Source organism: Pan troglodytes, chromosome 17, assembly GCF_028858775.2.
Source record: "Pan troglodytes isolate AG18354 chromosome 17, NHGRI_mPanTro3-v2.0_pri, whole genome shotgun sequence".
In the NCBI taxonomy this organism is placed as follows: domain Eukaryota; kingdom Metazoa; phylum Chordata; class Mammalia; order Primates; family Hominidae; genus Pan; species Pan troglodytes.
The window spans coordinates 2,614,599-2,686,687 of NC_072415.2; the positions used below are offsets into that span (position 1 = coordinate 2,614,599).

The 72,089-nt window shown below is 40.2% G+C and overlaps 1 long non-coding RNA gene across 2 annotated transcripts; it reads right to left on the reverse strand.

Annotated features, from left to right (window-relative positions):
• Positions 1–18,824: 18,824 nt before the first annotated feature.
• LOC134808699 (uncharacterized) lies at positions 18,825–41,332 on the reverse strand. Of its 2 annotated transcripts, XR_010152110.1 has the most exons (3): positions 41,133–41,321; positions 38,755–38,884; positions 18,825–20,705 (listed from the first exon to the last, which is right to left on the reverse strand). It is a non-coding gene; the product is annotated as an uncharacterized LOC134808699 (long non-coding RNA). The 2 variants fall into 2 exon arrangements; XR_010152109.1 differs by lacking the exon at positions 18,825–20,705 and having other exon boundaries at positions 37,981–38,884; positions 41,133–41,332.
• Positions 41,333–72,089: the final 30,757 nt, after the last annotated feature.

The following is a 72,089-nucleotide window of genomic DNA, read 5'->3' on the forward strand; positions in this document are numbered from 1 at the left end:
TTAAAATTAGGCAGACATTATCAGCCAGGTGAAGAATAAATACATATATCAATAAGCATTTAATGTATTTTGTCTTAGATTTCGTATGAATTAATAAAAAGTAAACAAACCAATAGCATGGTAATTTCACCCTGATTGATTCAAACTGAAAAAATATAAACATTTCTCCATTAGAAGTTGGATTCATGGCTTGGCCTCATGCTGCATTCAAGGTGCTTTGGCCAGGACCCAACACTCATTGCCAAGAGTCAGCAGGCTAGAAGTTTGCTTTTAAGATGTTCCCTGGCCTGAGACCAAGACACTTTAGCCTGACTACTTCTTCAACTCTGACATTGGTTTTGCAGATATAAATGCAAACCCAGCTCTATACCTACCAAGCATCTACGTGGCTAGAGCTGCACATTGAGCATTTAGGCACTAAGCAACAGGTATTCCCAGGTTTCCAAGCAGACTTTCTAGAATTTCCCAAAAATACTGACATTGTCTTTTTCAGACCCCATCTCCCAAAGAGAATCAGAGAGATGATCTGGAAGCCATTTAGAATCTCCAGCCTCCAACCTAGTAACAATGGACTTGGTTAAAAGGAGGCAACCTACTGACCTCAAAGACACCAGCCCAGATTCTGGGCATTGAATTCCTGCCTCCCCATGAAAGATCTCATCTGAGTCACATCAAAGCCCACACTCTTCTTCAACGTTCACCTTCCAGACACGCTCCAAAACAGCCCCTCAGAATTGTCTTGAGATGAAACAAAAGGTGAAGAAGCTCCAGGTTCAATTCATCAAGTATTCCATAAATGTTTTGTGCCTATATTGCTGTATGCATGTTATACCTCAATAAAAATTTAAATAGTACATATTTGTACAACAATCCTAAATTAATATTTTAGAATAATTGTAATGTTTTGTTTTGTTTTAAAGTGTGGCATGTTCACTCAGGACATCATCAGGTGTATATTAATGTTCCAAGTTATTTATTTATGTATTAACTTTTGGATGAGTCCCCTAGGTCTTTTAATTTTTACCTCAACACAGTAAGTAGCATGGTGTTAACTTTTTGGAATGCAGTTTTGTTTTCAGAAGGGTTCTCCCCGAAGAATGATGCTCACCCAGGCCAGCGCACACAGCACAGTGACCCGTGCACAGGATGAGCTGAGCACACACGGCACTGGGTGAACCAGGAACAGAAGGAGAAGCGAGCCTGGGTCTGCAAAATATACTTTGCAGGAAAAGCAAGTAAAATTGAAAGGTCATAATTCAGCAGGAAACGTTTTTACATTCATTTGAGAAATCATTTCTAATAAGAGCTGCTGGTTAAAGCCATGGTTTTGTGGCTTGCCTACACATTGTAATCACCTGCACAACTTTAAACCGTATTTTTTTCAGATCCAACTCGAAGGATTCTGATTTAATTGATCGGTTACAACTTGGGTTTAAGGGATTTGGAAAGTTTTCCTCCCCGCAGGTGATTCTCTTGCGCCAGGGGTAAGAAGCCCTGGATAGGGTTGAGGGATGCTTTAGCTGTGAGAGATAGCCATGTACACTTCAGGATTTGCCCCATCGCATATCTGGAGTTCGGGGTCTTAGAAAGCTTTCTTGCCCTGTTAAAAATTAAAGGATGGCTTCAATACTTACTTAGCTTCTTGGCTACATTGCAGAAAAAGAAAATGCCTTTCCAGAGATCAGTTTTTTGAGTCAGGGTTTTGCTCTGTCAGTGAGACTGGAGTGCAGTGGTGTGATCATGACTCATTGCAGCCTTGAGCTCCCAGGCTCAAGTGATCCTCCAGCTCCAGACTTCTGACTAGCTGGGACTGAAGGCATGCACCAACTGGCCTGGCGAATTTTTCAAATTTTTTTTTTTTTTTTTTTTTTTTTTTTTTTTTTTGTAGAGATGGCTTTCTCTATACTGGGCTGGTCTCAATCTCCTGCCTCAAGTGATCCTCCTACATCAGTCTCCCAAAGAGTTCAACCTACAGACACAGGCAAGCATGCCCGGTGTATTTATTAAAATGTAATAAATTTAAAATTTAAAAATTAAAATTCACATGTGCCTCACATATTATTTCTTAAAGAATTGCCTCATTTTTGAAATCTGAGGCTGCATGCTCTAAAGCCTGGATGTGCCAGGACTGTAAAAAATCTGACATTTTAAAATAATTGTCATTCTATTGCTTCCATGTATGAATAACACATATATAGTATTCATAAATAAAAATTATCTTACACACAAATGTAAATGCCAGTATTTTACAGGCAGGGCCAGTGTCCAGTGCATGGAGGAAGCCCTGCCAGAGAGGATCCAGGAAAAACCTATAATTCTTGCTTTATTCAACCCAGCGTCAAATCACATATTTCACTCATGGCCTGAAGCGGCAGGGTGGGGAATTGAACTATATCCAATCATGGGTGCTGGAGTGGAAACAATTGAATCAGGTTCACTGTTGGAGAAGAATGGGCAGCCTTTTGGATCTAGGGAGGTCTTTGCCTGTCTCTCCACTCAGAGCTAAGGACACTAGAGCCACCTCAACGCAATCGCCTGTTTTTTAAACACTCCAAAAGAGAATTAGTTTTCTCATGCATTTTCCAAATGTGTGGCAAGCAGAGCCTCAAATCTACCACCTTGTTATGCCAGCGTAACTCTGGCTTGCAATCAGATTTCAAATTTCCAGTTCTTTCCTGACACTCACCGACACTAACTAAACCTGTGTAACTCACAACATTATCAACTGTTCTTTATTGTACATTTTAGACACAGTATTTTAATTCTTCATTTTTTCAAAAAGCAGTGGATGACACTTAAAAAAATATTTTTCATTTGTAAACATTTTACAGGAGATGAAAGCAGATAATAATCCCCTGACACTCCACAATAAAAAAAAAGAAAGAAAATATTTGTGCCCTTTCTTTAATCTTCCCTTGGCACAGACACCCCATCAGAAGGTCTTTGGGTTGAGGTTTCCTTTTGGAAACTTCACAGGGCAATACATCCTCAGCCATCCTGTGTTATTTTCTTGGTTTTGAGTTTCAAAACTGTTTGAGAATTCCCCAAGATGCCAACAGTGGCCATGACTCTTTAAGTGTCTAGTAAATAGCATCCCTTGTGTCATTGCTTCTCAGGGAACAGCCCAAGGTATGGGAATGCAGCCTCTCTGTGGAGCGGTTGGATGCACTGTGCCTGGAAGGAATCTCCAGGTATACCCTTGTACTAAAAGCAAACCCCTTAGGACATTAAGATTTTCTTACCCCAACGCTTAGTTTCTATTCCTTAGAGACACATTGCAGGCCAGGCAACTGGATGCTGATATTGAGGAAAAAGTGTTCTCAGATTGGTGAAGGGAGAGAAAATATTTCAAAGGACATAGAAACCCAACCTAGTGAAGCAGTGCAAAAACCTGCAAAGTAAAATGCACCTCACAGACACAGTGGAGCACAGGGTAGCGGCTCCTGGTAGGATGCTCATGACCCACTTCACTGAACCAGATGGGAGCAGGGAAAATATCCCAAGTAATAGAATGCTTGAGTTGACCCTTGGGTCAGATATGTCTGTGTTTCAATCGGCATTGTCACCTTTTAATTTTGTCACCTGGAAAATATTATTGTATTTATTTTAACTTCACTTTTTCATTAACTGTAAATTATGTTTTATCAGTAGAGCTTGAAAGGTATGAAAATATTTATAAAGCACATTAAGTTGGTGAATTTTGAATAAAATTAAGTAGTAATATATTTCATTTGTTAAAAATTGTTACTTACATATTTCTTTAGCAGAATGAGTGTAGTAGGTTTCCCAGGTCTGTTTTCTATTTGTTTGAGAGGTGATTTCAAGCAGAATCTCACAGCTTACTGTTGGAAATGCTACCAGGTGTAAAGATAGGGATATTCTCTCTTCCACTACAGTGGTAGGAAATGAATACATATCCACAAGGAAATGAAGTAGATTAATTGTCAAATTACATAAATTTATCATATCAGTTGTTCTTTTTTTCAAAACAAAGAACTTGTGAAAGTGAATATCTCTGTTCCATATGCTGCCATCTGGGTGTTTCAGGGTAATGCTAAGTTTTAGGAGCTGGGACTTGGCACCTCCTGGAATTGTTCACATATGAGTAATTGTTTACTAAATGATTTGTTATGAACATAATTAAATTACAAGTTTATTTTCTGAAAGGGATAGATACTTTGGCTTTTCTTGATGAGTTATAAGATGTAAGCCCCTTATAATGTTGTTTCTATTTTATTTTATTATTTTATTTTATTTTATCTTATTATTTTATTTTTAAGATGTAGTTTCACTCTTGTTGCCCAGGCTGGAGTCCAATGGCATGACCTCGGCTCACTGCAACCTCCATCTCCTGGGTTCAAATGATTCTCCTGTCTCAGCCTCCCGAGTAGCTGGGATTACAGGCATACCCCACCACACCCGGGTAATTGTATTTTTAGTAGAGACGGGGTTTCTTCATGTTGGTCAGGCTGGTCTCAAACTCCTGATCTCAGGTCATCTGCCTGCCTCGGCCTCCCAAAATGCAGGGATTACAGGCATAAGTCACCATGCCTGGCCATAATTTCCTCTCTTTTATACCTTAGATTTGAAAAATTTTTGCTGGATTCTTCAAATATGAAGTATTTTTTAAATAGAAAACGAACTAAATAACTCTAACTGGTAAGTAGAAGTCTGAGACCATTGACTAAAAGCTAAGGACAACATTGACCCTGCAAAAGGGGGCACTGAAGGCCCAGTTGATTATTCCTAGGTGTCTGCCCTGCAGGTGTCTAAGCCTGCTCACACCAACCATGGAAGGAGCCTTTGTCACTACCAGAAGACATAGAACCTTGGTAAGCTGAAAGTTCACAGGCAGATGCAGTTGAGGTTGGGATAGAAGAAATGTTGAGAGATTCTTTCTAAAATGGAATTGTTATTGCCCTGAGACTGTTTCTAGACTTGGTCTAAGAAGTTAACTAAGAAGTATTGCAACAAAGAAAAAGTACAAATGATTAGATCTTTGAGGATCTCAAAGATTGGGTGGAAAAGGGCCTTATTTCATAGGGAGGAGAAAACAAGTTTGCAAAGAAGGTTGGAAGGTAAGAACAGGATGGAAGATAGCGAAATCGGGTCCCAGAAAAGATAATGTTTCACCTTGAAGTCAGCCTGTTCTTAAGAGGGTTATGTACAAATAAGGGTTGTAGGTTTGCTGAGGCTGTGGGTGAGTCAAAGTTCAGGGGCTGGTTGGAAGAAGAGAAACAAGCAAAGTTTTTGTAACGAGTACTTTGTTTTGACCACTGAAGACTAAATTACTGAATGGTTGCTCATTTTTAAAAATGGAAGTTTGCAATCTGTGTCCATCTTTGTGATAGCTTAAAAAAAACAGTGGGGAGCATCCTCAAAGTCATAATGGGAAGCACATTTCTCTTCACTAAGCTGTTCTTTGAGAACAAAAAGAATGGATAATTTCTTTAAATATAGCTATTTCCAGGATTACCTTCACCCACAACTGTTCCTTGTCCTAGACATCTCTTCCATTTAGCTGTTTCTGAGTTATATTTTTATAATAAAGTGGTAAATATAATTAGAGTTATTTGTTGAGTTTTTTTTTTAGTAATTCTATCAAATTATTTAACTTGAAAAGGGGTTTATGGGAGTCTCAGATTTATAGGAGGTAGCTCAGAAGTATAGATGGGCTTCCGGGACATGAGACTCTCCTCTGCAGTGAGAGCGGTGATGTGCGACTGAGCCCTGAATTTGTGGGGTCTGTGCAAACTCCAAGTTGTGTCAGAATTAAATTTTGGGGCAGCAAATGGGTGTTGGAGAATCAGTGGGTTTTCAGGGAACTTTACACATTTAGGATCAAAGGCGTTGTAAAAAGAAAGACAATGTGGGGGACTTTGCTGGAGAGAGACTCCACGTGTCTTGGGGAAGGTAGGCTCTGCTCTGCACAGAGGCTGCTAAACGATGCACTGCCCTGTGGTTCCAGGCATCCTCCCACTGTGAGAAGGACCAAGAACTCTGAGGGAAGAACTTCTAAGAAGAGATGCCTTCTGCCCTCCTGCCAACCTGAGGCCACCACGTTTTTCAACCACTGAACATACGCACTGCATGTTGATGTGATCAAGCCCCTCTCAGGACAAGGCTTCAGCATCAAGATTGTTGCCCACGCTACCTTTCCTCATAGACTCTCCCACCAAAAACCCACACACATGCCTACAAGACCCCTAGCATATGCTCCACCTCAGACACCGAATTTGCAGTGGCAACCTAGTTTTTTCACCATCCCAGGTTTCTGTGCCACCTGATCATAATCTCATCTTCCTGCATGGACATAGAAATAAGTCAGAGCAAAGTTTCACCTGGGTCAGTATCTGTAGCATGACCAGTCCTTCCATCAACGCTCTACTGTCTCCCAATTGTGGGTTCTTAATAGCACCTTTCCCTCTTTTACCTTTTAGTCCACCTCAAACCCTTTCTTTTATGTGCACACAGTGTGACTAAGGCTAACCCTCAGTTGCCTGAATACAGCACCTACTAAAATTCAGATGTCCAGTAGTTCAAGACCATAGGCATAGACCAAGTTTTTGCAGAAGGAAATACAAGTTAGAAATGAGAGGCTCTATTCTTCCATTTAAAAATTTAAAAAGATAGTTTTTTCTTTTCCCTTTTCTTAAACAATGTAATTTAGAAAACTTTTATTATTAATTTTTTGAGACAGAATCTTACTCTTTTACTTACCCTGAAGTGCAATAGCATAATCATAGCTCACTGTAACCTTAACCTCTTGGGTTTGAGCAGTCCTCCTGCATCAACCTCTTAATTACCTAGGACTATAGGCATGCACTACCATGACTGGCTAACTTTATTTATTTTTGTTTTTTTCTTTTTCAAGACAGTGTCTTGCTCTGTGGGCCAGGCTGGAGTGTAGTGGCATGATCTTAGCTCAATGCAACCTCTGCCTCCCAGGTTCAAGCAATTCTCCTTCCTCAACCTTTTGAGTAGCTGGGATTACAGGCGCACACCACCATGTCTGGCTAATTTTTTATTGTTATTATTTTTAGGAGAGAAAGGGTTTCACCATTTGGGCCAGACTGGTCTCGAACCCCTGACCTCATTATCCACCTGCCTCAGACTCCCAAAGTGCTGGGATTACAGGCGTGAGCCAACATACTCAGCCAGATTTATTTTATTTTATTTTTTTATGGTGAGATAATTTCACCATCTTGCCTATACTGAACTCAAACATTTGGCTTCAAGAGATCCTCCTGCCTTGGCCTCCCCAAATGTTGGGATTACAGACATGAACCACCATGCCTGGCCTGGAAAACTTTTATATGTACCTTTTTTCTCTGCTTCTTTGAAATATAACAAATCATTTTAACAGCTATATAAGCCTTTTGTCATTCTTCGTGACACAGAATTGTCTTTCTCTAAGACCTGGAAACTTGCGTTGTTTTTTAATTTGGCAAAGATTTATTTACTTTTTATTTTCAGTCCTTTGAAGTAGTCACAGCGCAGTACAGTGGCTCATGTTTTTAATCCCAGTGCTTTGGGAGGCTGAGATGAGAGAATTGCTTGGGCCCAGGAGTTTGAGACCAGCCTGGGCAGCATAATGAGACTCCTTCTTTATAAAAAATTAAAATCAACTAGCAGGGCATTGTGGCACAGGAGGCTGAGGTGAGAGAATCATTTGAACCCAAATGTTTGAGGCTGCAATGAGCCATGATCACAACACTCTACCACTGTACTCCAGCTTGGGTGACAGAGGGAGATCCTGTCTCCAAATAAATAAGTAAATAAAGAAATGTGTTTTTCCATACATAAAAATAAGTAAATAAACAGATAAATAAAATAGACATGGATTTGCTTAGAATAAAGCTAATTATAGGTTAACAGAAAAGTGAGCATCAAAGATGGGGTTCACCCTAGCAAATGATTCCAGCCTACTAGGACACTCACAGAATATTCCCTGCAGCATGACCGACTTGAAAGTAGAATGTCATCATGTCAGGCTGTACCAGCTCAGAAGACTAAACACTGTGGGGAAGAACCTCCCTTATGGAATATTATCAAAAGATGAGAGCCCAGCTCCTGCCCTGATGGGCTTCAGAGATGAGTTCTTGAGATAACACATTGCAGAAACATGCATAGGGAAGTTTAACCTTTTTGTGTGTAACATTTTCTCCATTTTCCTGTGAAATCTTCCCTAGTAATAGTGTTAGCTTTTAAGTTTTGAGGGTCTGGTAGGACTGAAGCTGCATGCTGCAGCAGATACCTGGGCAGGAAACTAATACAAACTGCAGCCACAGGCATAAATACTCATGGCCTAATGTAAAGTGAGAACAATATAAAAGTCTTTACTGTTATTCACACAAGTGTGTGAACAGAGACTTTCCACATAACCAACTTGCCACTGAGACTAATGAAGGCCAGATTCCACTGAAACAAGACTATGAGTTACTCATGGGAAGGCCATAGGAAAAAGCCGAGAGAGTTTTCATATTTGAGCCTAGGTCCTTGGTCTGTCCCGGTCTTCTCTGGTTTCTGTCTGTAGAGACCCCTTTGTGGCTGCTCTCAGCACAGCCCGGTGCTGGCTGTGGTTGCTGGTTTAGTGCATCTGCTCTTTTTCCAAAAAGAGGGAGGAGTTGGCCACATCAAATAGCTCCTCATCAATCTGAATGCAGCTTTGTAAAAAGTGCCTAGAAACCACGCAAAGAAAAGTCAGTGGTCTGCCTTGTTTTCACCGTATGTGACACCTCCATTACAAATTCTGCTTTTCTCTGCACTCCAGCCTGGGTGACAGAGCGAGACTTCATGAAAATAGAGAGAGAGAAGGAAAGAAAGAAAAACAAAGAAAGAAGAAGAAAGAAAGAAAGAAAGAAAGAAAGAAAAAAGAAAGGAAGAAAGAAAGAAAGAAAGAAAGAAAGAAAGAAAGAAAGAAAGAAAGAAAAGGAAAGAGAAGAAAGGAGAAAAGAAAAGAAAAAAAGAAAAGAAACAAAAAGAAAAGAAAAGAAATTCTGCTCTTCAGATTAGGCACATAAGGAGAATCTGTATAAATCTCCAGCAACGAAGGAAACCGGAGGACAAGTTAAAGTCTTGGAATTCACGTCTGAGTACGCAGACTCATTCTCCAACCCTCTTCTTTTTATTCTGCCAGCTATGGCCTGGGTACGAACGTGACAGATACACAAGAGTTCCGACACCTGACCATCTGCTTCAGTCCAAGAAGAGTGCCCTCCCTCTTGTTCCCCCTACAACTCATGGTACTAAGAAGTGGCATGGGACTGCCCAGATGAGTTGACAAGAAAGGCTTGGCATGGAGGAGCCTGTCCTGGGCTACCCTGTGTTATTTGTAGGTGCACCCGGCCAATAGCCAGGGGCATCAGGGATGAGGGCTGAGTTGACATCTGTGTTGTCAGATAAGACTTTTACATTGAGCCTTTGTAAGGCTGAAACTCAGAAATGTCAGGGCACAATGAGAAAACTTCTCACTCTCTTGAGCATCTCTCACCAACAGAGGTGGATACAGAGCTGTCTCAAGAATGTGGGTTCCTGGTTTCTTAACTGCTTTTGGGTTCTGTTACCAAGAAAGTGTGTTAAACTCTTCAAGTTTCCCTCTACTGGGCCCTTGTTTCTGTAAGACCTACCAAAACACCCCACTATGCTACTGATTGCTCAGCCTCCTCTTCCATGTCAACTCTTCATTTGTACACAATTATGCAAACACAACTTCCTCTTAATTCCCTGGAAGAATTAAATGCAGCCTGGGTTCCAGGATAGAAGACACAGCTGGAACTTAACCTTGTTTCTCTTACCATCTCTGGGACCCAATAAAAGTCACTGTGTATTTGAGGCTTCCCCAGCCTCCTAGCATGCACAGTGGGGATGATGCTAACATCTACTTCCTAGAGAATGTATTAGGTGTATATAAGATAAGACATAAAAATAATGATGTGGTGTCACCTGTAGATGATGCACACACTTAGAGATGGAAGCATTAGGAAAATAGGTGGGAGGGAGCGTGGGCCACAACTCAAACAGGCCTGGGGTCTGGCAGGGTGATCTTGGGAATGTCACTTCTCCACTGGGCCTCATTTTCATTCTGCTCCAGTATGAAGTTGAAATTAAATGTAGATATTGTCCTCTAGCATTCATATATTTTAGCTGTGTGTCCCCACCCAGACCTCATTGTGTATTATCACCCCCAGGTGTTAAGGGAGAAACCTGAGGGGAGATGATTGGATTATGGGGTCGGGTTCTCCTCATGCTGTTCTTGTGATAGTGAGTGAGTTCTCATGAGATCTGATAGTTTCATAAGCATCTGGTATATCCCCTGCTCTCACTCACTTCGCTTGTCAGCCACTGTAGTTGGAAGGTTTCTGAAGTCCCCCTACGCAATTATGTGGAACTGTGAGTCAATTAAACTTTTCTTTATCAATTACCCAGTCTCAGGTACTTCATCATTGCGGTATGAGAATGATCTAATACAGCCATTCAACTTTCTAGTGCTTTCTTTTTATATTTAGAATCATATCCATGTGCCTTATCACGCCTATGACAGGGGAAGTCTTCACAAAATCTCACAGCACTAGGTGGTTAGTGACTCAGTTTTTTATTGAATAAAATGGCCTACTGCCTGATGCCCGTAGTATGGCCCTTGTGTTTTGGGGAAAATATCATCTTGTAGGTTGGCCAACGAGGAGACAGGAGTCCAGCTCAAATTTGTTTTGTTATACTGGCTTTAAGGCAGTGATTAGAAAAGGCCTAAGAAGTGGGTTCTGTAGGGGATTGCTGGAAGGAAAGTAGGAATATGGAAAGTCATGAGACATACACAGTCATCTCTTCTTGCTTCTTCACAGGTCACATGCAAATTCAAGGAGAGTTAGTATGAAACACACACTGGAAATTTGGGCTCTAACATCTGCAAACTGATTCTTCATGGACTTCAGTTGGCCATATTGGTTCCAACAATTTCAGCCAATGTTTAAAAACCTTATAAGCAGATAAAATTCTAGCAACAAGCCGTTTCCTATCTTTCATTCTGAAGATCCATTTTTTAAGTCATTTTTTTTTAACAGTGTAGGGGGAGCAAATTGAGCTTCTGTCCAATGAAATACAGAAAAGGATATCACTTTTGTATTACTTCAGGCTGCTGTGCCAAAAAACCATAGATATGCAGCTTATAGACAACAGGACTTAATTTCTCATACTTCCAGAGGTTCAAATTTGAGATCAGGGTGTCAGCATGGTTGAGCTCTGGTGAGGACTCGCTTCTGAATTTCAGACTGCACACTTCAGGTTTTATCCTCATTTTGCAGAAGGAGGATGAGAACCCTGTGCGGTTTCTTGTATAAAGCCAGTAATCTCTCTTATGAGGGTCCCACTATCAGGAGTTAATTACATCCTACCTCCTTATAGCGTTACACCGGGGGTTACAATTTTAACACAAATATAAGAGAAAATTATTGTAACTCTCGTTTTTTTTTCTTTTTCTTTCTTTCTTTTTTTTTTTTTTTTGAGACACAGTTTCACTCTTGTATCCCAGGCAGGAGTGCAGTGGTGTGATCTCGGCTTATTGGAAACTTTGCCTCCCAGGTTCAAGTGATTCTCCTGCCTCAGTCTCCCAAGTAGCTGGGATTACAGGCATGCGCCACCACACCTGGCTCATTTTGTATTTTTAGAAGAGATGGGGGTTTCACCATGTTGTCCAGGCTGGTTTCAAACCCGTGACCTCAGGCGATCCACACGTCGCAGCATCCTAAAGCCCTGGGATTACAGGTGTGAGCCATTGCACCCTGTCAAGATTTTTTTAAAGCTCTCATTTTTTTCCTACTGGGTTTTTCCTGTTTGCGCCCTCGATCTTTCTCTCTCTGTCTCTTTTTGTGTAAACCTTTTTGTCTAATTCTCTCTCTCTATTGTATTCCTCAAACACAGGAAGCAAGCTCCAATGCTGAGATGCTCCATGTAGAGACCCATATAACAAAGAGCTGAGGGGGTGCTCAGACCAGTAGAGAGAAGGAAAGTCAGACTCTCTGTCCACGCTATACCCTGCCGATTTTCACATGAGTCAGATTAAAGGCTGATGCTTTCCCAGTCCAGCTTCAGTTAAGACCACAGCCCCAATCTCATAAAAGACCTGAAGGCAGAGGTAGCCAGCTGAACTGTGTCCAGATTCTGGTCCACACAAATTATGAGATATTATATGTTGTTGAAAAGTGCTGAGTTTTAGGGCAATGTTGTCAGAAAGGAGCAGATATCTAACCTCATCTCCCAGGCCCTAGGATTCTCCATCCCTCTGCTTATCTCTTCCTCGGGCTGTCTTCAGCCAAACTAGTCCCTTTCTAACCTCTGCCAAACTCACACCTATGAGTCTCTTCACTAAGGGTGGCTTCTTCCTGACACAAGCTTGTGCAGATGCCTCCCTGTTGTCATCCTCATCATGGATTAAAAGTCACCTCGGTGAGGCCTGATGTCCTCCCATGCCATAGTTTTCCAGCTTTTCTTCTCAACATTCTACTTTACATTATAGTCCTTGCTCTTTTCTTTCACATATACTTGCTTTAGTGCTTTTGTCCAGCTGTCCTCAGACTGTTTGGTCCTGGATTGAGGGGTACAGGCATGATGTAAAAATTTTCTGTACCACAAGTTGGACCCACCAGGGTAGCTGGCAAAGGGTGGGTGCAAGGGAAAAAAGACTGGCTAGGTGATTATATGGGGGATCTCTAATATCCCTTCCTCTTTTGACCACCTGATAATGTGGGGATCACTGATAACAACATGAGGTGTGTGACTCTTACTTGTTCCAGCTGCTCCAGCAAGGCTCAGTGGGCACCAGAAACACAGCAGGCTGTAACCACCGCCAGGCCATCGCTAACACTACAGCCCCATGCAGGAGCACTACGGAACAATTCAGGTATCTTGATTTTTCTGTCCTCAAGACACTGGTTCTTCAAGGTCCTAGGGGATAAAGTAGCCGGATCTGAAGGCCCCAAGTATAATGAGTGACCTGGGAATCCCCTTTTGCCCTCTCTTTGCCTCCACCTTTTTGGTTGTGCTATTTAATCGTGAGGTAACCTCCCCTTATCCAGTGAAATTATTTTCTACCACTTTCAAATGAGGACCTTAAGAACCCAACAGGAGCTGGGATTTTCCGTGGACTTCAGTCTCAGAGTCCAATGCTCTGGAACACTTAGCTCTGTCTCATCTTCATCTACCCAAGATGCCTCTGAAGTGTCCATGCCTCCCTCGGATTTGAAGGACCTGCAGAGAGTGGATGCATTTTTGCACAGTCTCAGTGCAAGAACACAGGCTGGCAGACACTTATGAGTATGTGAAATCATCGAGGTCACTCACTTCAAGCACCCCTATTTATGAGGAAGAAAACAGGCTTTCCTGTAGGCACTGTCTACATTAGACTGAGGTGGAGCATAGCTCATTTTACTTCCAGGTGCCTACAGAGCTGGATGCAGAACCCCAGTCCTGTTATCTTGAAACTGACATGGTGGGGTTCCCATGTGAACAGAACCCTGGATCTGCTCATTCTCTGTGCCCCTGAAAGTGTAGCTACGGACTCTAATTTCCAAAACAAACCTGATAGGTGGGATGGAGCCAAGGCCTAGGAAACTGGAGCCCTCTCTGATGCTCTGGAGCCTATCCACCTCCTGAGATCTGGACCAGTCCCTGCCTCTTTTGTGGCCTCAGTTTCCCAATTGTAATGTAATGAGAAATTAAATGTAAAACTGCACAAGCATATGCTCTGTGAGAATTTGGTGTCAGAGTCCTCAATACTGGATGGTATATTGGGGTGGAGTGGGTTTGGGCCCAGGGGTTCTCAGGCCTCCTGTTATAAGCAGTACAGTAGGTATAGAGCTCTGGAGAGCCAGGTCTTTCCTGAGCCAGCTGATTACAATACAATGGACCAAGGGCTCTGATCTTAAATATGGTTTCACAGGATAGCCCACCTTCAGCCACCACCTGCTCTGTGCTTCCCATATTTTGGGGAGCTGATGAAAACCCCCATTATAGTCAGGGAGCCCAGGAAACTAGACTTGTGGGCCTGGGAAAAAGAAAAAAACACTTTTCTATTTCTCTCAAACTGTAGAATCTCTTGTCAAATATTTAATTTTGATTCTATCTGAGCTTGATAACATGTTCATGTGTTAACAGCTGCTTAAATTTATTTTTTCTGTGAAGTGTGGGATAATGCCTTTTGTCATATTTTAAATCAACTTCTAAAAGCTCTCTTTAGAGTGGAGATGTGAACATCTTTGTGATATAAACTGCACATATTTGTTGTCAGTTTGTTCTTTTAGTTTTTGTTAAAATGTTTTGTTTTATTCCGGTTTGGATGTCTTTTGGGGTTTTGCTTTGTGGCTATTTATTACTACAATGTAACTTCTCCTCTAATTGACTGACAGGTTTGTACATTCTCAATAAAGTATTTTGGTAAAATCTTTATACAAACTGTGTAGTCAATTTTACATTACATAAACATAAAACAGTCAAGACTATCATGATGAAAAATAAAGATTGAGGGCTTAAAAAGTAAAATACGACACAGCTAAAGTAGTGTGCAAAGGGAAATTTATAGCACTAAGTGCCCACAAGAGAAACCAGAAAAGGTTTAAAATCGACACCGTAACATCACAATTAAAAAAACTAGGGAAGCAAGAGCAAACAAATTCAAAAGCTAGCAGAAGACAAGATTTAAAATCAGAGCAGAACTGAAGGAGATAGAGACACAAAAAGCCCATCAAAAAAATCAATGAATCCAGGAGCTCATTTTTTGAAAAGATCAAGAAAATAAATAAACTTCTAGCCAGACTAATAAGGAAGAAGAGAAGAATCAAATACATGCAATAGGAAATGATAAAGGGGATATAACCATTGATCCCACAGAAATAAAAAGTATCATTAGAGAATATTATAAATACCTCTTTGCAAATTAACTAGAAAATCTAGACAAAATGGATAAATTCCTGGACACATATACCCTCACATGTCCAAACCAGTAAGAAGACGAATCCCTGAATAGACCAATAACAAGTTCTAAAATTGAGGCAGTAATTAATAGCCTACCAACTAAAAGAAGTCGAGGACCAGACGGATTCACACCTGAATTATACCAAAGGTACAAAGAGGAGCTGGTACCATTCCTTCTGAAACTATTTCAAACAATAGAAAAACGCGTACTCCTCCCTAACTCATTTTATGGAGCCAGCATCATCCTGAAACCAAAACCTGGCAAAGGCACAACAACAACAAAAAAATTTCAGGCCCGTATCCCTGATGAATATCGATGCGAAAATCCTCAATAAAATACTGGCAAACCGAATCCAGCAGCACTTCAAAAAGCTTATCCACCACGATCTAGTCAGCTTAATCTCTGGGATGCAAAGCTGGTTCAACTTATGCAAATCAATAAATGTAATCCATCACATAAACCGAACTAATGACAAAAAACACATGATTATCTCAATAGATGCATAAAAGGCCTTCAGTAAAATTCAACACCTCTTCATGGTAAAAACTCTCAGTGAATTATGTATTGATGGAACCAATCTCAACATAATAAGAGTTATTTATGACAAATGCACAGCCAATATCATAGTGAATGGGCAAAAACCGGAAGCATTCCCTTTGAAAACCTGCACAAGAAAAGAACACCCTCTCTCCCCACTCCTATTCAATATAGTATTGGAAGTTCTGGCAATAAGGCAAAGAAAGAAATAAAGCGTATTCAAATAGGAAGAGAGGAAGTCAAATTGTCTCTGTTTGCAGATGACATGATTGTATATCTGGAAAACCCCATCATCTCAGCCCAAAATCTCCTTAAACTGATAAGCAACTTCAGCAAAGCCTCAGGATACAAAATCAATGTTCAAAAATCACAAGCAGTCCTATACGCAATTATAGACAGACAGCCAAATCATGTGTGAACTCTCATTCACAATTGCTACAAAGGAATCCAACTTACAAGGGAAGTAAAGGATCTCTTCAAGGAGAACTGCAAACCACTGCTCAAGGAAATGAAAGAGGACACAAACAAACGGAAAACAATCCGTGCTCATGGATAGGAAGATTCAATATTGTGGAAATGGCCATACTGACCAAAGTAATTTATAAATTCAGTGCTATCCCCATCAAGCTCCCATTGACTTTCTTTACAGAATTAGAAAAAAAAATACTTTAAATTTCATATGGAATCCAAAATGATCCTGCGTAGACAAGACAATCCTAAGCAAAAAGAACAAAGGTGGAGGCATCATGCTACCTGTCTTCAAACTATACTAAAAGGCCACAGAAACCAAGACAGGATGGTACTGGTACCGAAACAGATATATTGACAAATGGAACAGAACAGAGGCCTCAGAAATAACACTAAACTTCTACAACCATCTGATCTTTGATGAACCTGACAAAAACAAGTAATGGGGAAAGGATTCCCTATTTAATAAATGGTGTTGGGAAAACTAGCTAGCCATATGCAAAAAACTGAAACTGGACTTCTTCCTTACTCATTATACAAAACATAACGGAAGATGGATTAAAGACTTAAACATAAGACTTAGAACCATAAAAACCCCAGAAGAAAACCAAGGCAGTACCATTCAGGACATAGACATGGGAAAAGGCTTCATAACTAAACCACGAAAGACAATGGCAACAAAAGCCAAAATTGACAAATGAGATATAATTAAACTAAAGAGCTTCTGCACAACAAAAGAAACTATATCAGAGTGAACATGCAACCTACAGAATGGGAGAAAATTTCTGCAATCTATCCATCTGACAATGGGCTAATATGCAGAATCTACAAAGAACTTAAAACAAATTTACAAGAAAAAAACAAACAACCACACCGAAAATGGGCAAAGGATTTGAACAGACATTTCTCAAAAGAAGACATTTATACAGCCAACAAACATATGACAAAAAGAACATCATCACTGGTCATTAGATAAATGCAAATCAAAAACACAATGAGAAACCATCCCACACCAGTTAGAATGGTGATCATTAAAAAAAATCAGGAAACAACAGATGCCGGAGAGAATGTCGAGAAATAGGAAGACTTCTACACTGTTGGTGAGAGTGTAAATTAGTTCAACCATTGTGGAAGACAGTATGGTGATTCTTCAAGGATCCACAAGGAGAAATACCACTTGACCCAGCCATCCCATTACTGGGTATATAGCCAAAGGATTACAAATTATTCTATTATAAAGATACATGCATACATATGTTTATTAGGGCACTGTTCACAAGAGCAAAAACTTTGAACCAAACCAAATGCCCATCAGTGATAGACTGAATAAAGAAAACGTGGCATGAACACATCATGGAATATGATGCAGTCATAAAAAGGATGAGTTCATGTCCTTTGCAGGGACATGGATGAAGCTGGAAGCCATCATTCTCAGTAAACTAACACAAGAGTAGAAAAGCGAACATCGCATGTTCTCACTCATAATTGGGAGTTAAACAAAGAGAGCACATGGGCACAGGAAGGGGAACTTCACACACTGGAGACTGTCGGGAAGTGGGGGCCTATGGGAGGGATAGAATTAGAAGAAATATTCCTAGCCTAGGCCACTATTTAGATTTTCTAAATTTTGTTTCAAAAACATGATATGTTTCAAAAATCATTATTGATATGTAATTATGTAACTATATGGTTCAGAAAAAAGAATCAACATTAATTATGATTTTTCCAAAATACTTTATGGTTTTGAGCTCTTCTAGCAGTGACATTTTTGCTGTAGGTAGTTGCTGTGTATCTGATATATTCATCATAGCATCCTTTGTACCCTTTACACTTATCCTTCAATTTCCCACTCTTTTTAAGTGTAAATTTTCAAGGCCAGGGCTCCCATATCTTCCCAATATTACTTTGTGAAAAGAAGCTTCTATGTACTGTTTTCTCTGGGTCTTGGTTGGATATAATGCTAAAAGAGCTGAAAAATAATAATTTTTTAAAAAATTCGGTTATGAGATTAAAGTAAATATATTATATATATCTAATGTACAAAATTAGGCCAGCTGAGAACACAATGACAGTTGAAGCAGGACCTGAGATCCTGTTTCTCTCAACTGACATATGAACTTAACTACAATTGGGTGAACAAAGCCAGTTGAGTTTCTAGCACCCCACATGAGAAAAAAGCCAACCATAACCACACTTAGAAGAAAGAAAATTTGGTTACATTTGTGCACTACAGAACAGAGCAGTTAGATAAAAATCTGTCCATTCCATGATTCTCCCTCGGAAAAGAAAAAAGGGTGAAATGTGTATGCAAACTTCTGACTTAGTGAGTTGTACCAGGGTTATCCAAAGACTGGAAATTGCTTCCTTTAACATTTAGTATTGACTAAATGTTAAAGAAAAGAGAGAGAGTTTAAATGACAACTTGGGTCATATCAGAATAAAGATAAATGCTTCCTACAACAACAGAGACTGTTGTGCCTATAACAGTGACGAAGGGAAGATACTAAAGGCTCCTAAGAGGAAACAGAGGTAAACCTTATTAACAAGAAAATACATACAGTAGTCCAAAGAAGACACATTTTCACAACAGATTGGAGAAGCTCCCGGAATGACTAGTGTGGCTGAATGTTGTCAATTTTCCCATATATAAAGCTATTTCATAAAGGATAAAATAGGCAGTGATTTCTTAATTGACCAAAACCTTAACAAAACCACAGTATGTAAAAGCAACCAGGAAATATAGCGTAATCAAATGAGAAAAATATATCTTAAAAATATATATTCAAGAAGTGGAGATCTAAGAATTATTTTTTTAACTTAAAATCATTTTATTTTTCTTTATTTTTTTTATTTTGTACACAGGATCTTACTCTATCTCCTGGGACAGAGTGCAGTGGTGCAATCACAGCTCACTGTAACCTCAAATTTCTGAAGTCGAGCAGTCATGCCACCTATGTCTCCTGAGTAAATATGACCACTGTTGGGCACACTACCACAGCTGTATAGTTTCTTTAAGAAAAATTTGTACAAACAGAATGTTGTTATGTTGCCCTGGCTGGTCTCAAACTCCTGGTCTCAGGCAATCCTACTGCATCAGTCTGAAAGTGCTGGCATAAGCCACCATACCTGGAATTGTTTCTCTTTTAAGAAAAAAAGACTATAAATCATTAATAGTAAAATAAAACAAAGAAAGTTATTGCATAATGATAAAGGGTTCAATTCATCAAAAAGACTTAACTATCCTAAATGTAGATGCACCCAACTTTGGGGAACATAGAGTTATAAAACAAGTACTGCTAGACCTACAATAAGACTCAAGCAGACACACAATAATAGTAGGGGAATGCAACTCCTCACTAACAGTGTTTGACAGATTATCCAGGCAGAAACTTAACAAAGAAATTCTGGAATTTGATTTGACACTTGATCAATTGAAACTAATAGACATTTATAGTATACACCACCCATCATCTAAGGAAGTAAATTCTTCTCATTTGCTCACAAAATATAGTCTAGGATTGACCACTTACTAGCCATAAAGCAATTCTCAATACATTTAAAAAAAAAACAAAATTATGCCAACCATACTGTCAGGCCACAATGGAACAAAGATAAAAATGAATACCAAGAAAATCTCACAAAATCACAGAATCATATTGAAATTAAACAACTTGCTCCTGAATGAATTTTGGGTAAAGACAAAAATTAAAGTAGAAAATTAAAAAGATTTTGAAATAGAAGAGACACAATATAACAAAATGTATGGGATGTAGGAAAAGCACTTTTAAGAGGAAAGTTGAGAGTGCTAAATACCTGCATCAAGAAGTTAGAAAGATCTCAAACTAGCAATTTAACATCACACTTAGAGAAACTAGAAAAATAAAAACAAACTAACCCCAAAGCTAGCAGAATGGGAAAAATATTCATAACCTATGAACCTGACAAAATCTAATACTGAGAACCTGTAAGAAACTTAAAGAATTCACAAGCAAAAATTTACCCCATGAAAAAGTGGGCAATAACAGACTCTGTTCAAAAGAATACGTACAAGTGGCCAAATAACATGAAAAAAGCTTATCATCACTAACCATCAAGGAAATGTAAATAAAAACCACAATAAGACATCATTGTACACCAGTTACAATGGTTTTTCTTAAAAAGTAAAATGATAATAGATGTTGATGGGGTTTTAGAGGGAAAAAATCACTTATACACTGTTAATAGGAAGGTAAATTAGTTCAGCCACTGTGGAGAGTGGTTTGGAGATTTTCCAAATAACTGAGAGTTAAACTATGATTCAATGCAGCAATTTCTCCACTGCGTATATACCCAGAAGAGAATAAACTATTCTACCAAAATAGCACATGCACTTGTTGGTTCATCACTGCATTATTTATAATAGGAAAGACATGAATCAACCTAGGTGCCTATTAACGGTAATTTTTTTTTTTTTTTTGAGATGAAGTCTCACTCTGTTTCCCAGGCTGGAATGCAGTGGCATGATCTCAGCTCACTACAACCTCCACCTCCCAGGTTCAAGCAATTCTCCTGCCTCAGCCACCCGAGTAGCTGGGACTATAGGCAGATGGCACCACGCCCGGCTAACTTTTGTATTTCCAGTAGAGACGGGGTTTCATTATGTTGTCCAGGATGGTCTCGATCTCCTAACCCCATGATCCACACACATCGGCCTCCTACAGTGCTGGGATTACAGGCGTCAGCCACCGTGTCCAGCCTATTAATGGTAAATTGAATTTAAAAAGTGTCACATGTACAGCAATACTACTTAGCAAAACAAAACAAAACAAACAAAAAAAAAAACAACGAAAAAAAACTTGTCCTTTGCAGCAACGTTAATACAACTAAAGGCCATTATACAAAGCAAATTAATACAGAAATGGAAAATGAAAATACTGCATATTCTCACTTATACATGGAAGTTAACACTGGGTACACACGGACATAAAAACAAAAATAATAGACAACTCTTAGAGGGTGGAGAGAGGGAGGGACCAAGAACTGAAAAACTGTGTATTTATTACTATGCTCACTACCTGAGTGATGGAATTACTCATACTTCAAACCTCAGCATTATACAAAATATCCATGGAAAAAACCTGTGTAGGTACCTCCTAAATGTAAAATAAATTTGAAATTCTAAAAAGAGGTCTTACTCTCTCACCAAGACAGGAATACAGTACCATGATTATAGCTCAATGCAGCCTAAAATTCCTGGGGAACACAAGGAATAATCTTACATCAGCCTCCAACTTCCCGAGACTACACAACATTCCACCATGCCTGACTAATCTGTAAAAATATTTTTTACACATAGCTTCTGACAATATTGCCCGGGGTGGTCTCAACCTCCTGGCCTTAAGTAATTGATAGGGTTTGGCTCTGTGTCCCCAATCAAGTCTCATCTTAAATTGTAATAATCTCCACATGTCCTAGGAGGGACCCTGTGGGAGGTAATTGAATCATGCGGGTGGGATTTTCCCGTGCTGTTCTCATGATAACAATTAAGTCTCATGTGATCTGATGGTTTTATAACTGGAGGTTCCCTGAACAAAGTCTCTTGCTTGGTCCAATAATGGTGAGACCTCTCTAACAATGTCAAACTGTGAGGCCATTAAACCTTTTTTCATGATAAATTACGTAGTCTTTTTTATGTCCTTATTATCAGCATGAGAATGGATTAATACAGTAGGCCTCTTGCCTTAGCTTTCAAAGTAGCTGGAGTTACATGCACATGTCATTGTGCCTGGCTAAAACACCTAGCTTAAAGATGCTCAGTCAGCTAAAGAAGAACATAGAAAGCTAAACAGAAAAAGAAAACAATGCATGACGATAATGAGATTATCAACGAAGTGATTAAAAGTACAAAATAGAAACAACGTGTAGAGCTGAAAAGTAAAATACCTGAGTTTAGAGATTCACTAGAAGGTCCAACAACAGGTTTGATCTAGCAGGAAAAAATTCAGCAAGCCTCATAAGAAGTCACTTGAAATTATAGGGTGAGGAGGCTAAAAATAATTTAAAAAATTAAGAAAGCCTAAGGGACTTATAGGATACCATTAAGATGGCCAATATACTAATAATGGGAATTCTAAAATAAAAAGAAAAAAGATAGCAGCAAAGTTATTTCAAGAAACAAACAGTGACACAGAACTCAGAATTTGAGGGAGAAAATGACCTAAAATATAATGAAACTTTACCAACTCTAACTAATAACAACACAGGGAGACCCATGACAAGACACATTATAATCAGAGATTCAAAAGTTAAAACACCAAGAATCTTGAAGTCAGCAAGAAAAAAGTGACTTAGCATGTACAAGTTTACCCCTGCAGGATGACAAGCAGATGTCTCAGCAAAAAAACTTACAGGTAAGAGGTTGTAGGATGACATACTCAAAGTGCTGAAAAAATGGCAAGTACCAGCCAAGAACACTATGTCTGCCAAAACTATCATTTCAAATGAATTAAAAAATAAAAATAAAGAATATTCAAGATCAACAAAAACTGTATAAATTTATACCCACTAGGCCTGTCTTAAAAAATGCTAAATAGTCATTCACATTAAAAAATGAAATAATGATGAGAGCAACACAAAATTATGTAAAATATGACGTTTTCTAATAAAGAAAATTATGTACACAATCATAATATTCTTTGTAATTATAATGAAGATGCACAGAATGCTTTAATTCTGCTATATATTTGAGATAACAAAGACTTAAAAATGACTATAAATCTGTGCCAATAGATTCACAACACAAAATGATATAATTTGTGACATCAATAAAACACATAGGGAGCCATAAAGAGGCAGGGTTTTATATGCAATAGTAGTTTTTCTTGGTAATATCTATAGTAACAACAAAGAAAATACCTACAGTTCTTAGGATTTTGAGACTAGTCTGGGCAACATGGCAAAACCCTGTCTCTATGCAAAATAACAACTGTTAGCCAGGAGTAGTGGTGCACATCTGTGGTCCCAGGTACTCAGAAGGCTGTGGTGGGAGGATTGTTTGAGTTGAGCCTGAGAGGCAGAGCTTGAGTAAGCAGAGATTGTGCCACTGCACTCCAGCCTGGGTGACAGAGCAAGACCCTGTCAAAAAAAAAAAAAAGGAAATACCTATAGTACACACACACAAAGACATACACACACAGAGAGTAGTGAGAAAGGAATTAAAACATGTCACTACAAAAATCAATAGTACACTAAGAAAGAGAACAAGAGAGAAAAATAGGAACGAAATAGCTACAAGACCGGCCAGGGGCGGTGGCTCACGCTTGTAATCCTAGCAATTTGGGAGGCTGAGGTGGGTGGATCAACGAGGTCAGGAGATCGAGCCCATCCTGGCTAACACGGTGAAACCACGTCTCTACCAAAAAAAAAAAAAAAAAAAAAATAGCCGGGCGTGGTGGCAGGCTCCTGCAATCCCAGCTGCTGGGGAATCTGAGACAGGAGAATGGCATGAACCCGGGAGGCAGAGCTTACATTGAGCCAAGATCTCACCACTGCACTCCAACCTGGGCGACAGAGAGAGACTCCATCTCAAAAAAAAAAAAAAAAAAAAAAAAGCTACAGGACCTAAAACAAAAAAGAAACAAAATACAATACGAAATCATTCCCTTTTAGTAATTTTTTAATATAAATTAATTATGTCAATCAAAAACATACTTTCACTAAATAAATTCATGAAACAAGATTCAACTCTCTGCTTCCTACAAATAACCAAATTATGATCTGGAACACATATAACCTGTACATGAAAGAATAATAAAAAATATTAAATGCAAAATCAAATACTGTCATGGTAGACAAAATACATATTATATCAAAAACTTCCTCAAGAGACAAGAGGAAAAGGACAATAAAAACAACAACAATAAAAGCAACAACAATAAAGCAACATACAACAATAAAAGCAACAACATTAAAACAACATACAACAATAAAACAACAACAGTAACGCATGTGCCTTACATCACAGTTCCCAAACATATGAAGCAACATTTTACAGAATTGAAACATGAAGTAGCCAGCACCTGATAACAGTAAATGACTTTTATATCTGACTTTTAGTAATGTAAATTAAAAAACAAACATAAGATGGATAAGTAAACAGAGGACTTCAACAACACGATAGAACAATTAGACCTAACAGTCACATTTATATCTCTCCACTCAACAGTAGACTCTGCAATACTTTCAATCACACATGCCACAATATTCCAGATAGACCACCTGTTAAGTTAAAAAACGAATCTTAGCAAATTTAAGCAGATGGAATTACAAAATTATTGCTAACTATGATACAATAAAACAAGAAGTTAAAAACACTAGCATGTCAAAGAATAAGTAAAAATTAAACAACAAATTCTCAAACACACTCTTGTTCAAGAGGTTATAGACTTAATATTTTTAACATGTCACTACTACCGAAAGTGGTTTACTGATTCAATGCTCTTTCTTTTCTTTTCTTTCTTTTTATCTTGAGATGGGTTTTTGCTCTTGTTGCCCAAGGTGGAGTGCAATGGTGTGATCTCAGTTCACTGCAACCTCCACCTCCTGGGTTCAAGCCATTCTCCTGCCTCAGCCTCCTAAGTAGCTGGGATTACAGGCAAGTGCCACCAAACCTGGCTAATTTTGTATTTTTAGTAGAGATGGGGTTTCTCCATGGCTGGTCTCGAACTCCTGACCTCAGGTGATCCACCTTCCTCAGCCTCCCAAAGTGCTGGGATTACAGGCATGAGCCACCACCCCTAGCTGATTCAATATACTTTCTATCAAAATACCAATGAAACTTTTTGCAGAAGTTTTAAAATATTCTATAATTTTTATGGAATTTCAAGTGATTGCAAACAGCCAAATAATATTGGGGAAAAAATATAAAGATAGAGGCATCATACTTTCTAATTTCAAAACATACTATAAAGGTATAGTAATCAAAACAGTTTGGTACTGACATAAAGACAAATGAATGATGAAACAGATGAGAGAGTTCGGACATAAGACCTCATGGGTTTAGTAAACGTATTTTTAAAAACTGTTCCAAGAATTCACAATAAGGAAAGAACAGTCTCTTCAACAAACAGTATTGGGAATAATAAAAATTTACAAGGATAAAATAACAAAGTTAGACCTTACCTTGCACCAATAAAAACATAAATTCAAAGCCGGGTGTGGTGGCTCACACCTGTAATCCCAGCACTTTGGGAGGCTGAGGCAAGTGAATCACAAGGTAAGGAGATCAAGACCATCCTAGCCAACATGGGGAAACAACGTCTCTACTAAAAATACAAACAAAAATTAGTTGGTGGTGGTGGCACAGGCCTATAGTTCCAGCCACTCAGGAGGCTGAGGCAGGAGAGTCTCTGGAACCCGGGAGGCAAGAGTTTCAGTGAGCGGAGATCACACCACTGTGCTTCAGCCTGGCGACAGAGAAAGACTCCACCTCATATAAAGAAATAAACTCAAAATAACTAATTTTTGTTAGTTATTAAAATGGAATTTTAAACTTTATTTTTCAGATATTTTGCTATCAGCATACAGAAAGCTGCTATTCTGTTGATTTTCTGCAATGTTACAGAATTTGTTTAGTAGTTCTATTAGGTTTTGGTGTAGTGTTTAGAGTTTTTCACATATAAGATTATTTTGTCCACAATCAGAGACCATTTGACTTCATCCTTTCCTATTAGTATGAGTTTATTTCTACCTCTTGCATAATGTCCTTGGCTAGGACTTCCAGTACTATGTTGAATAAGAGGTCTGAAAGTGGGGATGATTAGTCTTGTTCCAGATCTCAGAGAGAAAGCTTTCAGCTTTTCCTTATTTAGTATAATGTTAGCATTGCTTTGTCATAAATGGCCTTTACTGTGTTGAGGAACATAACTTCTATTCCTAATTTGTTGAGAGTTTTCATCATAATGAATGTTGAATTTCATCCAACGTTTCTTCTCCATAAGCAAAAGGTACAAAAATTAAAATACTTAATGTGATGGTTAATACTGGCTGTCAAATTGATTGGATTGGAGGATAGAAAGCGTTGATCCTGGGTGTGTCTGTGAGGGTGTTGACAAACGAGATTAACATTTGAGTCAGTGGGCTGGGAAAGGGAGGCCCACTCTTAATTGGGTGAGCACCATCTAATCAGCTGCCAGTGAATATAAAGCAGGCAGAGACTGGCCTAAGCTTCCAGTCTACATCTTTCTCCTGTGCTGGACGCTTCCAGCCCTCAAACACCAGACTCCAAGTTCTTCAGCTTTGGGACGTGGACTGCCTCTCCTTGCTCCTAAAACTTGCAGACAACCTATTGTGAGATCTTGTGATCTCTCTAGGGAGCCCGACTAATACACCTAGCAACAAACTTAACTTAAAAGGTACAAGATCTCTACTCTGAAAACGACAAAACATGGATAAAAAATATAAAATACAAATGAATAAATGAAAAAATCTTGTGTTTATACACTGGAAGAATACTGTTAATATAGCTACCCAAAGTGATCTACAGACGTAAAGTGATTTTTATCAAAATATCAATGACATTTTTTCACAGAAATAGAAAAAATATTTTAAATTTATGTGGATCCACAAAAAACTCTGAATAGACAAATAACTTTGAGCAAAGTAAGCAAAGCTAAAGGCATCACTTTATCAAACTTCAAAACTTGCTACAAAGCTATAGTAACCAAAACAGCACTGTACTGGCATAAAAACAAACACATAGACTAATGTGCCCAATAAGCCCAGAAGTTAGTTTATGCACCTAAAGCCAACTGATTGTCAACAAAATTGCCAAGAACACACTTTAGGGAAAAGCTAATCTCTTCAATAAACGGTGCAGGGCCATTTAAATATTTAAATTCAGAAAAATTATACTAGACCCCAGTGCCTTGCCATATGTGATAATCAACTCAAACTAAAGACTTAAATGTAACGCTATCAATTATGAAGCTATTAGAGAAAAACTAAAAAATGCTTTATAACATTGGACGGGAAAAGGATTATTAAAATAACATGTCAAAACATAGGCAACAAAATCAAAAATAAGCAAACAACATTATGTCCAACTAAAATGCTTTTCCATATTAAAAAAAACTAAAAGATTGAAGAGACAGCTTAGGCAATAAAAGAAAATGCTTTCAGGCTATACATATGACAAAAGGCTAATATTCAGAATAAATAAGAAACTTTAAAATCTCAAAATAAAATACACTTATAATCTAATTTAAAAAATGCAAAAGATCTTAATAGATGTTTGTCAAAAAGTGATACAAAAATGGCTAACTGGAACATAAAAAGATGTTCTACATTACTAATCACCAAGGAAATGAAAATCCAAACCACAATGAGGTACTGCCTCACTCCCATTTAGAATGGCTATAATAAAAAAATTTAATAAAACAAGTACTAATGAGGATATAAAATGAGTGAATGTATACATTGTTGGTGGAATTGTAAATTAGTATGGCCACTATAGAAAATACCATGGAGGTTTCTGAAAGAAATTAAAAATAGATGTATTACATGATCCAGCGATTTTACTCCTGCATGTATATACAAAAGAAAGGATATCACTGTGTCAAAAAGATATTTGCATTTCCATGTTAGTTACAGAACTAGTTATAATAGCTTATATATGTAATCAATTCAAATGTACAGCAACAGATAAATGGATAAGGAAAATGTACTATATATGCCCAGTGAAATACTATTCAGCCATAAGAAAGGATAAAATTCTGTCAGTTAAAGGAGCATGGATGAACCTTGAGCATACCATGTTAAGTAAAATAAGCCACATAGAGAAACACAAATACTTTATGATCTTATTATCCCACTCATTTGAGGAACCTGAAAAAAAGGGTTGATATAAGCAAAGAGTACAACAGGGGTTACCAGAGACTGAAGCAGGGAGATGGTAAAAGGTAGCTTCAAAAGTATTGTGTTACAATTAGATAGGAGAAATAAGTTTTTGTTTTTTGTTACACAGTAGAATAATAATAATTAATGAAAAGGTATCGCATATTACAAAATAGCTAAAAGAGACCAGTTGTGGTGGCACATTCCTGCCATCCATACATTTTGGGAGAATGAGGTAGGAGAATCACTTGAAGACAGAAGTTCAAGATGAGCCTGGACAACATAGTGTGACCCCGTCTCTATGAAAAATTAAAACATTATCCAGGCATGGAGGCAGCTTCCTGTACTCTCAGCTAATTGGGAAGCTGAGGTTAGAAGATTGTTTGAGGTTACAGTGAGCTAGGATTGCACCACTGCACTCCAATCTGTGTGTTAGAGCAAGATCCTGTCTCTAAAAAAAGTTAATACATAAAGATATAAAAAATAGCTAGAGAAGAAGCTTTTGAATGTTCTCACCATAAAAATAACAAATGTATGAGGCAATAATTACACTAAGTACTCTGATTTTTATTGCTATACAACATATATACATAATTGTTTCCCCAAAATTTGTACAATTACATGTGTCAATTTTAAAAAATTAAGACTATAATGTAAAATCTATAGATGTAAAATTCCTAGCACAATACAGAAGGGTGAAGCTTCATGACAATTGGTCTCGGCAATAATTTGGGGGATGTAACATCAACGGATCAGACAACAAAAGCAAGGGAATACACATGGTACTAAATCAGTGTGTGAAAAATATCCCAAACAGGCAAAGCAGAACATGGAATAGATATATGCACAATTATGTACACTGTAGCATTACTCACAAACATACTACCTGGAAGCAAATGTACCTTTAAGGATGAGTAGATTCAACAAACAGGGCATGTATATTCACTGGGATAGCATTCAGCCTTAAAAATAAGGAAATCTTGAAAAGTACTACAATAAGGACAAATCTCGAAAACATTCTGTTAAGTAAAACAAGACAGTCAAAAAGGAAAACTGTATAATTACACCTATGTAAAATATTTAGTCAAACTCAAAGAAACCAAGTGTTGTAGTCTCAGCAGTGCACCAAGATGTAACAGTCTCTCATAGTCTGAGATAGCATCGAAAGTTCTTTGTTCTACTTCTAAGGAGATTAAGGAGCGTGAACACAAAGGTGAGGTTAGACTGAAAGTTTGATAAGCAAGAGAAGAAAGCTCTTTGCCAGCAGAGATAGTTTCTGAATGGGGTGACCTCTGTGAGGCTGGGGTCCAAGGTTTTTATGGACTGGGAAAGGAAGAGAAGGAAATGTGCCTAGTTCACAGGCTGTCTTGAAAAAAGTGTGGCTCAGCTTGGCCCAGGACTTTGGCCCGGGGCCAATCAGGAGCTGAAGGGATGATTCATAGATGCTATTTAGATTGGCCCAAGACTTATCAGAAGCTAAAGTGAAAGCTTGGCGCAGGAGCTTGTCCCGGGAGCAATCAGGGGCTGAAGTAATTATTCACAGAGGTCAGACTTACAGTTCAAGTAAAGGAGAGTGTCGACCGGAATGCACCAGGGCCCACTGCGCTTATGCCCACAAAAGGAGAAGAAACATTTTCCTGGGAGCCCACTGACTGCACAAAGTACAAAGGCGTTTCTTTTCTTCGTTTTCTTTTCTTTAATTCTTTCATTTTTTTTTTGAGATGTACTTTCTTATCATTTATTTATTTATTTATTTATTTATTTATTTATTTTGAGACGTAGTTTTGCTCTTGTTGCCCAGGCTGGAGTGCAATGGTGTGATCTCGGCCCACAGCAAACTCCGCCACCTGGGTTTAAGTGATTCTCCTGCCTCAGCCACCCAAGTAGCTGGGATTACAGGCATGAGGCACCACGCCCGGCTAATTATGAATTTTTAGTAGAGACGGGGTTTCTCCATGTTGGTCATGCTGGTCTCGAACTCCCGACCTCAGGTGATCCGCCCACTTCTGCCTCCCAAATTGCTGGAATTACGGGCATAAGCCACCGTGCCTGGCCAAACAAAGGCATTTCTATGCCAGGTCGGTCTTGTTCCCTTATCTCAGTGAGCTGGAGGTTTGTACAAGTTTTTATCCAAATGGGCCAGAGGTTTTTCTGTCTGTGCAGCCATGGGCATGTCTCCAAGCACAACATCATGTGCTAGTTACCTTGTTAGTGTCTGCAGCTTGATTTTTTCCAGGATTCCTTTTATGTTATGCAGGGATGAGACACTGACCCAAGGGCCAGGGACTTTCCAGGGACCCTTCTCTTGCTATCTAACTAAAGCAAGCTAACTAACTTGTTTCACAATTAATTGAGTATTCACTTTTACTTTTGTAAGACAAAAATTATCTAAAACATATTGCAAAAAAAAATAGAGCTATACTTACCAATTCTAAACCATATACTTAAAATGTTAGAAATGAAAATGGCATGTTTTTAACTACAATTAGAAATTTAGGACTACCTAAAAGGCACGGTTACAAAATCTTCAAACATCCCCTTCAAATAACAAAGGGTTCTTCTCACATAATTATTTAGATTTAAACTATAAGTTGATTGTAAATTTAAGATTATTTCCCTGACTACTCACCAAGATAGAATAAAATAATCACTAGAAATGAAGAAAAGAGGGAAATTTATAGCACTAATGTCCACATCATAAAGCTAGAAAGGGCCGGTCATGGTGGCTCATGCCTGTAATTCCAGCACTTTGGGAGGCTGGGGTAGGCAGATCACTTGAGACCAGGTGTTCAGGACCAGCCTGGCCAACAGCAAAACCATATCTCTACAAAAAAATACAAAAATTAGCTAGGTGTGGTGATTCACAACTGTAATCCCAGCTACTCAGGAGGCTGAGACAGCAGAAGTGACTTAAAACCGAGAAGTGCAGGTTGCAGTGAGCCGAGATTATGCCACTGTACTCCAGCCTGTGTGACAGAGTGAAACTGTCCCACAAGAAAAAAAAAAAATTAGAAAGATCTAAAGTTAACAGCCTAACATCTTGACTAAAAGAACAAGAAAACCAAGTGAAAACAAACCTGAAAGCTAGCAGAAAACAAGAAATAGCCAAGATCAGAGTAGAGCTGAAGGAGATAGAGACACTGAAAACTCTTCCAAAAAAAAAAAAATAATAACTCAACCAATCCAGGAGCTGTTTTTATGAAAAAAAAATTAATAAACTAGATGGAACACTAGCTAGGCAAATAAATAAGAAAAGAAAGAACAAAACACAAATAGAAATAATAAGGGAGATATCATCACTGATCCCATGGAAATAAGAACAACGATCAGAGAATACTATAAGCACCTCTATGCTCATAAACCAGAAAATCTAGAAGAAATGGACAATTTCCTTGCAAAATAAACTCTCCACAAGACTGAACCCTGAATAGATCAATAATGTGTTCTGAAATTGAGGCAGTAAGAACTAGCCTACCAAGCAAGCTGAATTTGACTTGAGGTAAAGAGGAGATAGTACATTTTCTCCTAAAACTATCCAAAAAAAATTGAAGACAAAGAAGTTCTCTCTAACTCATTCTGTCAGGCCAGCATCATCCTGATACCAAAACCTAACATAGATACAACAATAACAACAACAACAACAACAACAACACATCATGCCAATGTCTTTGATGAACACTGTGCAAAAATCCTCAATAAAATACTGGCAAACCAAACCCAGCAGCACATTAAAAAGTGCATCCACCACAATGGAATTGGCTTTGTCCCCAGGATGCAAGATTGATTCAACATATGCAAATCAACAAATGTGACTCATCACATAAAGAAAACTAAATTAAAAAAACCACATGATTACCTCAATAGATGCAGAAAAAGCACCCAGTAAAATTCAACATTCCTTCACGTTTAAAATTCTCAATAAACTAGGAACTGAAGAAACATACCTCAAAATAATAAGAGCCATATACAACAAACCCACAGCCAATATCATACTGAATGTGCAAAGGCTGGAAACATTCCCCCTGAAAACCGGCACAAGAAAAGTATGCTCTCTCTCACCACTCCCATTACAACTCCCGTTCGGAAACCTTGTCCAGGAAAATCAGGCCAGAGGAAGAAATAAAGAGTATTCAAATAGAAAGAGAGGAAGTCAAATTATCTTTCTTTACAGATGACCTGACCCTATATCTAGAAAGCCTCTTCGTCTCAGCCCCAAAGCTTCTTAAGGTGATAAGCAACAGTAGCAAAATCTCAGGATATAAAATCAATGTGCAAAAGTAGCTAGCATTCCCATACACAAGCAACAGGCAAGCAGGGAGACAAATCATGAATGAACTTTCATTCACATTTGCTATAAAGAGAAAAAAACACCAAGGAATACAGCTCTGAAGGAAAGTGAAGGATATCTTCAAGGAGAACTACAAACAACTACTCAGAGGAATCAGAGTGGACACAAAAGAAATGGAGAAACATTCCATGCTCATGGAGAGGAAGAATCAGTACCACGAATATGAGCACATTGCCCTAAGTAATTTATAGATTCAATGCTGTTCCCATTGAACTACTGACATTCTTCAGATAATTAGAAAAAAAAAACTTTTTAAAATTCATATGGAACCAAAAAAGAGCCCAAATGGCCAAGCCAACCTTAAGAAAAAAAAAAAAGCTGAAAGGGTCATTGCCTAACTTCAAACTGTACTAGAAGAGTACAGTAACAAAAACAGCATGGTACTGGTATAGAAACAGACACATAGACAAATGAAACAAAATAGAGAGCATAGAAATAAAGCCAAAAACCTACAACAACCTGATCTTTGACAAAGTCAACAAAAACAAGGAATTAGGGAAAAGTCTCCCTATTCAATAAATGGTGCTAGGATAACTGGCTAGTCATGTGCAGAGAATTAAAACTGGAACCCTTCCTAACACCATAGACAAAAATTGACTCAAGATGGATTAAAGACTTGAATGTAAAACCCAAAACTATAAAAACCTTAGAAGAAAAAATCTAGATAATACCATTCAGGATATAGGCATGAGGAAGGATTTGATGACAAAAAGACCAAAAGAAATAGCAACAAAAGCAAAAATTGACTAATGGGGTCTAATTAAACTAAAGAGCTTCTGCAGAGCCAAAGAAGCTATCATCAGAGCAGAGAAGCTAGAGAATGGGAGAAAAATTTTGCAACGTATTCATCTGACAAATGTCTAATACCCAGAATCTATGAGGGATTTAAAATTTACAAGAGAAAAACAAACAACCCCATTAAAAAGTGGTCAAAGGACATGAACAGACATATCTCAAAAGAAGACATACATGTGCCCAACAAACAGGGAAAGCTCAACATCACTGATAACTGGATAAATACACATCAAAACAACAATGAGATACCATCTCACACAAATTATAATGGCTATTAATAAAAAGTAAAAAAGAAATAAAAACAGATGCTGGTGAGGTTGTGGAGAAAAGGGAACACTTTTACACTGTTGGTGGGATTGTAAATTATTTCAAGCATTGTGGAAGAGAGTGTGGAGATTCCTCAAAGACCTAGAAGCAGAAATACCATTTGACCCAGCAATACTATTACTGGGCATACACCCAAAGGAATATAAATCTATTTTAAATATACATGTATACATATGTTCATTGCAGCAATATTTACAATAGCAACGTCATGTAATCAATCTACATGCCCATCAATGATACACTGGATAAAGAAAATGTGGTACACATACACCATGGAACACTATGAAGCCATAAAATGTAATGAGATGATGTCGTTTGCAGGGACATGGTTGGAATTTGAAGCCATTACTCCCAGCAAACTAATGCAGGAACAGAAAACCAAACACCACCTATTATTATTCTAACTTATTAGCAGAAGCAGATCAATGAGAACACATGGACACATCAGGAAGAACAACACACACTGGACACCTGTTTCATGGCATGGGGGAGGGGAAGGAGAGCAACAGGAAGAATAGCTGTGGATGCTGGGCTTAGTACCTGGGTGATGAGATGATCTGTGCAGTAAAGCACAATGGCACACGTTTATCTATGTAAGAGACCTGCTTATCCTGCACATGGACCCCTAAACTTAAAATAAAAGTTGAAAAAAAAGCTTATCACATATGGACCACTGAACTTAAAATAAAACTTGAAAAAACACTGAGTATGAGGTGGATTCCCTATGTTAGACCCAAACTGAGGATCCTGAAGCTCCTACTGGGGAATTGGGGCTGGGTGCACCCTGGGGAGCTGCTGCCAAGGCCGTCCACTGTCCCTACAGGCCGCCTCCCTTCCCGGCCTGTGATGGAAAGAAGGGGTATGTGAACAGCTGTGGAAGTCAGACTCTCGGGAACTGAATCAGGCCCCAGCCCATGCCCCCCAGCCCAATCCAGCCAACGTGCCCGCTGTCTTCCCGCCCAGCCAGCCAAGCCCTCAGGACTGTTAGATGGAAGCAGGCTCCATCATCACCCAGGCATGGAAGGAAGATGCCCTGGTCCTTAGCAAGCAAGGCCTGGTTTCCAAAGTGCTCTCCGAAGAGGCCTCATGTTTGTCACATCTTAGAAGGTACCTTTCTGCTGCTCTTGCACCCAGCATGTTGGCAAGTCAAGTTCCCCCACTGACTTCTCCACACATAAGGAGGGAGTCAACACCATTGCTAAGTCGGATCAGCTCCAGGGTCTCCAGTATCAGTTTTATCAGATCCCAGGGACCTGCCTGCTCCCAGAGGTGACAGAGAAAAATCAAGGAACGATCTGTATGGTCACTGACATGGATGAAACCCTTGTGCATAGCTCCATTAAGCCAATCAGCAATGCTGACTGCCTAGTGACTGTAAAGATTGAGGGGACCATGAAGCCTTATATGGATGAGTTCCTGAGATGACTGGAGGAACTGTTTAAATGTGTTTTCTTCTTTGCTCTCTTCATTCCAGCCTGAACAAGTATGCAGATCCTGTTGAGAGGTGACAGCGTGCTGGCAGTCCTCACAACCCTTGCTCGCTCTCAGGGCCTCCTCTGCCTGGGCTCCCACTTTGGCAGCACTTTAGGAGCCCTTCAGCCTGTCGCTGCACTGTGGGAGCCCCTTTCTGGGCTGGCCAAGGTCGGAGCCGGCTCCCTCAGCTTGCGACGAGGTGTGGAGGGAGAGGTGCGTGTGGGAACCAGGGCGGCATGCAGTGCTTGCAGGCCAGCCCGAGCCCGGCAGACCCCGCACTCGGAGCCGCCAGCTGGCCCCACCGGCCCCAGGCAGTGAGGGGCTTAACACCTCGGCCAGCAGCTGCTGTGCTCAATTTCTCGCTGGGCCTTAGCTGCCTTCCCACAGGGCAGGGCTTGGGTCCTGCAGCCTGCCATGCCTGAGCCTCCCCACCATCCGTGGGCTCCTGTGTGCCCAAGCCTCCTGGATGAGTGCCACCCCCTGCTCCACGGCACCCAGTCCCATCAACCACCCAAGGGCTGAGAAGTGCGGGTGCACAGCGCCAGACTGGCAGGCAGCTACACCTGCAGACCCTGTGGGGGATCCACTGGGTGAAGCCAGCTGGGCTCCTGAGTCTGGTGGGGACATGGAGAAACTTTGTGTCTAGCTCAGGGATTGTAAATACACCAATCGGCACTCTGTATCTAGCTCAAGGTTTGTAAACACACCAACAAGCACCCTGTGTCTAGCTCAGGGTTTGTGAATGCACCAATCAACACTCTGTATCTAGCTACACTGGTGGGGATGTGGAGAACCTTTGTGTCTAGCTCAGGGATTGTAAACACACCAATCAGCGCCCTGTGAAAAAGACCACTCGGCTCTAACAATCAGCAAGATGTGCGTGGGGCCAGATAAGAGAATAAAAGTAGGCTGCCCCAGCCAGCAGTGGCGACCCACTCGGGTCCCCTTCCACACTGTGGAAGCTTTGTTCTTTTGCTCTTTAAAATAAATCTTGCTGCTGCTCACTCTTTGGGTCCACAATGCCTTTATGAGCTGTAACACTCACTGTGAAGGTCCACAACTTCACTCCTGAAGCCAGAGAGAACACGAACCCACCTGGAGGAATGAACAACTCCAGATGCGCCACCTTAAGAGCTGTAACACTCACCGCGAACGTCTGCAGCTTCACTCCTGAGCCAGTGAGACCACGAGCCCACCAGAAGGAAGAAACTCTCAACACATCCGAATGTCAGAACGAACAAACTCCAGACATGCCACCTTTAAGAACTGTAACACTCACCGTGAGGGTCTGTGGCTTCATTCTTGAAGTCAGTGAGAACAAGAACCCACCAATTCCAGACACATTGTGATGGGTGCGATGGACCAGTGTGAGGTGTTCTGGAGTTGCCTAGCCCATGAGTCACGTTTGTTCCACCAAGGCTGCTATGTCAATGACCTCAGCCATCTGGGGAGGGACCTGAGGAAAACTCTCATCCTGGACAACTCGCCTGCTTCTTACGTCTTCCACACAGAGAATGCAGTGCCTGTGCAGTCCTGGTTTGATAACATTCCAGACAGCAGCTGCTGCACCTGATATCAATCTTTGAGGAGATGAGTGGAGCAGAGGGTGTCTACACTAGCCTTGGGCAGCAGTGGGCCCTTAGCCTTTCCTGCTTCCCAGCAATGGCCATCACAGTAGGGGATTTTCCCGCACTGTGCCTTTATGATCAGCCTGAAAGAATGAAGCCTGGAACACCTACCCACATGGGCCTGGAAACAGTGAGAAGTGATTGAAAAGAGCTTTAGGACAGCTTAGGTGCCCAGTGGGTGAATGCCAGACCAAGGATACCCAGAGCTACCTGCCATCAAGTTTTTGGGTTCCTGAGATGTGGGTGTGAGAAAAAGAAAGAGAGCATGTGTGTTTTGCTATGAACTGTGGGCCAAATATATAGTGTTTCAGTAGGGGAGAAGCTGAAGGACAAAGACTCTTCCCAAGTTAGCTTTGTCTCCTCTCCTGTCACCCTATGAGACCCTGAGTTCCATAGGGATGAAGACTGTTGAAGGCTCCATTGCAAACCTGGTCTTTCTTCAGTGCTGCAAGGCCTATGCCAAGGAGAAAGGAAACGTATGCCTTTGGGTGTTCCAGACACACATCTTTCTGAAATATTTCTCCAGCCAGTTGTTGCAGATAAAAGACGATATTTCTGGGAAGATGGGGACTTACGTCCAGACCAGTACCCAAGACATCAGGCCTTGTGGCCCAAAGGCTATGCTTACTTAAGTCCAGCCAACTGCCTGGGATGGATCCTTTCTGCATCTCCCCAAGACTCACCACTTAGGCATAGCCTTAAACCTGTGGGGAAGGAAGTTGTCTCCCCGCCCTGCAAGAGGACAAATAACTGATTTCTGTTCTTTCGACTCTGTTTTAAAATTCTCTTAAAAAAAAATAAAAGCCTATCTGAAACTGAAAAGAAAAAAACAAAAAAACAAGGAAAAAGATGTCATACTTACATAAGTGAAAAACATACAGATATACCTATAAGCAACAAACACAGCTAATTCACACATATATTAAACAACACATTGAGATAAACTGTACCGAGCTAAAAATTATCTTTCGACTGATGATATCAAGCTTTAAAACAAAAATACAGTTAACTGATCTGAGAAAACATAACTCCCAAGAAAAGAAACACAATAACACGGAATTGAAAACAAGAAGAGAGATTTTCGAGCATAAAATCCTGAATACAACATAGATTTACAATGGAAAATAACCGTTTTTTTTTTTTAATTTTTTTTTGAGACAGAGTCTTGCCCTGTCGCCCAGGCTGGAGTGCAGTGGCGCAATCTCGGCTCAGTGAAAACTCTGCCCACTGAGTTCACGCCATTCTCCTGCCTCAGCCTCCTGAGTAGCTGGGAATACAGGCGCCTGCCACTATGCCCGGCTAATTTTTTGTATATTTAGTAGAGACGGGGTTTCACCATGTTAGTCAGGGTTCTCTCGATCTCCTGACCTCGTGATCCACCCGCCTTGGCCTCCCAAAGTGCTGGGAATACAGGCATGAGCCACCACAACCGGCCAAAAAATAATTCTTTAGATATCTACAGCATTCAACTGTGTGCACTCATGAAAAGCAGACAAATTAAGTCATTAGAATTTAATAAATTGCAGTAAAATTATACCGAAAATACATTACAATCATTAATAACAGGCTCTAATGAGAAGAATTTAATAAATAATCATTAAAAAGACAGGATAATTTTATTATGTTCTCAATATGTTGCTGCACTTCTTACCACAAAATATAATAAAATTATATGCCTATAATATAGATTTCAGGAGCTAAAAAAGCCTTATATTTCCAAATAAAAGAACAACATAAATTTTGCAAAATATGACGAGCATTACTGCAGTATAAAGTAAATATCTGGAATTAAAATATACCATCATTTAGATACAGACTAAAAAAAAGAATATAAATGTTAATGATTCCTTTCTGCCTGCAGTGAGCTTAAAATTACAACCAAAAATTTTAATAAATATGTAGCACCTACAAGACATTTTATTAATAGCTTACATAATGTGGAAATTTCAGCAATTTATTTTAGAATTTTTGAATCTAAAAATCACCAGCTTGACATTCATTTGCGAAAGTGAAACGTAAAGGAGAGTAACATAAGCAAGACGACAGAATGGGAGGTTCTGCATGCACATCCCCCACAACATAATGCAGCTGCCACAGGAAACATAAGTGCATTCATGAAAGCCTTAGAATCCAGTTGAGTTTGTGACACCCAGCTGGAGGCAAAGAGCAAGGAAGACATCTTCAGAGGGTAAGCACTTGACCAAATGGCAAGCTTGCCAATCATGGTCCTCGCTTCAAAACAGAATACTACCACATCTTACTGTAGACTTGGCTACAACTCATTTGACCTTGGTCCTGCCACTGCAAAAATCTGTGAAAAACACAAGAGAATTCATACTCACCTGAGACTTAGGTGACAGGCCTGCAGAACTTGGTTCTCTCTATAGTCGCTGAATCAGGCAAAACACACCTTCTTTCCTTCTCCAGCCATGGTCTGGAAGAAATCTTCACATTGATATGATGAAATGCTAACTAAAAATATGAAAAATACTAAAGTATAAATGTCACTAAAAATGGTAAATACATACTGAAATTCAGAATACTCTAAATTGTTATCATCTTAAACTAGACTATTAAAATACAAGATGTTTTACATAAGTCTCATGATAACCACTGGGGGAAAAAAACATAGTAAAGAAAAAGAGAAAGTAATTAAAGCATACACAAACAACAAAAATTACACATTGGATATGGTGGCTCCTGCTTATAATTCCAACACTTTTGGAGGCCAAGGTGGAAGAATCATAAGCTCCTTGGGTGTTGTGGTACATGTCCAAGTAGTCCAAGCTACTTGGGTGGCTAAGGTGGGAGGATTGCTTGAGCCCAGGAGATTGAGGCTACAGTGAGCTGTGATATGCCACTGAACTTCAGTCTGAGCAAGAAAGCATAACTTTGTCTCAACAAAAATGAACATTACCACAGGAAAGACAGAACCAGAAAAAAAAGAAGCAAACTTAAAATGGACAGAAAACTACAAATGTACAATAGTAACTGCTTACCTATCACTACCTTACAAATAAGAAGATTAAATTATCTACTAAACAGATACTTCTGTAGACTGAATGTCATCTCCAAAATTTACGATAAAATAGCCAATGTGATAGAATTAAGAGGCAGAACCTTTAAAAATTAATTAAGCTATAAGCACTCTGCCCTCATGAATGGATTAATGTTCTTATTATGGGAATGGGCTAATTTTAACAAGAAAGGATCTGTTATATATTAAAAAAAAAAAAAAAGCTCTCTCTCCCTCACATCTTTGGCCATGTTATTATCCAGCAACTAGACCTTCAACAGATAACAGTAACATGGTGTTTTACCTTCCCAGCCTCCAGAATCATGAGTCAAATAAAATTCTGTTCTTTATTAATTACCAGTCTGTGATATTCTGTTATAACAGCCAAAAGAGACTAAAGCAGACAGAGCGGATAAATGAAACTTTTAAACCTCGTAATATGCTGCTTACAGGAGACTCAATTATGAATAAAGAGCATAGGCTAAAAGTGAAAAGATAGAAAATGATATTCCATGCAAATAATAGCCATAGGAGTTCAATGGTAGTTATGCTTAAATTAGACAAAATAGACTTTCTAGCAATGTCTCTCACAAGCATGAAATGAGTTTACCATACAATAATAATAGGTTAATTTGTCAAGCAAATACAGCTATATATATTTATGCACCCAAAAGGGAGGCTTCTAAATATAAAAAGCAAATATGGGCAGAACTGTAGGGAGAAGTAGAAATAAATCCAATAATAGAAAACTTTAATGAAATGTATAATAAAGGACAAATAGTTAACAACATTGTAAATTTGCAAGGGAAAGCTGTTCTCCTGTGTTGCATTTGAGAATGCAGCAAAGAAAGTGGGAACTGATAATTTTACCGCAAGTCTGAGTTAGGCTGAAAAACAGGGTGGTCGATTAGAGGTTCCACTTGCCATATATTAAAAAAACACAGGAGAAAACCAGTCCTCCTCTGGAGTGTTAAAATAATTAAAGAGCAGAAAATTAGTCTAAAGTGGCTCTAGTGCCCTGTGTTCATAGGTTAAAAAAACAAACAAACAAACTAACTAACTAAAACCTAACTCAAATACATTTCCTATAAACCATTATCTTAGCCTGAAACAAAATGCACGTTTAACCAATGGCAAACATGCAATTAACCTCTGAATATGTAACCAGGACATTTCCATCTGGATAGTTCAAATAAGGTGACTACATAACTGGAACCAATTATTGAATTTTGGTTGCTTTCTCATACATCTTATGAAAGCCTTTCCTTTATGCCCCTCTGGTGGACCAGAAATCATGGCTGGGTGCTTTCCATTTCACCAATCACTGTTTGTTCAGATAAACTGGTTAACGTTTTAACATAGACTCCCCTTAATTTTTAACAAGAGAGACTGGGGACCCCACGGGCCGCAGCTCCTCCCACGCAAACACCCAGTGGCAGTTTTTCCCTGATGACCCACCAGGCCTCCCTGAACAATCTGGGAAATACCCATGGCTGTGGGCGCAGAGCAGGGCGCTGCCCAGGGACAGGACCGGATGGGCCGGGCGGGACGTGGGTGCCTCGGGGCTGGCCCAGCGGCCATCTTGCAGCCACAGGGGACTGAGGGCCAAGCTGCGGGAGACTCGGAGCTAACCGTGGGGAGGCCGGTCCTGCCGGTTTCACAGCCTGCTCTCCCCTCTCGGGATGGCGAACCCCGTATACTCACCATTTCCCAGCTTCCAGGATGTCCTGGCATCTTAACTGTGCGTCCCCAAGGACGTACAGATCACAGGGCAACAGGGGCTGTGAAAGAGTAGCCCGGGGCTCCCAAAGTGGAGGAGGCGAAAGAGGAGACGGATCCCAAGTTCCTGTGCCAACGCCAGGAAGAGACAAAGATCCCGCCAAACGCCGGAAGCCACGCCCTCCTCTCCTGTCCTCTCCAACTGAGCGCCTGATTGGGCGGTTCCCACATCAGTGTCAATGACTGGATAAAACTCCAGGACTCACCCATCCCCGCCTGACTCCTGCCCCTACCCCCACTCCCCTTCAGCCTTAGTGCATTTTTGTTAGTTTGTTTTACTTTAAGTTCTGGAATACATGTGCAGAACGTGCAGGTTTGTTACATAGTTTTACATGTGCCATGGTGGTTTGCTGCTTCTATCAACCTGACGTCTAGGATTTAAGCCCCATATGCATTAGGTATTTGTCCTAATTTTCTCCCTCCCCTTGACCTCAACACCCTAACAGGCCCCAGTGTGTGATGTTTTGTTCCCGGTGTCCATGTGTTCTCATTGTTCAACTCCCACATATGAGTGAGAACATATGGTGTTTTGTTTCCTGTTCCCGTTTTAGTTTGCTGAAGAGAATGGTTTCCAGCGTCATTCACGTCCCTGCAAAGGACATGAACTCATTCTTTTTATGGCTGAATATTATTTCATGGTGTATATGTGCCACATTTTCTTTTTCCAGTCTATCAATGATGGGCATTAGGTTGGTTCCAAGTCTTTGTTTTTGTAAACAGTGCTGCAATAGATATATGAGTGCATGTGTCTTTATGCTAGAATGATTTATATTCCTTTGGGTATATACCCAGTAATGAGATTGCTGGGTCAAATGGTATTTCTGGTTCTAGATACTTGGGGAATCACCACACTGTCTTCCATAATGGTTGAACTTATTTACACCCCCTCCAGCAGTGTAAAAGCGTTTCTATTTCTCCACAGCCTCACCAGCATCTGTTGTTCCTGACATTTTAATAACTGCCATTCCAAATGGTGTGAGATGGTATCCCATTGTGGTTTTGATTTGCATTTCTCTAATCATCAGTGATGATGAGCTTTTTTCTTTTTCCTTTTGTGTGTTTGTTGACCACATAAATGTCTCCTCCTCCCTCTTCTTCTTCTTCTTCTTCTTCTTCTTCTTCTTCTTCTTCTTCTTCTTCTTCTTCTTCTTCTTCTCCTTCCTCTTCTTCTTCTTCTCCTTCTTCCTTTTCTTCTCATTTATTTTATTTATTATTATTTTTAAGATGGAGTCTTGCTCTGTCACCCAGGCTGGAGTGCAGTGGCAGGATCTCAGCTCACTGCAACATCTGCCACCCAGGTTAAAGTGATTCTCCTGCCTCATCCCCCCAAGAAGCTGGAATCGCAGCCACCCGCCAAAACACCATGCTAATTTTTTGTGTTTTTAGTAGAGACATGGTTTCACCATGTTGCCCAGGCTAGTCTTGAACACCTGACCTCATGATCCACCTGCCTCCACGGCTGAAAGTGCTGGGATTACAGGCTTGATCAACCACGCTCAGCCAAATGTCTTCTTTTGAGAATAGTCTGTTCATATTCTTTACTCACTTTTTGATGTTTTTTTTTTGTGTGTGTGTGTGAATTTAAGTTCCTTGTAGATTCTGGATATTAGACCTCTGACACATGGATAGATTGCAAAAATTTTCTGTCATTCTGTACGTTGACTGGTCACTCTGATGATAGATTCTTTTGCTGTGCAGAAGCTTCTTAGTTTAATTAGATCTCATTTGTCAATTTTAGCTTTTGTTGTGATTGCTTTTGGTATTTTATTTCTGAAGTCTTTGCTCATGCCTATGTCCTGAATGGTGTTGCCTAGGTTTTCTTCTAGGGTTTTTATGGTTTGGCGTTTTATATTTAAGACTTTAATCCATCTTGAGAAAATGTTTATATAAAGTGTAAGGAAGGGGTCCAGTTTCTGTTTTCTGAATGTGGCTAGCCAGTTCTTTCAGCACCATTTGTTAAGTAGGAAATCTTTCTCCATTGCTTGTTTTTGTCAGGTTTGTCGGAGATCAGATGGTTGTAGATGTGTGATGTTATTACTGAGGCCTCTGTTCTGTTCCATTGGTCTATATATCTGTTTTGGTATCAGTACTGTGCTGTTTTGGTTACTGCAGCCTTGTAGTATAGTTTGAAGTCGGGTAGCAGGATGCCTCAAGCTTTGGTGTTTTTGCTTAGGATTGTTTTGGGTTGACAGGCAAACAGGCTCATATAGTTGGGGTCACATGCCCAGAGTATCACAGCTAATTAAGATGTGAGCTGAGACTTGAAATGCACATGCTCCTTCCCTTACCTGGGTCTGTTGTATAATGCATCTTAGCAGCTATTTAAGAGTAGGAATTAGAACATTTGGACATCTTTTTAACAACTTTTTAACCTGCATTTTGATAATGCAGGAAAGACCTTCATCCCATCCCTGAGCCCCTCTCTCACCATGCTACATCCCACTGCTGACCACATTGTAGGGTGGCCATTAGGAATCAGGCAGGCAGTGGGGGCCGGGAATAAATAAGCAAGGATTATGCTGCCCAAATTTGCTCATCTTAGAAAGTCTCCTCAACCATTCTGTGTGAAGTGATTATTCCAGGGTAATTGTGGCCTGACTGCACTGCATGTCAGTCTGACTTGTCTTTTTGAAAATCACTGGATTACTGTCATGAACGGGGGTATTTCTCTTTCTATTTAAAAATGGCCAGCTGTCCTCTGCAGGTGTCCTGATTTGCTAGTTGAGACAGTGAAAGTAGCGGTGAGAATATATTTGGGCCACATCAGAATACCTATTCTCAGCTGGAGGATATATAGAAATTTCTTAATAATATCTAACCATTTTCTCAATAACCATTATATTTAACATTGATAGCTTGGAGGGCAGGGAAGGACACAGATGACATAATCTTAAAATTTAATTTGTTTATAAGGTTTTTTTTTGTTCTTGTTTAGTTTTGCTTAGTTTTTGGATACAAGGTCTTGCTCTTGTGCCCAGGCTGGTGGGCAGTGGCATAATCATAACTCATAATTTGGTTGTAACGGTTCTTTAAAATATATTTTTGCTGAGAGTGGTAGCTCACACCTGTAATCTAAACAATTTGGGTGGCCAAGGTGGGATGATCGCTTGATCCCAGGAGTTCAAGACGTGTCTGGGCAACATAAGTAGGCTCAGTCTCTAGAAAAATATTTAAAAATTGTCTGGGCGTAGCTTTGCATGCCTGTAGTCCCAGCTACTTGACAGGCTGAGGTGAAAGCATCACTGGAGCCTAAGAGTTTGAGGCTGCAGTGAACCAAGATTCAGCCCCTGCACTGACAGAGTGTGACGTGTGTGTGTGTGTGTATAAACAATTTCTATGTGAAAAAAATTCAAGCACAGGAGAAAAGTGAAAGCCCATGGTGGGGGATGTGGAGAAAGGTGACTATGGCTGCAGCAACTCAGTGAGACTTGGTTTTCCATCTTGAAGAATTGCCCATCCACATTGAAACCATAGCCTAACAAATGCCCGTTCTCACATTCCACCTGCTGGGATACCAGTATGTAGCCTTTTGAAAAAAATAAAATCTTTCACCTAAGAGAAGGACAAGAGAAAACGAGGGTTTCACATCTAAAGGCTTCATTTTCTTTATGAATCAACAGCCACTTGTCATTTGAATTGTCCAAAGGCGACTGACAGCACTAATACACTTAATGAATCAACCAGGAAAAATGGGCCTCTCAGGTGAGGAGGAGGCACAATGGTCACAAAACCCAATCCCTTCTCAGCTTTGCATGGTGCTCGCATCTCAAGAAGTGGTGTTAGCCATGTGAACCGTGTTCGCTGGACAAGGCCAGAGGAAAGAATATTTAGTACAACACAACTATGGGGCTGCAAATCAAACTGGTAGTGGGAGCATGCATGAGGCTTCAGTGGCCGAGACACTGGTGGCTACCCTTCGGTGTCACTTAAACCTTTGAGGTGAAGGACGTTTTTTTTCCCCAATTGGCTCAGAGAAACTAATCAACATTAAAATTGAGATTTGTTTTTCTTTTCAAAATTTCTAAGACATAGAGGACTCTAACACTCCAAAAGACATTCAGATATTTGTGCAGCTGAGGACCTGCCTGCTCTGTAGAGGGATGGCAGAGCAGCAGCCACCAGCTTTAAGACCTTTAAGCTCCTCCTCTTATAGGGACAGGCCACCCCCACACAACCCCCTTAACTTCATAGGCTCTGGCTGTCAGGTGCACCTGGGGGACTGTCTTCCTCCCATCTCATTAGCTCTCCAAGACAGTCCAGCTCAATCTAAAACCTACCGTAAGCTGGTGGGATGTAGACTCTCCTCCATTCTCCCAGCTCAGTGTGACTTCTGGAGAGTGCTCCCCCATCGTCTTGCCTCAAATAATATGAAAAGAGCTGGTTCCCAGGTAGTTAGATGTTCAGTGATCTAACAGGCCCAGCATGCGCAGGGCCTGGTGCCACAGCGTGGCACCTCTCCCCTACCTGGCCTTCACATCGGCCTTTTCTCTTCTGTCACCAATGTCAGGTGATGGTCACCAGTGCCACACTCTCATGAGCTTGGTAAGTAGCAGGGGTGTAAACCCCAACAGATTTCCTGTGACTCTACCCTCTTACCTCCCACTCAAGTGACATTATAAGCATAATTTTATATTTGATCTAATTTATGCATAAATTTTTTATAACATTTCTGACAACAGCCCCCACAACCACATGAGTCTGGGTTACAGAACACATGGCCGAGGCTCGGGTAGCAGGTTTCACTTACTTTATTCCAATGTGAAATGAAGATTGATGATTTAAAAACAAGACAAAGTTGTTTATCAGCTGTGGGGTGGCTACATTTGCTAGCTCTTGCTCACTTCCTTTGAAACAAGGTATCTGGACAGACCATATTCATAAGTAGGTCTTCGCAAAACCCCAGACAGAAGTTCCAGTCAGACACAGCTCCATCAGGCTCACAGGGTGGCAACTGCCTCCATGTTAGGCTCTGACAGCAGGCAAGGAAAGGAGCACAGGCAGCAGGGGACAAGGAGGGCCCGGGACTGTAGGGATCCCCAAATGCACCAGAGCTATTCTCTGTAGAAGGGCGCACGCAGGTCTCACTGTGTCAGTGCAGTGGCTGAATCATGGGTCACTGCAGCCTCAAACTCTTAGGCTCCAGTGATGCTTTCACCTCAGCCTCTTTTGTAGCTGTATGGCAAAAAGCCTCCTACTTTTTACTTAAAACCTGGACTTTAAGCCAGGTTGGGCCGGGAATAGTGGCAGCAAAAGCCGCAGCCAAATGTATACACTCCAGATGTCTACACTCATGGGCACAGGCATATTCCACACTTGCTGGAGCATGAGAGGCCTGAGAGGCACCTGTTTCCCAGTTGCTAACTGATGTCCACACACCCCATTCACGTGTCTTCATTTAGGTCTCTGCATCGTATATTTGCTCAGCCAGTGCAAACACATCTTCTGGGGGGCATCATTAATTGCAGCACCTGCCCCACTTGTTCTGGGAGGGAGTCAAGAGGAATCTGGTCAGCTCCTAATCCCCCAGGACAAAGGTGATGCCCTCTTTTCAGGACTTACATCCAGCAGCGTCATCTCGGGATGGGTTTTTCAAACACAAGCATGAGGTAGCAAGCATGGTGTGACAGGCTCAGGGCCATGGGCAGCCGGCTGCTGGAGAAGCAGCACAGGGCAGGCACATCTGTGGGTGGCACCATGACAAGCCAAGACAGCCACAGCCCCTAATCCCAACAGCTCCAGCCCAGATGGCATTCAAATCTTCCCGGATAGTACTGGGGTACTCGATGCCCATCACTCGCCCTCTCATTAGCACAGCCTTGTTGGTTACTCAGGGACTAAGGAGAGGGGGTGGGGGATGTAGATCCAGGGTGGGCACCGCCTCACAGCCAGAGTCTACCTGACTGCAGGCCAGCAAGCAAGCCCAAGCAGCTCAGCTGTAGTCACCTCTGGCTGCACTTTTTATGTGTACTTTACACAAAGGCAGCAAAAGGAGGTCAACGTTAGCTGTTGTGACATGAAAGTCTATGCCCCATTAAGACCTTAAAATGCTATTGTCTTAAGTTCCCTTTATTCTAAGAAAATTTATACAAATAAACACATGCAAGCTGAACTACTGTAAAGGAAATATTAGGATTTTTTAAACCCATAAACAGACATGAACACAGTCACTGTTTGATTGCAGAGAAAGTGAGATTCTAAAGCAGCTGACCACAAAACAGCTTCACCAAACCCCAGGCAGGCCAGGCAGTCTGAACACTACAAGGCCACGTGATGGTCACAGAGGATGACAGCTCCCATGAGTATTCCAAGGCACTGTGTTAGCTTCTCACTCACAGTCTCAGAATACCCTGTGAGGGGAGGCCCCGTCTCACTAGAGCACAGGAGGTTCCTGAGCTCTTCCCAAAAAATGGTCATCAAACGATGGAGCAGGGGAAGCCCAGACAGAACAAGTGAGTCCCTAGGGTTTCCTTAACCTCCCTCAGCTCCTCCACATGGGTCCCTGAGGGAAAGTGAGCAGTCTCCTAACCCCTTTGTTAGGGTTCCAGTCCTGCAGGTCTGGACTCTCTCATTTTATGCTACCATAGGGGGTGACAATGCAACCCCAGGCTCCTTTTTTGCCATCCCTCAATGCCAGGCCAGACCCAGAGCCCTTTGCTAACACTGCCCAGGGGATGCTCAAGGCCCACCTTGGCACAGTCACCTGTAGTGTACTGAGATGAGCAAGGAGGTGCAAGTAGACACAAATCCCCATGGGCTTGGCCTCAGGCATGTTCCACAGGCTCAGGGCCTCGCTGATGAGCTCACAGCCCTCCTTCAGGAATCCTGCAGATCACACCATCAGGGAGCAGTGCTCAGATGAGCAGGCAGGCCCCACAACCCCCACCCCATGAAGCTCTGATCTACTTTGCAGGCTTCTGCATTGGTCAGTCCCCACTGCTTTCTGGTGAGATGTCCGAGTTGAAGTGAAAGTTGAATGCCACACAGCTGATGGGGCTCACTGCCTTGCACATGTCGTAAAACACCTCCTGGCTCCAAGGGTCAGCTGTGGAGACTCAGCTTGATGGGAGGTAGGCCCACTCCACCGTCAGTGGTGCTGGGTTGCCCTGATCTGCACCTTCCAGATACTTGCTGAGATATCTGTATGCTTCTCTAAGGGACTGGGTCACGAGACACCCCTGGCAAGGACCAGCTGGCAGAACAGGCTGGACACTCTCCTTCAGCCTCCCCAGCAGCTCTGCCTGTGCTGTCATCTGTGCTGATGATCTCTGTGGTAAGATTATGGGAAACTTTTACAGCAAGTTTTCCTTTCTCACTTCCCTATCTTAATAACAGCACTGATAACTTTTAAGCCCTAGCAAGCTGAAACTGCAAGACACATGATCTTCTGCCTTAGAAGGGCCATGTTTGGGCAGTGTGTGCCCAGATGAGAGCCCCATGGTTGTTAGTGGCAGCGGGGAGCTGGATGGGCCTGGCCCCATAGCCTAGTGAAAAGTGGGACCCTCTTCTCCCAGAGCATGGAAGTCTCAGAGGCTGGAAAAAGGTGCCTGAGTGGCCTGCCAAAAAGCATAAGGCTAGAAGGCCTGGAAGGAACCCCAACAGTCTTCAAGGTGCCTGAGAGGGCTGGGCTCATTCCAGCTTTCTTTGCTTTCATCCTGTTAGCAAGAAAACCTGCTCACAGATGGCAGGCGGGCCTGAGGCTGCCATTCCCTCATCAGGGGCTATAGGCACCTTTAATGTGGCTCTTTCTTGAAGCAGCTGCTGAGGCAGGTACTCGAAGAGAAGTCCCCTCATTATCCACAGGTCCTTGTTCCAGCCCCGTGTCTGCAGAGGGACTAGGGAGGGAGAAATTCGCTCAGCCTGTGACCCACAACCTGCTCTGCGATATCTCTTTTTTCACTTCCTCATGGACAGCATCAAACTTCCAAATGAACAGACCAGCATGGAGCCTCCAGAAAAGTGCACAGAATTCTGTCTTGTACCCAGATGGAAGGGGGTTCCCAGTGAGGGCAGGGCCAGGCTACATGCACCTCTTCAGGAATGTTCTCCTCATGGTCCAACTTCAAGGTGTGCATCCTCTGTGTGCATGCAGTCCATGGCAGGCTTTGCCTGGGGAACCGTCCAGCTGCACACCTGCAATGTGGTGGTGACCCTCTTGAATGAGTGGTTGTGGGCCCCATGGCAGTCATCAGAGAGGGAGATGCTTAGCCCACCAAGCCCAGAGCCCTGACACAGGCTTCTGTGAGGCCTCCATCTGCTCTGGGTTCTTGCCCTGAGAGGCTGTCCTGAAGTCAAACAGAAGCAGGTGGGCCTCTCTTCCAGGGCTGCTCTCTATCCCACTGACAGCTCCCTGGAGGGTGACTCAGATAGCAGGGACAGATTCCTCAGGCAGAAGGACTGGAGTTTAGGCTGACTGGTTCATTCCTTACCCCCACATGACATGACACAAGGCAGGGGCTGTGTGACAAAGGCATTGCCTTTCCTTCTGGGATGAGGAATGGCTTAGGAAACAGGGTATGGTGGGGCTGGGGTTGAGCGATGGGCTTCACTGAGTAAGTGTCCTGGTTATCTGTCCACAGACCCAGAACAAGTGGCATCCCAGGAGCCTGGGAGGGGCTGGCAGAGACTTACTGGTTACAGCAAAAGCCCATGTGGATGCAGTAATGCTGCCTGCTGGTCCTTGGCTGTAATTACAAACAGGTACTTGAGGTCCCCATGCATCTTGCAGCTCTCAGAGAGTGTGTTCCAGCTGCTTATGGTAGGCACTTTTAGTCACTGAACGCACTTCAGGAATGGCCAAGCTTGATTAAGCCAGGCGTCTTGCTGTGAGACCCTCCATCCAACTGAGGACCCTCTTCCTTGTTCCCCCTGGCAGTTTCACCTTCCAGTTCTGGTTGTAGAGACACGATGGCCCCTCTTGGGCCCCTGGGAGAATGTGCTCAGGTGACACACTGTCAACAGTGCCCATTTCCAAGCCATTCTTCCATTTCCCACTGTTTGAGGGGCCGAGGCCAGTGATCAGCACAGGGCCACCCAGGGCCAGCTGTCTGCACCTAAATGTCATGCTGGTCTGGATGTCTCAGGGCCAGAACTCTCCAGGTGAGATGGCCTGGTCCTCAGCACCTGGCCTCCATGCTCCTTTTTCCTCTGTTCAATCCTGGCCCCAATGCCTCCCGCAACTCTCAGGTCACCATTGGAGAAGATGCTCAGGAAGAAGAAGCCGCTGCAGTCAACCCTGCTGAGGGTGGCATATGGGTCCAGGCTCTTGAGCTGGTCTTCGACATGGTACATGTGGATACAGGCTTTGAGCAGTGTGAGTAGCTCTTTCCGGAAGGAGGGGAAAACGGTGTTACCAGGGTCCTACACACTAGAACGACCCATCTAGCACGGAAAAGAGTTTGCAACGTGCTATCGTGTGTGATTTTAATTTTCGGCTTTAGGCTTTCATTTCCAAATTCCACAATAAACACATAAGGTGGGGTTCTGATTTCAACACACATACACACACACACACACACACAAACACACACACATTCTCTCTCTCCCCCTCTCTCTTAGAATCTTCCAGTGCATTCACACTGAAAGCCAAAGTCCTCCCAGTATCTTGTGAGAACCTAAATGATCTGAATAGTTTGTCATTGCTTTTGGGGATCTGGGAAAATCTCTGCACATTTCTGGAGACCGCTGTTATGCCATTTTTAAAAAATCTGTTGTGCTTCAATTCAGAAGTGTGTAAGGGGAGTTGTGGAGGAATTGGCATTTGGGTAAGAAATTCCAGGAACACCAGAGAAAGATGACCCCTGTTTTCTGCTTTATAATGTCAAGTTTTACGACGGCTAAAACCTAATTCTACAAGAAAATTAGACTGAAAAACTTTATAGGCAAAAACTATCTTATTAAATAGGAAAATCTAATTATTTTATTTTAAAATTTCCTTTTTCTTAGTAGGACCTAATCATAGAAATGTAAACTCTATATGCCAACAGCCTCTACTGTAGGATGGTTTATTGTATGTACTCATTTTACTGATTTCTTACAAAAACTTTTTCCGTAAGGGAAATTAGAATATTGTTCAACATATATTGAATTCACAATTATTACTTTATTTCTCACTTAGTATTTTATGATTCTGTCTTCTTTAATATGAAGATTACTATGACTGTGTTTTCACTTTCTGAATTATCATGTGTCACATTTGTCTGTAATTTCCTTTCAGAAGTTGTAAAATAGCCTGCTCAAATGTATATATTATGTATAAATTATATAATTTATAATTTATTAAAATATTTGGCTTGTATGTTTAATTGACTCTAGGCACAATGTTACTATTAGCATCTTCTTCCAGTTTTCCCAACTTTTATTTGACTAATAGTACAATTTATTTCCAATTTTTATTTTATCTGTCAATGTTTTATACTATATTTACAATATTTATATTGTTACCATATTTAGAAATGTAAGACTTTTCAATTAAAAGCTAGATTACAGCCTTACCGTTTTGTCTAAGAAAAGCAGCAATGCATCAGTAGCATAATTTAAAACTTTCTCTAGTATTACTTAAATGCTTATTCCTTAAAACTTTCTCATCACAGCTCTTTGTAATAATTATAATGTGTTTTCTCTGAAATGTTGTTGCCCTAACTGTATCCAAATAATTCAAAATTTATACTTTTCATGGATTCACAGGAAGAGTTAAAAATTGTAGTTACCTATGATTCTTTTTATTTGGACAATATGTTTATTCAGGATTTTATGGATTAAAGTTTCTCTTAATTATGTTTCATAATTTTATGTTTCTGTATTTTTTAGAGTAGGCTGTCTCACATCAGTTAATTGTGTTTTTACTTTCTACCTATTAATTATGATTTTGAATTTCATTATTCAAATAAGAATTTGGGGGTTAATGTTTCTTTTAACTTTGTTTTGCAATTTTACATTTCTGTGTTTCATGTTTTAGGGCAGGGCACCTTATATTAGTTTATTGTTTTAAGTTTTAATTTATATAATATAATATTGTGTAACAATATTCAACTCTGTATGCCTTAAGACAGTGTGGGGCAAAAGTCAAATATGAACCATCCCTATGTCTTTTGTTAATATAATGATTTAACTCTTTGTTTGCCTGTATAAATATTGCCCCTATTTTGTTTATGACTTGTATATTTTCTTCTTATTTGATGGCCAATAATTTATTCTGTCTAAGTGAGTAATCATGGAAATTGTCTTAATTTCAACATCTATTGTTTATATTATCTTAGTGTGAAAGAAAGATTTATGCGATTTGAAGATAATTTTTCAGAAACTTTGTAACTCTGTCTCTTCGGGTGTCTTTTTTTTTTTTTTTTTTTTTGACAGACTCTCACCCTGTCGCCAAAGTGCAGTGGCACAATCTTGGATCACTGCAACCGCCACCTCCCAGGTTAAAGCAATTCTCCAGCTGCTGCCTCTTGAGTAGCTGGCATTAAAGTTGTGCACCACCGCGCCTGGCTAATTTTTGTATTTTTCATGAAGCTGGGGTTTCACCATGTTGGCCAGGCTGGTCTTGAACTCATGGCCTCAAGTAACCTGCATGCCTCAGCCTCCCAGAGTGCTGGGATTACAGGCATGAGTGATGACTCCTGGCCCTTGGGTGTCATTTTTAATTTCGATTGTGGTAAAAATACATAACATAAAATTTAGAATCTTTAATATTTTTTCTTATACAGTTCAGATATGTTAAGTGTATTTACATTGTTATGCAACATATTTGTAAAATTTTTTCTTTTGCAAAACTAAAACTCAGTACACATGAAATGACAACTACCCATTTTCCTTACCACCTGGCTCCTGATAAAAATCATTCTATTTTCTGGTTCTAAGTTTCAATACTTTGGATATTACATATAAGTAGAATCATAGAGTATCTGTTTTATTGTGACTAATTTTACTTAGCATTATGTTCTCAAGATTCCTCTTTATTGTGGATGGTACAAGATTTTCTTCCTTTAAAAGCTAAGTAATATTCCATTACTTTTATATTGCAAATTGTATTTATTTATTCATTCAATGAGGAAAGTTTGTGTTGCTTTCACCTATTGGCCTTTGTGAATAATGCTGCAATGAATATGGGTATGCAAATAGCTATTTGCTCATGTGTGTGAGGTTTACATGTGTGCTACCTTCTGTTTTATTGGAAAAATTGTCTGTCTTTATGCCAGAAACAAACTGTTTTCATTGCTGTTGCTTTGTAAAGTGCTTTGAAATCAGAAAAGGTGAGGTCACTAACATTGTTTTTTTTTAAACATTTTTGGGCTCTTTATGGTCGCTTGAGATTCCATATAATTTGTTGGTTCCTTTTTCTATTTCAAAAAAAAAGTTCTTAATTTAAAAGGGATTGCATTGAATCTGTAACTCGCTTTAGACATCATGAGCATTATTCATAATATTAAGTCTTACAACCCTTAAACATGAGCATGCTCAAAAGTGAGTTGTTTAATTTCCATATATATGTTGCTATTTTTGTTTTCTTCTCTTATTCATTTCTAGTTTTATTCCATTTTGATCAGAAATAATAGCCATTGAAGGGCTAAACCAGTCTGGGAAGTGACCTCCATTATAGAACATTACAAAGATATGTGAGGGCACCACTTCTGCCCTGAAGGGCTACTGGGATGAGTTCTCTTAGATGACACCTTGCAGACAAATGCAGGAAACAATATAACCCCTTTTTCATGTAAACTCTTCCCTATTTTTGTAGAGTATTAGTGATAGTGGTGGCTTTCAAGTCTTGGAGAAAATCTGGCAGTACCGTGAACCTGCCTGCTACAGATGATACCAGTGTGGAATAATTAAAACCATACAAACTGTAGTAACATGAATAAATACAGCCTAGTGTAAAGTAAAAACAACACAAAGGTCTTCTCTGATATTTCTACAAGAATGTAAAAAGGAACTTTACAGTTAACCAAGTTGCCACTGGGACCAGTTAAGGCTACATTTTTGGGGGGTAGATCTGTGGGTCACTCATGGAAATGCCCTAGGAGAAAGCGCAGAGAAATTCCATATTTGGGTCTGGATCCTGGGCCCATCCTGGTTTTGTCAGGTCCCTCTCTGTAGAGACCCCCATGTGCCTGCTCTCACCATAACTCATTGTATGCCATGCTTGGGGGTGTGGTGAACCTGCCAGTTGTCCAAGGAGATGGGGGAGTTGACCCCATCAAATATCTGCTCACTGATTTTAATGCAGCTCTACAAAGAGTGTTCTCAGCAGCGAAAAAATTTAATTGTCTTCTTTGTTTTTACCACCAGGTGACACCTCCATTAGAAATTCTGTTTCCCAGATCAGGAACATAGGAGTATCTGCATAGACCGCCAGCCAATGAGGAAACCTGAGGACAGCTTAAGGCCTTGGGATTCACATCTGAGTAGACGTACTTGGTCCACAACTTACAACTTTTTATTCCACCAACCGTGACCTGGGTATGAAAATGACAGACCCACCAGGGTTCCTGTGTCTTAAAACCTGCCCCTGTGAGGAAAAGCCCCCTCCTTTCCTACTCCCCTTGCAACACATGGCAATGGTAGGCAGGGTCGGGTTGCCTAGATTAGATGACACGGGTGGCCTGGCATGGACGGACCTGCCCTGGGCTACACTGTGTTACCTGTGGGTGCCTCTTGTCGAATGGCCAGTGGTGTGAAGGATGTGGGCTGAGCCAGTATGTATACTGTCAGAAAAGGCTCTCACTTTGAGCCTTTCTCAGGCAACAGCTTGGGAATATAGCATACAATGAGAACACAGTGCCCTCTCAAGCATCTCCCATGAAGTTAGCTAGATACAGGGCTGTCTCTAGAATGTGGGTGTCTGGTTCCCAAAGTTCTAAATTCTGTTAGGTTTTGTCACAAGGGAAGTCTGTTAACTTCTTCAAGGTTTTATCCCCTGAGCCCTTTTCCTCCATAAATCTATGCAAAGTCCCTGCTGGGCTGCTGATTGCTCACCCTCCTCTCCCATCTCAACTCTTTACCTGTAAACAGTTATGCAAACACAATTATGTCCCTTACTCCCCAAAAAGATCTAAATGCAACCAAGGCTCCAGGTTTGAGAGAACAGAGTTGGATTAAAATCTTCTTTTCCTTTTCATTTCTGTGACCATATAAAAATGACTGTGTGCTTCAGGTCTCCCCAGCCCTGAAGTATGCATAATGGAATTATGCTAACATCAACTTCCAAAAACAGTCTTTGGTGATTTAAGAGATAGAATGAATCAAAATCAGTTTGATGCAGTGGCTCTTGCCTGTAATCTTAGCAGATTGGTAGACCAAGACGACGGGTGGAACACTTAAGGCCAGGGGTTTGAAACCAGCCATGGCCAGCATGGCAAAAACTCTTCTCTACTAAGAATCCAAAAGTTAGCCAGATGTGTTGATGCATGCCTGTAATCCCAGCCACTCAGGAGGCTGAGGTGTAAGAATCACTTGAGCCCAGGAAGCAGAGATTACATTGAGCCATGATCCTGCCACTGCACTCCAGCCTGGGTGACAGAGCGAGACTTTGTCTCAAAAAACATATATATATATTATGTATATAAATATTTTTATTTATATATTATATATAACTATATATATCAATTATATATAACTATATATAAGATATAAACTTATACATATATATCTTTATATATAAAAGATACATAGTTTATGTATCTTTATACATAAAAGATATATATTTTATATATATGGCCTTAATTTTCCATTCCACAGCAGAAGAGGTTGAAATTAAAAGAAAATCAGATAATGTCTTCTGGCATTAAATATTCCAGTGCTGTGCATTATATCTAGAGTCATATGGATATGCCTCATCTCAGCCTATGTGGTGGGCGCCCCCAACAAATTCTCACAACAACACTAAGTTGTGAGTGACTCTGTTATTTAAAAATGCAGCTCACCTCTCAGTGCCTCAGAAGCAGGTACTATAACACCGGGTTTCTAACAGAGAGATGGGATTCCAGGTCAAGTCTGTTTCCCTGTGCTTACTTAAAGGTAGTAATATTCTCAGAAAGGTTTAGGAGGTGGGTTTTGGATTAGTACGGAATTGCTGAAAGGAAAAATGTATGGAAAGTCATTGGGTATGAACAGCTATTTTTTCTTGCTACACACAGATCTCATGTGCAAATTTGGGGACAGTTAGTACAAAACATGTGATGGAAATTTGGGCTCTGACATCAGTGAGCTTATTTCACACAGACTCCAGTTGACCATATTGGTTCCGACCAATTTTAGCCAGTTTTTAGAAGTCTCATAAGTGGAATAAATTTCATTCTTTCAACAAGTTTTATCTTTTCTTACCTGTCATTCTGCAAACTGAAGAATTTCTGCTACTAATTGGTTGAACTCTTTGGGGACCTGGTTCTAGTTTCTGTCAAAGGGAATACAACAAATGTGATAGGTTATCACTTCTGACTTAGTTCAGACTTCTATACCAAAAAACATAGACTAGGCAACTTATAAATAAAAGACATTAGTTCTGGAGGCCAGAAATTTGAGATTGGGCTTCCAGCATGGTTGGGGTCTGGTAAGGACTCTCTTCTGAGTTTCAAACTCCAGACTTCAGGTTGTTTTCTCATTTAGCAGAGAGAGGGAGAGACAGCCTTCTGCGGTTTCTTTTACAAAGCCAGTAATTGCTATCATGAGGTCCTCATGCTTTGGACTTAATTACCTCTGACCTGCTAAGGCCATTACACTGGGGATTAAGGTTCTGGAATGTGAATATGGTGGGGAATCACATAGTCTACTGCAACTTCCAAAGTTATATTTCTAAAACAGTTATTTTCCTCTTACTTGCCTTGTCCTGTGCGTCCTCTCTCAATCTCTCTGTCTCCCTTTCTCTCTTTTTCTCTGCATATGTCTGTCTATCTCTTTCATTTTCCATCTCTGTATTGTAATCCTCAAGATTAGGAAGCGGTCTCCAGTGTCCTAAGATGCTCTAGGCACAGACCCACATGATAGAGAACTGAGGAGATGCCCAGGCCAATCGAGAGGAAGGAACTCGGGCTCTCAGTTCACACTGAATCGTGCCAGTTTCCATGAGGCAGATAGAAGGCTGATCTCTCCTCAAATCCAGCTTCAGTTGAAATCACAGTCCCAGCCTCGTAAGAGACCTTGAGGCAGAGGCACTCTATTAAGCTATATCGAGATTCTGGTTCACAAAAGTTGTGAGATAGTATTTGTTGTCAAAATGTGCTAAAATTCAGGGAAATTTTGTCATAGAGGGGCGAGTGACTAAACTCTTTCAGTCCCCAGGATCCTCTCTCCCCTCTTTTCCTTTCTTTCTCAGGCTGCCTGCAGCCACAATTGTCCCGTTATAACCTCCTCTGCTGAACTCACCTGTGCCTGTGAGTCTCTTCACAAAGAGTGGCTTTTCCCTGGCACACTTTCCACACCTGCGCAGGACTGGCTCTCTGTTGTCATTCTGGTGACAACATAATGTCACCTCAGGGAGGCATTCATGTCCGCTCCAGGCAACCTCTCCCCAGCCCTCCCTCCCAACATTCTACTTTATTTCCATTATAAAATGCTCTTTTCTTTCACATGTACTTGCTTTAGTGTTTTTGTCCTGCCGTCCTCAGACTGTGGGCTCCCGCCGGGAGGCAGGGATAACATAATCATTTTTGGTACCACATGGTGAACCTACCAAGGTAGCTGCCACAGGGTGAGTGCTAGGGGAAGAGTCGCTGAGTAAAATAACATGGAAAATCACAAAGCCCTTCTTCCCGCTTTTGGCCACCCAATAATGTGGAGATCATGAATGATAACAGGAGGTGCAGGACCTCAGGCTGACTCTCCCCCTAGCTCCAGCTGCTCCAGTAATGTCCAGCAGGCATAAGAAACACGGGGTCTGCCGCCACCTAGAGGCCTCCATTAGCACTGAAGTCCCAGGTGGAAGCATCACAAAACAGGCACCTGCATTGGGGAATTCTCAAGGCAGTGGCTATTCAGGGACCCCTGGGAAAGGGAGCAGTATCTGAAGACTCCAAGGGCCATAAAAGTAACCTCGGAAACCTCCCTTGATTCCTATTTTCCTCAGCCTCTTTGAGTGTGCTGTGCACTCATTAAACACTTTAACAGCATTCAGAGACATTATTTTCTTCCACTTCTGAATGAGGACCTCAAGGACAGCCCAAAAAACTAGTATTTTTTCTGGCCCCACACTCCAGAGCCCAGTGCATTGTCACATTCTGCTTTATTCCAAGTCCTCATCTGCCCACATCTCTAGGCCTCTCTCTTCTCTGAAGGACCTCTAGAACCTGAAAAGCCTCTTCCCAGAGTCTCAAAGCACAGTGAGTTACCAATGAAGAGCCAAGGGGAGCAGACACTTATGAGTATCTAGAATTCTTGGTATTATTCCTTTTGAGTACCCCTATTTATGAGAGGGAAAACGAAGGTTTTCTTTCCCATAGCCCCACTTTATATCACACGGGGTGGTTGGGGGAGGGCATAGCTCATTTTAGTTCCAGGTGCCCACCGAGGTGGGAGTCACAACCCCTGTCCTGTCCTCTTGAAACAGCTAGGAAGGTCCCCAGGCCTGGAAAAACCCAGGGAACCTGGAGGATCCTTCATCCCATGCTATCAGCTCCTGGACATTTAGCTGGGGTAGTGGATGCCTCTGCCTCATGGCAAAGCTGCCTCTTCTATTTCTTCCCGTTTTGTCACTTCTCTGGTTTCCTCCTCTCTAACCTCACCTCCATGATCTCCACCTTAGAAGCCTGTGTGTGTGGTGTGTTTGTGTGTGCATGCCTGCACACCTATGTGAGAATAAGGAAAGGTAGAAAGCCCAGGTAGAAAGTAGAGCACAGGGTTTTCCAGGACTTAGGAGCACTCATTTCCAAAGCAAACCTGATGGGTGGGGTGCATGCAAGGCCTTGGAAGCTGGCTCCCTTCCTAATACTCTGTGCTCTTCCCAATTTCTGGGATATGGACCAGTCTTTGCCTTTTTTGGGGGCCTCAGTCTTCCTGTTGTAAAATGGATAGGTGGTCACAAAACTGCATAAACACATGCTCAGTAAAGACAGGGTGTCATGCTCAATACCAGATAGAATATTGGGATGGGGAGAGTTTGGGCAGACTTATGTGTCCACGGTAGCTCAGGCCTCTGAACAGGGCCAATGCAGGCGAACATAAAGCACGGCACAACCAGGTTTTCTTACCAGGGCTACGGGGTGAAACAATGCACCACAGGCTCTGTTCTGGAGGCTGGTCCCGCAAGATTTTCCCTCCTTCAACCAGCAACTGTTTGATGAATTTCATGTCCTGTGAAGCCCATATCCACCCCGATTACAGTGAGGGGCACAGGGCACTAGACCTGTAAAATAATGTCTTTTGCCTTCTTTTCTTTTCTTTTCTTTTTCTTTTTCTTTTTCTTTTTTTTTTTTAACTGAGTGGCTGTTTCTTCTTTCTCTTTTTCTGTTTTGTTTGTTTTTTAACTAATTTTTAAGAGGTCTTTACACGTCAGCTGTGGTGCCTCACATCTGTAATTTCAACACTTTGAGAGGCCGAGGCGGGTGGATCATTTGAGGTCAGGAGTTAAAAACCAGCCTGACCAACTTGGTGAAACCCTGTCTCTACTAAAATTACAAAAAATTAGCCGGGAATGGTGGCACAAGCCTGTAGCCCCAGCTACTCAGGAGGCTGAGACAGAAGAATTGCTGAAACTTGGGAGGCAGAGGTTGCAGTGAGCCGAGATTGCATGACTGCACTCAAGACAGGGTGACAGAGTGAGTCTCTGTGGAAAAAAAAAAAGAGAGAGAGACAGAGGGAGAGAGAGAGTGCCCTTTATGGAAATGCAAGCACCTTTGTAATTTCATGAGTTGTAAATATTTATTCCAATTTTGGAATTTCTTTTCTTATTGTGGTGTTCTCTTTAAGTTTGGTTTGGATGTTATTAGTGTTTTGTTTTGCTTTGTTTCTATGTAACTTCTCCCTAAATTGATTTATAGATTTCCATTTTCACAATACAATATTTTGGCAGAAATCTTGTGGAAACTGTCTAATCAGTTTAAAAAATTTAAATACATATAAAAAATCGAAGAACTGTAAAAACTGTCCTGAAGAATAACAAAGTTTGTGAGCTTAAAATGACATATATTCAGACTTAGATTAAAGCTACAGTAATAAAAGCTATCTATGGTAGTAATGCAAAAATAGGCACAAAGAAAACTAGAAAAACTCGAGAGTCCAACTCAGACTCACACATTTGGACATTTTGTATATTACAAAAAAGGCACAGAAGAAGAGTGAAGACAGTCTTCTCAGTAAATAGCCTTGGGTCAACCGGTTATTTATGTGAGTAAAAACACTCCTATCTTATATTATTAACAAATTCCAATGAAAAGTGGATTTTAAATTTTAAGGTCAAAGTTGAAAACAATATTTCTAGTAAATAACATAGATAAATATGTCCATGACTGGCACAGGCCCAGATTTCTTGGGACACAAAATGCATTAATTCTCAAGACAAAAATATGACAAATTGGACTTTATTAGAATTAAAACCTTGTCTTCATAAAAAAAAGCTTCAGGAGAGCTGAAAGGCAAGAACAAAGTGGAAATCAACATTTGTCATATATTTATGTGGCAAAAACCTTTTATCTAGTTTATTTAACTAAATCCCATCAATTAATAAACAAAGATGCATGCATTGAACAAAATTGGCAAACATGTGACTAGGAGTTCCACATACAGAACCGAAGGGCCAACAAGTAGATGAACATATCCACATCCTTATGCATCAGAACAATGCATATTAAAACTACAATTGAATACCACTATGCAATCGTTAACATTTTTGAAAACTGACAAAATTAAGTACTAGTGATGATGTCAAGCAACTGGAACTTTCTTATACCATTCTGTGTGCAAACTGTTATAACGGCATTCAAAACCTCTTGAGTAGTAACTCCTTACATACACGATGTACATAAGCACACTCTAGGACCCAGCAACTCTGCTACTACGTATATACACCCAATAGAAATGCCAGCATATTTTCCAATGCAGAAAAATGCTCTAAGCAGCATTATTTGGTACTTTTCCAAACTGAAAAAAACTCAAATGTGCATCAATAATAAAATAACTAAATAAAACAGCTACATATTCCTTTATAAGGGGACATTATACAGATATAAAATTAATTGGAGACATATTAAAATATACAAAAATCTAACAAATACAATTTAATTAGATTTAAAAGTCCTATTCACAGCAATCAGCCAATAGAAAAGAAAAAGGCATACAAATAGAAAAAAAAATTGAATTCTCTTTCTCCATTTGCAATATGAGTCACTACGTAGAGAATGCTAAAGTCTTTCCAAAACTCCTTTTGGAGAAAACTTGAAAAGCCTCCTGAAATGGATAAGCGAGTAAAGTTTTAGGACACAAAACCAATGTACAAAAACCAGTAGCATTTCTATGCATCAACAACTTTGAATTTCTGAACATCTTCTGGTTTTATTGCATTTTCAATTTCTTCTCTCCGTTAACTATACATTTTTTCTTTTTTCAGCTAAACTAATTTATTCTTCTGTATAATTTCACCTTGTTAATAAACCCCAGGCCAAAAAGTGAGAATAAAGTATTTGTCTGCATCCTGTTTCCTCATTTTGAAAACTAGTTTAGATGAAACCTATACTTGTTCTAGGGTGTTGGCATAGACAGCATTTATTTCCATTCTCAGCAGTGATGCCAGCCAGAAAGAGGGAGTTCCGCATTTTCACTTTGGTTAGACAGGACTCTGGATGGTTGTAGGGGAAAAGATCCAAACTCTAAGGGAGCCAAATCGGACATTGCAAAGATTTATGCATTTACTCCGGGAGCAATTATTGTGTTAATTTTGTGCAAAACAGTGCGCAAAGAGCAATTAAAGTGAAAATTATTAAGGCATTACCTGTACCTTGCGAAACTCACACTAGTCAGATTCTCCGAACCCCAGAACTTAACAACAACCTAGTAAAATCTTGTTCAGAGTGAAGAGAGGGTGGGAGCAGGAAGGTAAGTTTAAAAATTAGGCTGGTTGAATGAGATAATTACCCCTAGTCAAGCTGTGGAAGTATGGATGGCTTTGGGATGGGTGAAGACAAAAGAATCTCAGCAGAGGGTGCAGATAAAAAAGGGCAGAAACACAGGAGGCTCATGCAGGAAGAGGAATGAGTTTGCTGGACTGGGGAGAGTGACAGTAAAAAGCAGAGGATAATAGGCATCTCTCGTCATCTAGGGACTATAGGATGGATTAGTTGGGGGTTACAGAATCAGTGAGGTACTTTTGAACAGTAAGATGGGTAAATAAGTGCTATAATTTGGAAGAATTATGTAGCAATGGGGGTTAGGAGCAATAGAAACTCAAAGTATTAAATAAATTTTTTTTTCTTATTCTCCCACACAAGCGTTTTGCCTTTCCTCTTAAACTGAGAAAGGAGTGGTTTGCTATGATGTTTTTAAATTCTCACAGACAAGCATTATTCTTTGCTGCCTTTTAGTAATGGTTAGTTTTAACCAAATTAAAGAAGATTGAATGGATTTTCTTGCTCATAATGGTTGAGTACAACATCTCATACCTTCTACTAGTTTTCAGTATAACTGAAATAACAGAGTGTCAATACTCCATGGAGGGGTGCTCCACTTGCTAAGTCTCCCTCCTCTGGGCTAGGCCTTCTACACCATGGGTGTCCTGCTGTGGCTGGAGCTGGAATTTGGATTGACCTCTGTGTGTCTTCCTAGCACACAATAGGTGTCCAATTAGCATGGGCAGAATCAAGCTCCTCCCTCTCACCATTTATTTCTCCACTTGTCCCTTGTTGGGAATGGAGAGTCCTGCAACTGAGTTCAGCCCAGGGTTGAAGTTCAAATCTCAGCTGATACTTGGTGGATGTTGACTTTTTTGAGAAGAACTTGGGAGAATAAAACATTATAAAGGCGCTGGCCAGGCACGGTGTCTCATGCCTGTATTCCTGGCATATTGATGGGCTGAGGAGATAGAATTGCTTGAGGCCAGGAATTTGATACCAGCCTTGTCAACATAGTGAGACCCCATTTATACAAAAAACTTGAAGCATTAAAAAAATTTAGCCAGCTGTGATAGTTCCAAACTGTTGCCTCAGCTATGCTGGACATTGAGGCAGAGGATCACTTGAGCCAGGAGTTCTAGGCTGCAGTGAGCTATGATCACGCTACTGCACTCCAACCAGGCAACCATGCAAGATGATTCAAAAATAAAATCTTTTATTATTCTTCACCCCTATAGTCTCTCTAGAACTTGTGCACTATGTAGCAGAAAGAATCAAACTCCCCAAGAGTTTGGTTCTTGCTTATGATTTGGTTTTCTGCTGCTTGGCTGCCCCGTCATGTCCCCATTTTGTATAAAATAAGAACCCCCCGGTGAAGTGGAGTTTCTCCCCAGCAGAGGGTCTCACCAAGGCCCCAGGACTGGCACTTTAGGTGGAGGCTTGCCTTTCAGCCTCTGAATAATAATTGATACTAAAATTGAGAAGTTTTCCAGACACCAGCTTCCTGAAAGGAGCATCCAGTCAGAAGACAAGATGAGGTCAGTAGCAAAGGTGACTCAGGCTGAGTGGGGAAGTCCACCAGCATATCTGAAGACTGAGCTAGGGGAGGGTTTCCCTGATGTTCACTCCTTCTGCCCTCCATATATTCCTCTACTTTTCCCAAACTTCCCTCTGACATCCTCCAAACTTTCTATCTTCCCAGGGCTTTCTTGCCAGGGAGTCTAATGAAGTAAAAGCTTTAAAATTGCTTTGATTTTAAAAATAATTTTATTGATTCTTAAAATGTACCGACACAAAATTAGAATACCAGTTCCTAAAATGCTTAAAAAGTAAATTAAGTGTAAGTTTACATTTAATTATCTTAATTGATTCCTAATTAAAATACAAAAAAACTTTTTTTGAAACAAGGTCTTGCTCTGTCACCCAGACTGGAGTGCAGTGGTGAGATCTTGGGTTATGGCAACCTCTACCCCCTAGGTTCAAGAGATTCTCATGCGTCAGCCTCTCAAATAGCTGGGACTACAAGCACACACCACCAATTGGCTAATTTTTGTGTTTCTAGTAGATATGAGGTTTTGCCATGGTGCCCATACTGGTCACAAACTCCTGGTCTCAAGTGATTCACCCACCTCGGCCTCCCAAAGTGCTGGGATTACAGGTTTGAGTCACCACACCTGACCTTAAATTTTTTTTTAAAATTATAGGTAAATTTAAATTACTCAGAAATAGTCAGAATTAACCGTTGAATACCCTGAATCTTTTTCCCATGCATAAGCCTTTCTACTCTTTCTATTCAAATTTAGGATTTGATTCAGTTCTAGTGTTTTAAAACCTGCTTTTTTCCTTCAAAGAAATGCAGATCATCTCACAGGCCAATGGACATCACGGATTTTCTGATGCTTAGAAGCTGACTGGTTGTTTATCTATGACCTCCCATAATGTACTTAAGTAACACCCTCTTGATGATGGGGTTAAGTTGTTGAAATTACCTTGTCTTTTCTGAAGCACTACGTGGAAAATATTAGATCTTGAAAGAAACACATGAACCCATACCACACACTTCCTTTGAACTTCTCTGCTGCTTATTTAAAGAGATGTTTATTCCTGACTAAGGTCCTACATTACACTCTCTGTAGAACTTTTGGAAACTATAAAAGTACAAGAGAATCAATAAAGCAATTTAATTTCTCACAGGATCCTGATTCCTATAAGAAACACATCAATTCCTATAATTCGGCATATTTCCTCTCAATCATTTTTCTACACATTTTAAATTTTGAGCTCTAATGTATAAGTTTGGTTATACTTTTTAATGTGTGCCTTTCATTAATATGTTTAATGGTATATCATCTCATAAGCACTTCTCCATGTGATAAAAAATTCTTTGTACATCCCATTTTTAATACATATATGTAGCTCCAAAGAAAAGGCATATCTTGTTTACTCTTCTAATCCCGTAGTATTCGAAAACTTTGTTTTTCCAATTCTTTGAGATAATAAACTGGTTAGGGTTAGTATTTTGGTCCCCATTTGAATTTTCTAAGAGTTGCCTTTCTATAAGTGGCTAAGTGACTGTTACAAGGAGAAGAGCCCTCCTGAAGCGGTGTGCCATGGGGTTGAGGCCTCCCTGCAAAGTGCCTTCCTTGTGGCAGATCCCCATGTGTCTTTCTAAAATCAGCACAGTCAGACTGAGCGTGATTGGAATTCTGCAGCTGTGACTCCTCTCGAATCTTCCTTGAATTCAGATGCAACTAATCTCCTCCTTGGTGGACACCAGGAAGTAGGCTGTAGAGCATTCTGTGACCCTGAAAAATGACACGATGTTCTTGATGAAGAGGGTGGATATTCCTGAAGGAGAAATAATGTTTTCTCAACAGCAGAAGCAGATATCAAGTTTATTCAATGACTGGGTCATGGAAAATCCTGTTCTCTACAGGTTGATGCTACATTCCAGGCAAACCCACACCCTCGGTGTATGCCAGAGGCTTCAGAAACACAAAGGAACTCATACGAGATGAGTGCCAGGTAGCTATGAAGCCTCAAGAACTTCCACTGGAACAGAAGATAATAACTTACTCTGAAGAATTGTTTGCATCTCCCTGTCCATCCCCTGGCTACTGAGTGCAACCATGCAACTCATTGCATGCAACTCTAAATATAGCTACAACTATGAAAAGAGCTGAGATTCTAAACCACAAATACAGACAACTATGAATATAGGTGAGACGAAAAACTGTAAACCTTCTTAAGGGTGTACAACATGTAACAACGGCTCCCATTAGCTCATGTTTAGATACCAAGGAAATAATAGCAGGAATGTTTTATGTTCACATTCCAAACAAAACCTATTATCATTCATCGTCAGTTCATTTAGTCCTGTTTTACTCATACTTGTTTTACTCTATCTTGTAAGCACATATGCTTCTCTGCTACAATTAGAGAAATAACTTAGTCCACTGATAGTGTTTCAAAGTTATGTAAGTCATTCTATCAGAAGCCTGTTTATAGGAGTACTTGGCACAGTTATTTCTGTGGGTCTCTGAGGCATTCTTATTTTGTTGAAGACAAAGCCCTGTGGCCTGGAACTGATTTGCAAGCACTTTTAGAGAAATAGCCGAATACAACCAAAAGTATACACTAATGAAAAAGTAAGCCATGCTTTCAGGTATGTAGTTAGTTGATACACTAAAATATTCCTTTATATAATGCAAACAGCACTAACACTTTAAAAAATAGAATTATATTATGCACAGTGAGGGCACTGGAAATTTTTTTAAAAACTTTAATTTCTGGATTATTTACGTTAATAACAATTATGTAAATATTTAACCTAGGGGAAGCTAAGCATATGTCTTATTATTTAATATAACAAGATGCAAAATAGGCACATTTCCATATATAATAGTAGGACATAAAGTGTGCTGATACAAATATGAAACATAAAATATAAGTAAGAAATAGAAAAAATGACCTGAGTATGTTGATTATTTATATGTGTGTTTATTACTATTTTTAGTAACTTAGATTATGTAAATATGTATTATATTTTAGGCAGCAGCAAATATTAACATATTTTTTAAGGTGCAGCTTAGATAAGAATTGATGATTACAATTTATTAATATTAGCTACTTACGACAAACATTATGCAAAAAGAAATTCTAAAAATAATTTTGTATTAACTTTGAAAATTTTAAACTCTTTTCTACAGAAGTTTTTAAATTACAGACAATAAAATAGAAAGTTTATAAAAAAGAAAATGCTACTGAGAAATAGTTGGATTTTGATTCATTATTTTTCCTGAATATTAGTACTTGGAGCTTCACTGTTAATAATGCCAATAGGCTACACAAGTTTTCTCTTCAGTAAAATGGCAAAACAGAAGGCATTCAATTTTTAAATATACGATGCAATTTTATTACCGTTTTTCTATATAAAAGACACAAAATTTAGACCAATAAAAACAGAATTTCTTCCATGAAATTTCAAGAGCTGAGCTGAGCTGGGGAGAGCTAACCTGCTTAATATCAGACTTTTAAATTAAAGCAAGAGACCCACATCAAAGAAATAGTTATGCCTTTTTGTCTTCCTTTCTGTGATTGTGTTAAACAACAGGCAACATTAGATCAAGCACCGACTCTTCATTGTTCCATTTTTTCCTCATGGAAAAGCACCAGGAAAGGGTCAGATGGATCAGCACAAACATGGGGCACTGTCTCACTGCCGAGGTGGCACCCTCATAAAAAACAGCCCCACAATTTTGTGGAAAAGGGGGCAGGAGAGCGTAGAGGAGACTGTATGAGCAAGATTAAAGAGAATTGAATATTAATAGGAATGTATAAAAATTATTATCAAAGTTCTATTTCTTCTCCAGAAACAGGGATCCGAACAAAAGTTTCTGAAGAAGGCCTCAACCAAAAGCCCCTCAGGAAGGTGCCCCTGAATCTAGATGCCTGGACTGGGAATGAAAATCTACATGTGAGCCTCAGTGGCCAAGATTTCCGGTATTGTTTATTTTAACCCCTCAGAGACTGCAAAGCACTGACATTTACATGCTTCTCCTACATGCACATGTCAGGAGCAGTGTGACAACCAATGCTTTCAAAGATATAATGTGGGTATCAGAGTTTCTGGCAAAAATTTAGATAATCTTATCTTTTCAACCTCAAATAACAATATATGCTGAGAAACTTCAAAGGCATGTACCTCCACAAATAATTTTTCAGGAAAGAATAAAGAAGCACAGCTGTAGAATAAAAATTAGGCTGGAAGTTGATGCTACCTGTGGGAATTGCTAATAATGGAAGCACAGGTTGTTAGAATTTAACATGTCTGATTGGTGAATATAATGTAACAGCAGCATAGATGCAGGAGTACTTGGATCTGACTATGCTATCTAAAGCTAGAATCCTTACATTTTCAAAAGTTTAGAAAAATAGGTTAGTTAGTGGAGGTGGTATTTCTCCTCTTTGGTTGATTTGGGAATTAACACCAATCATCATATGAGTTTCTGGTTCATATGTACACTATGTGTTTTACTCAGGACAATTTAGGTAAACATATAGACTTAATCATTTTCAGGTGTCTGTAAAGGGTGCATTATTAACATTACAGATAACTTTTCACTGCAGTAAAATACCTCGACCCAGAATCTTCAATGGCCCCATCAATTGAGGTCAGTCATTTATAATAAAATGAAGTCTACTATTCTTTTTAAAATATACAAAGTAAAAGTCATCAAGATCAAAGTTATTAAGAAACAAAATTATAAGAAAAACACAGCTGTACCATTACATCTTAATAAATCCCAAAATTGTATATATACTGTAGAAATAATATAAGTAGTTATAATGTTTAAATATATTAGAGGAAAAGTTTAAAAGTAAGATCAAAATAAGGTATATTATCAAAATAATTAGGTAAAAATTTTAAATTTAAAGGATAGAATACATAGAAAATTACATAATTGAAAAAGAAATTATGAATTAGAAGATATGATGAAGTGAATATTTAGAAGTCCCAATAGGGATAAAACAAATAAACAATATGAAAAATTAAAATACATAAAAATGTAGAATAAGTTATGTTGTTTAAGTGCAAGTTCGAATAAATAAAATGGAGTGAATGTCAAATAGGGAATAAAAATATATAATTATTAAAATAATTAATTATAATAGCTTAAAGACATTCTGATCAAAAGAAAAACAATAGTTAAAAGCATAATACCATAATAGAGAAAATCACGTAAAGCTATCTAAGATAAAATTCAAATTAATTATAAATCAATGAAAAGAAACACATTTCTCAATATGTGAATAAGATCAAGAATCCAATGGGTTATGGTTTTCAAAGTTCTGAGGGAAAAACATGTAAATTTAAAATTACATATATTTGAAAAGTTATTTTCAGGTTTAAGGACAAAATGTAACTTAATACACAAATACAATGTAAACAGTATAATTACGTCAGTGAAATGCATTTAAAATTTGCTGAAAATTTAGTTTATGAAGAAAAATACTCTTCCTGAGAACAAACATTGAGATAAAATAAATGCGCAAACATCTAAATAGATGGAAACTATATTAACACTGTGTGAAATTATACACAATATGTGATATATCCATTTGTAGCATATTTATGGAAGCATAAAAGAAAATGTTATCCCAAGGGTTATATTAAATAAAAGAGTAAATTTGGTAATAGATGAGTAACTTATTTTATATCAGTATAATGTGTATTTAAGAGATTTTTGTCACTAAATTATTAAATGTTGAGTGCAAATCCTATATACTGTTTGAACAATACTATTATTTTCTCAGCAAAGATCAGCACTGAAAGACTGACTCCTGCATAGCCACTGACCACAGCTTCTGGAACAACAAAAGCATTGAATCATTAATCCTGAATGTGGCCAATGAGCATGAGATGAGGAAATCTACCCAGTTCATGACCACAAAGCAACTCACCAGCAGCTGGACGGCCTAGGTAGTTTATTTCTCTGGAGAGACTCTTAGACAGTGACTCCTGATACAGAGATGCTGAGACTGCATTTTGTGCCTGGAGGAGAGAATTACCACGTGTGATTTGAGAGCATCAGTGTTCCTCCATAAGAGACATTTCTAAATGCTGCTAGTGTGAAAAACGAGCTTATGTTCACGTAGCCCCTGGGGGAAGAAAAACAGTAATATTTAACAGTACATTTTAAGAACCAATAAAATTATTTTTAAAATCAAACAATTTTAAAGCTTTTACTTCATTAGACTCCCTGGCAAGAAAGTCCTGGGAAGATAGAAAGTTTGGAGGATGTCAGAGGAAAGTTTGGGAAAAGTAGAGGAATGTACGGCCCACTCAGCCTGGGTCACCTTCGCTACTGACCTCATCTTGTCTCGACTGGGTGCTCCTTTAAGGAAGCTGGTGTCTGGAAAACTTCTCAATTTTAGTATCAATTATTATTCAGAGGGTGAAAGGCAAGCCTCCACCTAAAGTGCCAGTCCTGGGGCCTTGGTGAGACCCTCTGCTGGGGAGAAACTCCACTTCACCTGGGGGTTCTTATTTATACAAAATGGGGAAATGAGGGGGCAGCCAAGCAGCAGAAAACCAAATCATAAGCAAGAACCAAACTCTTGGGGAGTTTGATTCTTTCTGCTACATAGTGCACAAGTTCTGGAGAGATTATAGGGGTGAAGAATAATAAAATATTTTATTTTTGAAACATCTTGCATGGTTGCCCTGGTTGGATTGCAGCAGCACGATCATAGCTCCCTGTAGCCTAGAACTCCTGGCTCAAGTGATCCTCTGCCTCAATGTCCAGCATAGCTGAGGCAACAGTTTGGAACTATCACAGCTGGCTAAATTTTTTTAATGCTTCAAGTTTTTTGTATAAATGGGGTCTCGCTATGTTGACAAGGCTGGTATCAAATTCCTGGCCTCAAGCAATTCTATCTCCTCAGCCCATCAATATGCCAGGAATACAGGCATGAGACACCGTGCCTGGCCAGCGCCTTTATAATGTTTTATTCTCCCAAGTTCTTCTCAAAAAAGTCAACATCCACCAAGTATCAGCTGAGATTTGAACTTCAACCCTGGGCTGAACTCAGTTGCAGGACTCTCCATTCCCAACAAGGGACAAGTGGAGAAATAAATGGTGAGAGGGAGGAGCTTGATTCTGCCCATGCTAATTGGACACCTATTGTGTGCTAGGAAGACACACAGAGGTCAATCCAAATTCCAGCTCCAGCCACAGCAGGACAGCCATTGTGTAGAAGGCCTAGCCCAGAGGAGGGAGCCTTAGCAAGAGGAGCACCCCTCCATGGAGTATTGACACTCTGTTACTTCAGTTATACTGAAAACTAGTAGAAGGTATGAGATGTTGTACTCAACCATTATGAGCAAGAAAATCCATTCAATCTTCTTTAATTTGGTTAAAATTAGCCTTTATTAAAAGGCAGCACAGAGTAATGCTTGCCTGTGAGAATTTAAAAACATCATAGCAAACCACTCCTTTCTCAGTTTAAGAGGGAAGGCGAAAGGCTTGTGTGAGAGAATAAGAAAAAATCATATTTATGTAATACTTTGAGTTTCTATTGCTCCTAACCACCATTGCTACATAATTATTCCAAAATATACCTCTTCTTTATCCATCCTACTGTTCAAAAGTACCTCACTGATTCTGTAACCCCCAACTAATGTACCCTATAGTCCCTAGATGACCAGAGATGCCTACTATCCTCTGCTTTTTACTGTCACTCTCCCCAGTCCAGCAAACTCATACCTCTTTCTGCATAAGCCTCCTGGCTTTCTGCCCTTTATTATCTGCACTCTCTGCTGAGATTCTTTTGTCTTCACCCATCCCAAAGCCATCCATACTTCCCCTGCATTACTAGGGGTAATTATCTCATTCACCCAGCCTAATTTTTAAACTTACCTTCCTGAACAAGATTTTACTATGTTGCTGTTCACCCTCTCTTCACTCTGAACAAGATTTTACTATGTTGCTGTTAATTTCTGGGGTTCGGAGAATCTGACTACTGTGAGTTTCCCAAGGTAAAGGTAATGACCTAATAATTTTCACTTTAATTGCTCTTTGCGCAGTGTTTTGCACAAAATTTAACACAATAATTACTCCCGGAGTAAACGCATAAATCTTTGCAATGTCCTATTTGGCTCCCTTAGAGTCTGGAACTTTTCCCCTACAACCATCCAGAGTCCTGTCTAACCAAAGTGAAAATGGGGAACTCCATCTTCTCGCTGGCATCACTGCTGAGAACGGAAATAAATGCTGTCTATGCCAACTCCCTAGAACAAGTATAGATTTCATCTAGACTAGTTTTCAAAATGAGGAAACAGGATGCAGACAAA